At 43.5% G+C, this 71,887-nt stretch overlaps 2 protein-coding genes across 6 annotated transcripts in view; both read right to left on the reverse strand.

The window, feature by feature from the left end:
• Positions 1-283: 283 nt before the first annotated feature.
• On the reverse strand, positions 284-58,057 carry SNX31 (sorting nexin 31). 4 transcript variants are annotated; one of them, XM_090040437.1, is made up of 14 exons: positions 57,859-58,057; positions 57,711-57,785; positions 40,812-40,926; positions 39,490-39,554; positions 22,750-22,860; positions 21,520-21,610; positions 19,421-19,508; positions 16,760-16,829; positions 15,667-15,759; positions 15,156-15,359; positions 14,566-14,673; positions 12,887-12,961; positions 11,738-11,791; positions 288-7,775 (listed from the first exon to the last, which is right to left on the reverse strand). In XM_090040437.1, exons 1-14 carry the CDS (start codon positions 57,922-57,924, stop codon positions 7,686-7,688), a joined length of 1,305 nt encoding a protein of 434 aa, XP_089896563.1. In that variant the 5' UTR covers positions 57,925-58,057; the 3' UTR covers positions 288-7,685. The 4 variants fall into 4 exon arrangements, with proteins under 4 accessions (XP_089896565.1, XP_089896563.1, XP_089896562.1 ...); XM_090040436.1 differs by having other exon boundaries at positions 11,738-11,794; XM_090040439.1 differs by lacking the exon at positions 15,156-15,359 and having other exon boundaries at positions 284-7,775; positions 11,738-11,794.
• A 9,765-nt stretch (positions 58,058-67,822) lies between these two features.
• The window catches only part of PABPC1 (poly(A) binding protein cytoplasmic 1), a 22,543-nt gene continuing 18,478 nt past the window's right edge, over positions 67,823-71,887 (reverse strand). For both annotated transcript variants that reach the window (XM_090040442.1, XM_090040441.1), the window contains exons 11-15: positions 71,463-71,617; positions 70,787-70,871; positions 69,980-70,110; positions 69,475-69,570; positions 67,823-68,262 (exon numbers count right to left, since the gene is read on the reverse strand). In XM_090040442.1, the coding sequence (XP_089896568.1) occupies positions 69,478-69,570; positions 69,980-70,110; positions 70,787-70,871; positions 71,463-71,617 (464 nt within the window). In that variant the 3' untranslated portion in view covers positions 67,823-68,262; positions 69,475-69,477. The remainder of the gene's footprint in view (positions 68,263-69,474; positions 69,571-69,979; positions 70,111-70,786; positions 70,872-71,462; positions 71,618-71,887) is intronic.

Below are 71,887 nucleotides of genomic sequence, written 5' to 3' on the forward strand. Positions count from 1 at the left end.
TGATACTGTTTGGGGGTAAGGAACAGACTAGATGGCCTCTCAGTCCCTCCCTATGATGCTGTGTACTGGGATTCTGAGAACAACGTCTCTGGGGATCCTGGGTATGCCCCATGCTGATGCATCTTCATTGCACTAGCTAGATCACACCTGCAGTTTGTCCTATTCAAGGTCCTCTTACCAGACCAGGCAGCTGCATGTGTACATCCAGGGTTCAAATTACACTTTGACTCTTGGGGGAGGGGTGGGGAAGGAGATTTGCAAAAAAAAAAAAAAAAAAAAGGGGGGGGCTGCCCATCACAATGCCCTAATAAAATTAGAGACCCCCCTCCCAGGTTGATTTTCAAATCTTACAGGGGGGCTCTCGTCTCATGGGGGGAGGGGCTCAGCCCCCGCAAGCTGCCCCATAATTTGAACCCTCCTCACTTCTCTGGTCAGGCTGCCTTCTGAACCAGAAGCTGTGTAGCTGGAGAGCCCCTGGCTGGTGAGTTGCTGAGACACTATAGGCAGGCTAATTAGGCACTGTAGGCAAGTAAAGCACTGCCAGGCAAACTGCAATGCTACTTTGATTCTTAGGCGGAGTATAAAAAGCACAGCATGCTTTCAGTGCACCATTGCCTGGCCTGGTAACTTTGCAGTGCAATGTTGTCACATAATAGGATGCAGCCCTGTGCCCCTCTTGCTAAAAAGTATCAATAAGGGTTTAGACACCAAAACAATAGCGTACCTTAAAAATATATGAAGAATACCATATGGGATTCACATACTTTACACCCACAAATAAGATGCACACTTTGTTTTGAGAAGGCAGAATGAAGGAAAAATAGATTTTTCGGGAGTCATAGCTGAATGGAGCAGGGATAGAGTCTATTCTTCAGTGGGCATGTCTACATGGGCTACACTGCACATGAATAAACTCTGGAGCTTATTGCTCCAGCAGTTCTTGCTCCTGGGCATGCTGCTTGAACATGTGCCCAGGAGCAATTAACTCAGGAGTTCATTCATGCACATGTGGAGCCAGGTCAGAGCAGCTCTGGCTGGCAGGAGGTCCGGGGGGGGTCAACCTGCCAGCCTGGGGATGCTCCCCCCAGCAAAGAGTGCTGCAGAGGGGCTGGCTGGGGCACAAGGGAGCTTCAATGTGGGGCTAGCTGGCAGGCAGCCCATGCCCCGATGTACCCTCATGCCCCAGCCAGCCAGGGCAAGTCTATACTTGCACTACTGCAGACTTTTTTACTCCACAGCAGGATGTACTTAAATGCAAGTAGTATCCTGCTGTAGAGTAAATTAGTGTACTCTAGCCTGATAGGGGTGCATGTGTAGACATCAAGATGGTTACTGCACAGCTAACTAGTGTACTGTACAGTAAACAACTTGTGTAGATGCGCCCAGTGTCACTCACCCTGCCTTTCCTGCTCAGCCAAGTTAAGGGGCTTTAACTGTCACAGCTGCTGCTAAATTGGCTGTTCAACTTTCAGCTGCTCAGCCAAAAGCTGCTGCCAACTTGGTGGTGGCTATGACATGGTTAAACCTCTAGTTTTTGGCTGAGCAGCAGATTGTATCTCTCCTCTCTGTGGATGGGAGGAAGCCAGCCCCTGACAGCCATTACAGTATTCCTATACCTCCATCCCAGCATTAAAATCAGGTTGCTTACTTAAAACATGAACCCCAATTTTTTGGAGGAGAGGTGCATGTGATATGCAGGTAAATATGGTAGCTCATTGGTCTTGGAATAATATTAGTGGCTAGGAAGAACAGAATTGCTGCATCACAACAGACCCACAGCCCATTTGTTTCTAGCTTCTTGTCTCCAAGAATGGCCAGCATTAGACACTTTAGGAGAAGGTTGAAATAGGTACAGACTAAATTTCCCCCAACCCTACACCCTCTGTAGATTTCATTTTGCCTTCTGGTGGGTAAAGCTTGCTTAAATCTTGAAACACGGGTTGTTGGGTTGTTGTTTTTATTCAGTAATGTGAACAGGTAGTAGAGGAGGACAATGTAATGGAGTTCTATAATTAAACTTCTTTAATCTAGCAAAGGCTGTTCCACAAAAGAAGTTATTTTCTGGGTTGGTAAATGTATAAAGGTAAGTAGACAAACTTACCATTAATACTCTTATGGAACTTCTTGGCTCTTTGGAATTTAAAAATGCCTTGAAATGGAAGGAGGATAATCCTTTTTGCAATGAGTCTGACTTCAAGGAAACCAAAGGTGGCAACCATAAGGAACTTGCCCAGGCTGTTTTGCTCAGGGCAGCAGAGTAGAAATTAATATGAAGTGAAGCATTACCTTTAGCTGGATTGTATTATTAGAAAATAAAATCCTACATGGGATTTTTGAGGCTTACTGCTGGCATCCACAAACCTGCTGAAGAGGCATATTGGCAACACTGGGACTGTTCAGGGTTGATCTCAGAAGCTGGAAGGCAGTTTTGTGTTTGCTTTAATTGCCTATGGTGGCGGCAGCTTCTTCGGGTCCAGGGCTTGTGGAATTGGAGTGGGCGCAGAGCCTCGCATGGGCTGATTTGCCCTGGGCCCTGCACCCTGCTCAGGTCGCCTTTGCCTGTGGATGTGGGGCTTCAACAGCTTTCAGTGGCAAGGTGGTGGCCTTCTGCTGTGGGTGCTTTCCCCATGCTGTCCTGGGGAGAAGAAGTGCTGGGTGTGGGTATTTTCCTTGTCATGGGGAAGACAAATAGAGGTGGAAGGGTCCTAGCATCTGCCCACCTGCCTCCAACCTGGGGTGGGTCATTCCAGACTACAGCCAGAAAGGGTTGCCTGCCCCAGTCTAATTCATCCTTTTGGCTTTTGCTGTAGGAGTGAAGGGATTTTTATGGTTTTCTCCTTTTGGTAAGAAATGAGGGAAAGCAAGTGCTAGAGAAGGTACCATAGAGGCCCCTGGAGTTGCATATCTTCACCATCTGCAGAACAGATTCTTCATATGCATTAATATGAGTAACTTGGAGGCAGCAAGCTGATTTTGTGGGCAGATGCCAGGGCCAGTTGCCATTTTCTCAGGCTGAGCATGGTGCTTCCCCCACCACCATACTTCCGATTGGCCAAGAGGCACCAGTGGCCTAGTCCCTTACAGCTGATTGGTTGCGAGGGTTGTCCGTCAAAATTCGTAGAAAAATTAGGGTTAGAAGGGACCTAAGGAGGTCATCCAGTCTAACCCCCTGCCTCAAAACAGTACCATCTCCAACTATACCATCCCAGCCAAGGCTTTGTTTAGCTGGGTCTTAAAGGCCTCCAAGGATGAAGATCCCACAACCTCTCTGGGTAGCCTGTTCCAGTTTTTCCTAATATCTAACGTAAACTTCCCTTGCAGCCACTTGAGCCCATTATGCCTTGTTCTGTCATCTGCCACCATTAAGAACAGTCTAGCTCCATCCTCTTTGGAACCATCCATCAGGTAGTTGAAGGCTGCTACTAAATCCCTTCTCAGTCTTCTCTTCTCCAAACTAAATAAGCCCAGTTCCCTCAGCTTCTCCTCAGAAGTCATGTTCCCCAGCCCCCTAATGATTTTTGTTGTCCTCTGCAAGACTCTCTCCAGTTTGTCCACATCTTTTCTGTAGTAGTTGGTCCACAACTAAATACAGTACTCCAGATGTGGCCTTAGCATTGCTGAATAGAGGGGAAGAAACACTTTCCTCAATCTGCTGGCAATGCTTCTACTAACGTAGTCCAGTATGCCATTAGCCTTTGCAACAAGGGCATGTGGTTGGCTCATCTTCAGCTTATTGTCCACTGTAACCCCTAGGTCCTTTTCTGCAGAGCTGCTACTTAGCCAGTCAATCCCCAGGCTGTACTGGTGCATGGGATTGTTCCATCTTAAGTGCAGGACTTTGCACTTCTCCTTATTGAACCTCATGAGATTTCTTTTGGTCCAATCCTCCAATTTGTCCAGGTCTCTCTGAATCCTGCCCTACCCTCCAGTGTATCTACAGCTTGGAAGATGGGATGGAGGGCAGATAACACCAAGTCACTGATGAAGATATTGACAAAAACCAGATCCAGGACAGACCGCTGGGGCACTCCACTCGATGCCAGCTCTTCAACTAGACCTTGAGCCAGACTACTACCCTCTGAGCCCAATGATCCAGCCAGTTTTCTTTGCACCTTACAGTCCATTCATCCAACCCATACTTCCTTAAGTTGCTTCCAAGAATGTTGTGGGAGACCATATCAAAAGCCTTGCTTAAGTCAAGATACATCACATCTACTGCTGTCCCTGCATCCACAGAGCCAGTCATCTCATCACAGAAGGCAATCAGATTGATAAGGCATGACTTGCCTTTGGTGAATCCATGCTGACTGTCCCTAATAACCTAACTTTAGAAAAAAGGTGTCCCTTCCTCTGAGTTACCTTCTGGGTTTCCTTCAGATGAGACTTGACTTCTCTACCATCATGTGGCTCCATCCCTTGCTGCCAAGTAGTGGAGGGGGGCAGGGGTACATGACATGCAGCCCTCAGCTAATCAGTGGTGAAGGGGTGGGGGAAGGGGCAACCCCCCTCTCCCCTTCCCTCCCAGCGAGCTGCACAGCTGGGCTGCAGGACTACAAAGATGATGATGAAAATACTTAGCTGATGGAGAGCTAGGTATTTCTTGCATTTATTCCACACCTTATAAACTTAAGCTCCATTTTGTTTTTAATTTTTTTCCTCCCTTTGCATGGCATCTTAAATAATTTTATTCTCTTTGCAACATTTTTGGTTGGCAAATTTATAGTTGGATACCATTTTATACAGCCCAATTATATTTCCAGTTACAATTCAACACCTCTTTTCACAGGTGTGGTAGTGCTGTTTGCATTCTCTATACAGGCAGTCCTTGGACTTAAAATGCGGTTTTCAGGAACCAATTGTTGTAAGTCAAAACGTTGCAACTCGGAACCAATTTTGTCATAAGAAACAATGTTATAAATTGGGGATTGGTTCCTGAACCCAGGACCGATACCCTATTTTCACAAAAAATACCCCATAATTTTGTACTCGATCAATTATAGATGAGTCATATAGCTACATTAATATATTTATATTGTAAATAGCAATCATAGTGATTTGGAAGGACTTCTTTGAGGTGACATTGCTGGACTTTTTGAAGAGTTCTTGGCTGGAGTCTTCTCAGGAGTCTTGGTTGCAGGTTTTTCTGGAGCCTTGTCTGCTTTCTTAAAGAAAGTGTCTAAGGAAGTTGGGACAGATGTTCTCCAGGGAGATAAGTGATAGTGAAGTTGTTTGCTGGTATGGCACTACGTCAGATCAAGCGTTGTAAGTTGAAACTGGTGGTGTAAAGTTGAAACAGGGTATCAATTTATAAACATTGTAAGTGCGAAATGTTGCAAGTCAAGGACTGCCTGTAGTAGAGATCAACTTTCCCTCTGTTAATGAACAGACCAAGGGGCTGAGGCGTATTAAATACCGTATTTACTGATGCATCACCTACAGCTTTTCCCCAAAAACCTCTTCTTATTAACAGGCATGCATCTGGCCCTGCTCTTCCTGCAACTTCATTGAATCTAGGCACCCTGCAACTCACTGATTGCTGGCTTCTGGAAGTATGCTTTGTGGTAGTGTCACACAGACCAAGAGCAGGAGCTTGTCAGGTGCCTTCAAATGAAAACAACTTATATTTCTGAAAACATATCAACTAGCTGTGTATCAAAATATAAAAGAAAAAGACAAAAATGTTCTTTCCTTACCTCACTGAGCAGATTGCAGGCTGGTCCGTGCTGGGAAAACATAAGTTATTAGTACCCTGATATACCTCCCATACTATGTGGGGGTAATCCTCCAAGCTCTCTACTACAATCAAAGTGAATTTATGAACTGCAGGGTACAGGATAAGAACTGCGACATTCAACATTTTCCATCTTTAAGCTCTCCACTTCATCTTAACAATGCATGGTTTGTGCTGCCTGTCTGTTGAACACATGTCCTTGTGCCTTTCATTAAGGTATCTGCATACTGTTCCACACTACATGCATGCAAAACGAAAAATGGAACCAGGCAGAAAAAAATCACAGAGTGAGAGCTTGGGCTTAGTCAGAACTGTAAGATGGCTGAGGATACATGACTGCCCCAACACACTCCATCACCTGGTGCAAAGAATGGGGATCTGGACAGAGACAGGCGAGACATGCAGAGACAGGCACGGATTTGCAGTTTGTCCCAGAGGCAGGTAAGGAGCCTGTCTTGGAACTAATTTTTACAGCTTACAGTTCCAGATCTGAGATGTTCTCTCCCCTCAACTGGATCCCAATTAATAGGAGGCATTGGGAACAGGTTTATCAAAACCTCATCACAGCTGCTCAGAATGGGCTGATTTCATAAAAAGCTTTGTTTGTATGATGCTGAAAGCTTGTAATGTAGCTGTGTGTTTATGGGCAGTCAACAGATTCTTGGGCATGAACAGATAGATGTAACCAATCCCTCCATCCTTACAAAATGCAGCTCATTAGCAGCTACATTCTCTCCAACTGTTGCAGCTTCCTGATTATTAGCCTCAAGGGAAAAATCAGAAGCATGGGGGCATGGTAACAGTCTGCTCTGAACAAAGAATATGTGCACAGAAAATGGATGGACTTTCTAAATAATCCAGAAATGGGATAAGCATACTCAACCACCGTCATGATATTTAATAGGGCTGTGCGAAGCTTTGGTCGCTGATTTGATTCAGAGGAGATTTGGCCTAATTCGGTGGCGAAATCTCTGAATCCAAATAGAATCAGGAGACCTGTTACCCTCTCCAAATCAAATCAGAAGCCTCCGATTTACTTCGGAGAGATTTGATGATTTGGACATAAGAGACAGCTTTCTATGTGTTTTCTACATACCTCATGGTACCAGGTGGCTCATGAATGCTGAGATGGTAGGGTGGACGGAGTGTCTCCTGGGTCTGCTGCCGAGTGTGCTGAAGTGGACTAGAAGCACTTCCGGTCCACTTTGAGTCCTCTGCAGAGCATTTGGGATACCCCCCTTTGCCCCCTGGCTCAGTGACTGGTGCCTCCTGGGTGGGCAGCTGGGGTCCCTCCCATGGCCGATCATCAAGCCGGGGGGGAGGAAATGTGTGCGTGGGGGGGTCCTCTTCTGGGATGCACCATCCACCTACCATCTCAGCATTCACGAGCTGCGCCTGGTACCTTGAAGTATGTAGAAAAAACATAAAGCTATGTTTATGGCTGAATTGCTGATTCTCCAAATCAGACTAGAATCTTCAGATTTCAGTTTGGCTGAATCCAATTGGGACAGTAATCTGAATCAACGAATCGAATCACTGTCCCCCGAACTGGGCTGAAACTGAATCGAATAAGGCCCACTTCACACACCCCTAATATTTAACACACCGTGTAAGAGCCATTAAAAAAAGTTTTAATGAAAAGTAAATGTTAATGAAAATGAAAATTTTCTGTACTCTTTTCTACTTAAGGCTTTTCCTTTTTAAAAGTGAATGTATACAAGAAATGTATCATGTTTCTTAAACTTTTCTATTCCTAGTTGGTCTCCACATTGGTAGCACATTTTCACTCCAGGGAGTGGTAAACAGGAGCTTTAAAAACTGCAACTATTAGGTGTGCCATAAATATCAAGGGACAAGAAAGGATATTGTATACTCGTGAATTTAGGACCTTTTAATGTAATTCAGGTCACATTGCATTTTTGTAGGCATCTCAAAGTACAACATACAGAATTTATCACAAATCCTCTTCTCTTATTTTCTCAAAAACGCGGTCCTCTTCATTTGGCTTAACAAACATCCTTTTTCTTGGTATAAAACCAGAAATCTGAAGAGAAACAGGTACAGTTAGATAGGACTTGCATATTATTTACACTTTTAGCCAAGGAAGTTGACAGAACTGAGATAAGGATCAATGTTATTAACTAAAGGGAAAAAAAGTGAGAGATGCAGTCCTGTCTTACTGTTGTAGTAGCTGGCATTTCTAGATCAGTGTTTTGGAGTGGACAAAGCTTATGTATAGGGGATTCATCCCAGTGATTACTACTTGCTTACAATAATGTTTATTTCAGTGCATTAAACGTGGTATAAGTTGGGACATGCAGATTTGAATTTTACTACTGTTTCTGTTCCTGAGAAACTACAGCCTAGTCCAAACATTCACATACCCATGCTAATATGATCAGGCAGACCCACAGTCTACTCATGTGTGCTCATAAAGGACTATTGCATTTAAATGTTAGGCATGTGCAAAAACATTTATATAAAATGGCGTCTAAATCAATAATTTAGACCTACACACTGCAAATATATGTTTCATTTTCTGCCTTCAGAATGCCAATATTGTTCCAGGCTTTGGTATGGGATACCAGCATAGGCAGAGGAAGAAAATATTAATGGGGGGGAGGGGGAAGAGAGGACTTAGCATAAATGTGCACACACATACCACCCAGCAGGTAAGTCTGTGGAGGAGAAGGGGTTGGGGGGTGCAGACTGAGGCCCCCACAGTGAGGGAGTGGGGGAGGGGCAAATGGGGCCACAGGGCAGGTCATGGGATGGTCAGAGCCTGGGCAGCTCAGCCAGGGGGCTCCTGTCACTGCATGCACCACAGGGGAGGCATGGGGGGCACATACCCCCCAGATTTGTGTGCAGAGCAGAGGCAGGCTGCTGCTGCAGGCTGGGGCTCTGTGTTCCACTGCCACTGTCTCAGGGAGCTATGCGATGCCACGTCTGCAGCACATCCCCTGCCCACCCAGCGGCAGCAGGCACACAGCATTGCGCATGGCTCCCATGGCAAAGGCAGCACGGCACAGAGCCCCAGCTTGCAGTGGCAGTCTGCCTATGCCCCCCACACAAAATCCCGGGCGACATGTGCTTCCTGTGCCTCTCCTGGGGTATGTGCAGCGGTGGGAGCCCCTATGTCCCTGGATGAGCCACCCAGGTTCCCACAACCTGTTCCAGCCCTGGGGCCCCATTCACCCCAGGCCCAGCCTCCGCCCTACTCCCTCCCTCACTGTGCAAGCCTTGATCTGTGCCCACACCTCTTCCCCTTCACAGACTTGCCTGCTGTGGTGGGTAGCGCTCCACACATTGTGGAGCTGTGATCCTGGCTGTGTGCTGTCTGTGGCTGCATGTCTCCATCTGTGCATACCCTTCCACCTGCCAATGCAGCCACCTGGAGCCCATGCCCAGGCTGCCCCATGCGCTGCTACCACTGCTCCGTGTTTGGGGGGCTAAGTCCTGTTAGTCCCAGTCTTCCGCTGCCTATGGACACCAGACTTATTCCAACAAATGACAGGCTCTGCCCCAAGCTTTCCTACGAAGCAGTCACCTGACTGCTGTAAAGCTGCAAGTGTCCACTAGTGTGACATGCCATTTGTAGCTTACTGTCTACATCTGGGAAACACAGAGGATGTCTTGCATACCTTCCAAACAGCCGATATCTTGCCTCATACATTAAACTGTTTAATACTATAAAAAAGTATTTTATAAATATTATGGCAGCCCTGTTACAATAATCTAACAGCTATTATCTGTACAAAGTTTTGCTTATAATACTATAATTACTAAGTAAGACTAGTTACTTCAGTTCCTGTGTTCAGAAACTCTTGAAGGATTCAGTCATTCTAAGTTTGGTAGATGTTTGAATGCTTCATAGACTGTGCATATGGATTTTTGTTTTAATCACCTGCTTAGTAATAAAATTCTTGCTTCTAGCCAGCATTCCCTCTAAATTGTGTGGCATGCACGACTGCACAGGTGCTTCTGGCAGCATGGTATGAGCATGCCTGCACAGCTGCGCACGCCACACAGCTTAGAGGGAATGCTGCTTCCAACTCAGCAGACCGTTCTTGATCTTCCTATTAACTAACTTTTGCATCTGTACTGGATAATCTATAGAGAGGTTATTTATAGGCTATCCTGCTAGCACTATATTGTGTTGCCCTTGGGCAGCACAAGAAATCAAGATCAGATTTCTTGTTCCCATGATTAGGCAGCAAGCACCTGGTCTAGCACTGTAAAAATCCCTCCAGGGCTAGAAGAAAGATTAGAAAGGCCTTTGAAGGCTATGATGGGAGAAAATAAAGAGACAGTCTAAGTAACTCTGCTCCCTTCTGTATGAAAATTTACAGGCTGAGTTTCTAAAACATCTTAAACAGCAGTTTAAAGGCTTGAAAAAGGGGATAGAACAGGGATGCCTCAAGCAGCTTAGTTTTTAACTCTCCCACGTGTTTTGATATGTTCAACTCTAAATAAGATTAAAGATTTCAGTGGATTCATTGCCCATTTGATAGCTTAACAGTGCATATCACAGATGGGCTGTGTAACCATCAAAAATCCTGCATATTGTTAAAACTTAACTGACAGAGCTAATACTCCGTAGTCTGGTAATCCTAAAATCAGATGCAAAAATGATCAAAGAGGACCTAACCCATTACTGGTTTTATAGGTCATGAAGAGGATTTTACAGGCTATACATAAAGTTGCTAATATTTCTTGCAAATATTCAATAAAAGGGCTAATACTCAAGAGAAACATCAGCTCAAGCAAGCAGTTTGATCTATATTAAGTGAACAGTTTACTTTTAGAGGTCACTAAACATGAAATTCACTGTAGTATAGACAATCCTCCAGATCACAAGAGCCTCTTAAGCCTCATTTAAATACTCTGTTGAGGGGCCCTCTGTACTGGGGTGAATGTCATCCTAAAAACGTCAGCAGCGAAGTTATATGAAACATATGTTTCAATGAAAAGAGATGCCCTGAACAGATATGGTCACACACTGTCGAGCAAGAGTAGTAACATCTGTGACTGCTAAATATGTGCCTAGAGGAGACTAACCAGGCAAGTCCTTGGGTCCCAAATTCAATCCTTACTAAAGCTACATGAACCTTACTAAAACTACATATCAAGAATGACTTATCCTGTACTTTTAGTTCCCTTTTTCGTGTACAAGCTATCTGTACACCAATGTGCATTTTTATATTGCAGTTGCCACACTGGACTCAGCGTTATGGTCCATTTAGAGTAACAGCCTGCCTAGAATTATGGCCAGGACCAGGTACTTCAGAGTACAGGACATAAGTCTACAAAAGATAATTTAATAATTTGGTCAGGGAGAAAATTTCCTCCTACCTTCTGGCTGGGGAGAAGACCATGTGGCCTATTGAAATTTTGCCTGAATCCTGCTACAATCTTATCTTAATTTCTTTCACCAATGAGTCCCAAAGGGTCAGCTCTGTTGCTTTCCAATTTATGTATCTGGTTATTGTTCAGCTAACATTTTAACTGAACATATTTAATTCAGTGGATGTTCCAAGTATTACCCATGAGCATGGGTTGGAGCAATTGCTACCTGCAATTAGTGCTGTGTTACTGGTCACTCAGTGTGTTCTTCTGACTCTCTCACTGGATAACTGCCATGAAGGAGATTCCAAGATTACTGCACAACACTTGCAGAGCAAATCTTTGTGCAAGTACATAATCTACACAAACACTTGCAACTGGCTACGTGCACCTACACGCATACATGGAACATTTTTACTTTCTGCAATCAAGATTTCACTCAAACACTGGCAAAAATCAAAGAATAGCAGATTGTCACTAAGCCCATTAATACAAGTTAGCATTTTTAGTTTAAGACGCTTCAAGTTTTCTTCCAGCCTTCATCCAATTCTAATTCTTTTTCAATGGAAGCCTGCCTAGGTGAGGAACCCCGTTATTTGGTGCAAACAATGTTAACAAGAAAATCTGCTTGTAATTATAATTTCAGTTGCTTGTTTCATTTACCTGGTTCTGTTGCATGCTAGAATTCTTGCTTTTACTGGATTCAGGCACCTCAATCTGCTGAAGAGAGTAGTGAGATTAGCATATAACAAGCCTAGAGAAAGCAAGTACAAAGACAAACCACACGGTACACAGATAAACCAAACTGGTGCCAGGACTGGATTCCAGTGAAGCCGGTGGAAGCTGCACATTAATAGTCCTGTTCATAGTCACGCTAGCTTTCCAGCAGTAGCAACAGAAGCTGAATATTACATACCACTACATTTAAAACTTTAAAATTTACCTATCTTACAAATAACTCAGCAATCTAAAGATTAAAAAAAAAAGTTTCAAAATTCAACTCAAAATCACCTATTTTTGGTAGTTCACTGTTTAAAACTGTGAAAACAGAAGTCATTTGTTGCCTTCTTGTTCATTTTATGAGCAAAGTCTCACATGCAATTTTCCCCCCAAAGAATAAGACTTTGACAGAACAGCAGTGTCAGTCTCTTTGGCTATAGGAATGTTAACAAAGGCATTATTAACATTAAGCATTGGGATACTGACCATTGGTACAGAAATGCCTGGAAGTGTTACAGATTTAAATTTAAAGCTTCTTATGTAAAAGCAATGATGAGGAACCTTCTGGTAACAAGTTTTAATTTTAATATGTATTAAAATTCCCTCTATGAAGAGGCAGATTGCTTCCAATTTTTTTAAAGGATGTTTCTTAGATTAGTCTTAGATCACAGTAAATACTGTGAACAACTCCATTAGGGAAAATGAAGATTCAGGCAAGAATATAGTTGTCAAGATGGATACATTAAAAACAGTGATGGTACCAGCATGCTTTCCTATGTGTGAAAAATAAAATCTAAATGGGAAATGAAAGAGACCAATTTTAAACATTCTTCTGGCAAGAGGTCATCTTTAAAACAGCATTTCTTGTGACATTTCCACCCTCTTATCAATTAATTCTGTGACAATATATAAAATGTTGGAAGCCACAAAAGCTGCTATACTAGGACTCCCTCTAACTCAGCTGAAATGAGGGTGGGAGCAGTGGAAGCTCTGTTCCCTTAAAAGGTCCCCCAGTATAGCTGAAACCATGTGCAATTCGCAGCCAGGCTGACGCATGCAGGCTCCAACAGTTGCGCTGACAGCCTGACTCACCAGTTCTTGCTCTTTGGTTGTCTTCATCAGCTGTTCTGATATCATTTTTTTGAAGCAGCTGCTTAGCAGAAATGCCTTAGAATGGATAAACAGAATGGATTTTAGCTTCTCTTATTAAAAAAAATTCCTCAACTTTCCTGCCCTCCCAGTCTGTAACCCAGTTCTTAGTTTTAGAATTTGGTTAGATTTTACTCCACATTTAAAATATATGCAGTCAAACCTACTTGCTGTTTTTATCATTGGTCCTGTAAAGTAAGCTATTATATTTTAACTGCCTACTGTGCACAGCTGTGAGGCAGTTCAAATGCACTTAATGCTAGTTTAGACTATTGAAATGTGGCATTATCTGCATCAGTACAAGTACCTATTCCCACTTCTAATGTGTCCATATGCATTGAGAATCTAGAATTTCAAGAACAGAAAATGGAAGTGGTTGGAATTTTATTCCTCTGAAGTCAGATCCCATGTGCTGTCAATTCACATGCATCACTACAATATCTGGGAGCCAGCAGTACTACCATTACACCTTACATAGTTAGTGTCCATGTGGACTAAGGCGCCAACATGTTAGCTTGCACAGTTCCACTGGGGCCTGATGCAACATCAAAGTTACTAGGAACTTAATGAGTTTCTGGATCAAGCTCTTGGCCCTTCCAGATGCCAGCACCTTTCCAAGCTATATAATCTTTTTCTTTTTAAGTGGTAAGATTCCTCACTCACTTGAGCAAACCAAGAGCTTAATTTAATAGGTTCAGCAGAAGAACTAACAAGGGAATTTCAGTTGTCTGTTCTCTCATGCCAGCGACCCATAAGAAAAGCTGCCTCTGCTGACCGCTGGTTATTTGGAGAGGAGTCATGTTCTTGTAAAATGTAGAGCAACAACAAATAAATATGCTGCTACATAATAGTGGAGATTATAAAGAGTCACACTGGAATGCAGAAGTAATGAATGAAAAAAATATGCATTTTGATTTCACTTGGAAAGTTCTCACTGTTACTAAGTGGGGGCTGAGGAAGACAAGAGAAGAGAAGGAAGAAGAAACAGTTTATTTGAAGAATGAACCTCTTCTTTCTTTTGTTTTTAGAAGTGCCAGAACCAAGACACCCAGAATCAAAAACATCCATAGAATCTACATAATTTGATATTTCTACTAAGCATCTTAATTGCTTATTTGCCATGTCTCTTCTGCGATTTTTAAAAGAGCTGCCAGAAATTAGATGGGAGGGATGGGACATTAATGGGGATGTGTTTACAATATGCCTACATAGATTTAGAGCCACTATGAACCTTGTTTTATTTATTTAACCTGGATTTGGGCAAGAGGCTTACGTGTTCCACATGCCAGGTAGAAGATGGGCTTTTTAACCTGTCAGGAATACTTGAAGGCCTGTGTTTGTAGACAGTCACTAGGCTAGTAAACATTAAAAGAAAGTCAGCATTGCCTCATACCATATTAACTACAAGACATTTCTCACACCATGAAGGAAACACCCTACCCCCTGCACTACAAGGTATTTGAGCTCTCATATAACACTGTTCCTAGACTAAGCTGGTATAGACAGCAGTTGCATCCAGCCGCAGAAGCTGTACATGCTTATTCTGAAGAGTAGAAGTCAGGCCCATTGCCTAACAGCCTACCTTTCTTTGCTGGCCACCTTTTTACTGCCTCAAAACTAACCTGTTTTGTGTAAAAGACTATCCATTTCCATGTGTCTGAATCATTGTACTCGAACCTGAGCTCCAGGGTCTCATCAGTCCCTTCACCATTTGAATCTGTAACAGCACCCTGAAAAGCAAGGGAAACAGAAGAAACAGCTACAAAGTGGCATTAACTCAGATTTAAGGTTGGACTCCTTAAATCTGACAATTTCACTTTATGCCACTTGGCTGAAGATACTTCAAAGTGGCTAGAGTTCTGTATTGGAAAAGTGCTCCTTTATGTATGTGGGGAACCTCCACCAGTATAAAGTTGGCTAAAGTGGCCCCTGCTGCCTCCTACACTGCTCTACTCAGTCTGGCATATGGGAAGACAGATGGAGTGCAAAGGGCTGCGTCCAGGGAAGGGAAGAGACCTTGTCAGAATAATGCATCTCCATGCCCGATTTGCCACAGGCATAAAAATCAATAAAGGAATTTATGTTAAGAACCAGGGAACTACAAGCAGCTCCCAACAGCATTAAGCCTTCCTTCAGGGAAAAGAAAGGGCAGGAGAAGAAAATTAAGCTCTACTTAGAGCATAGAAAGGTGTGAAGCCAGCAAGATACTTACTAGAAAGGTGACTTGCCAGCACCTCACTCTGTTGATCTTGAAGCTGATTACCTTGGTCTGATTAGTAGGCAGTTTTACGCAGCAGTAAATCTCATTATTCCCCACATGGACATCAGCAGAACAGCCTACTTCTGGATAATCACAGGTGCAAGGATCAAGCTTTATGTATCCATAGTGCTGCACTTCACTAACTAGCTCTAAAAACTGTATCAGAAAGACAGAATTAGGAAGTTCTACAAGACTGAAGTGGAAACAGGTGTGATCTAGTGACATGATCAATGGGCTAAAAATGAAGGACTGAAGGTTTTTAGTCTCAGCTCTACCAACTAATTTTCACCTATGATCAGATAGTACTTCCCTGTCTGCAAGTCACTGGGAATATAAATATGTAACCTCAAGATTCAATTTAAGAAGTTATTTCTCAAAGAACTGGAAATCACATGCATGTCAAGGGTCTTCATCCTGCAGTATGTTCTTAATGTGTTTATCTTATTTTAACAAAACACTTTACCTTCATTTTGTTTGCTGTTTTTTGTAGCAATTCAAGTTTCTGCATCTGTTCATCTGTGGGTTTAACCCAGTTCCTCTCAATTTCCTGTACTGCCTTAAATGAAGTTCAAAAAATTAGTAAACTTTAGCAAGTTTCTCCTTTTTTTGTCCCATTAGTAGAATAAAAATCCCAGAATCTTTTAAAACAGGACCTTATATTTTCAGACTTTTTGTTATCTTTGGCAGATATCCTAGAGTTATTCTCAGCTTGCTTATGCAAAGCTTTGATCCAAGGCACTCAAAGTATTACAACACAGTATCATAGAAAATTAGGGCTGGAAAGGATATCAGGAAGTCACTAGTCCAATCCCCCTGCTCAAGGAAAGATTAATCTCTGCCTAGCTATCCTAGACAACTCTTTGTCTGAACTGGTCTTAGAAACTTTGGGAACAAAGCCTCACATACAACTACCAAGCATTATCACCAAAACTTCAAGAACACCCTTTAGCTTGTCCAAAAAGTCTGCTAGTCTAGAGACTGCGTGGGGCTGCTCCCATACTAAGTTTGAAACCATTTACTATCTCTCTACTGAGAATTCAAAGTTACTACAGGAGATTTCCCCCCACCTTCTGAGAGCTAAGAGGAGATCTTACAGATTTTTATTCGATCATCCAGAATAATTAATCTCTGGAAAGAGACCAACACAAGGGGATATTTTGATCCTTAAAAAGACAGAGGATTTTGTTTTTAAATAATGGAAGTAGTTTAGAACAAAACTGCAGTCTCAACCTTAACACCACCATCATAACACCATCTACAGATTGTCATGAGGAGAATGTGGAAGGGTACTCAAGTTACTACCTTCATGTAAAGAATTATTATACTAAGAAGAAACAGGTAGATTTGCAGCAAGTTTACTATGCAGTACAGAGAACATGCTCCTCAACAGTGCTCTCTCTTTATTATTTTAAGAAAGAATAAAATGTGGCAAGATTGAGTAGAAAGAAACTACTTTTTCCTGCTTAGGATCATTTAAGCAAAAGTAATTTAAAACACATTTCTTATATTAAGATGGGGAAATAGCTTTTAGAAATACCAGGGATTTCCATTTTTACCTGCATATAGAGTAAGTTCACTGAGGCTCTACAGTCCAGCAGCATTTTATCAAGGGCTGGATCCATATACCTGCAAAAAATGCAAAAAAGTTACACAACTAAACACTGCTCTCAGAATTCAGGATTTTTTTTCTGTTTAAATATTCAGTTGAATGCACAGCACAAAAAACACTAGGTTATAGAACAGAGGTTGGTAACGTTTTTGGCTAGAGTGCCAAAAAACACTCCAACCCTGACCCACGCCTCGACTTGGCATGCCAGAGGCAGGAGGTGGGAGAGTTGCAAGGGGCCCAATCCTTGGTGCTGGTGGTGGCTGCAAGTTGCCTCCAGATGGATGGCAGGGAAGGCGCACAGGTTGCACTGCCCTTGACCCTTTCCCACCCTGAGGTGCACTTGTAGTTGCTGCCAGCACGGAGCCAGTGCCAGGGCTCTGGAGCCCAGTTCGGCTGTTTGCAGCCTGCCTGCTACAGCTGGCCAGAGCCTGGGCTTGCAAACAGGAGCCTGTAAACAGCTGTGTTGGCTCCAGAACCCTAGTTGGGCTCCGTGGCGGTGGCAGATGCTCATGTGCCTCCAGGTGGATGGTGGGAGTGGGGCCTGGGGTAGTGCAACCCTGCCCCTCCCCGCCGCCGTTTGCCTGGAGGCGTGTGTGCAGTCGTTGCTGCCATGGAACCTGGCCAAGGGCTCTGGAGACTGGTGCAGCTGTTCACAGCCTTTTGGCCGCAGCTAGCCCAGGCCAGCTGTAGCATGCCAAGCAAAATGGTCTTGTGTGCCATGCTCTGATACATGTGCCATGGGTTGCTGACCCTTGTTATAGAATGTCCCACCACATTAGCTACAGAAAAGTGTCACATTCAAGGGTGCATGGAAAAATTGCTGCCAATAGGCTGCAGTACGGAAATAAATTAAAGTCAACTATTCTAACTGGCTTATCTGCTTTTATTACAGTAGTACTGAAAACTATGATTAATTTAGAATTGAAGCATTAAAGATATGAATAAAAAAACACAAGGGTTTCTCTTGACTTTCCCTCATTCATCCAAAACAAACTCCATGCTTGTCTGCACAAAGAAATTTGCCAGCAGAACTGTAGCAACTGCAGTATAGTATAGATATACCTGAGCCAGCTTTAAACTGGTTAGGTTGCTACCAGTAGCAATCTAGCCACAGCAGCATGGAGAACAGCTCAACTGCAAAACTCACTGAGCTACCTGATGTCATGCCTGAGCTAAATAATTTAAAAGCTTATACCTACATTATACTGCAAAGTAGATGTGCCTTATATCTGTATTTGGACACAGCACTGCACGTTTTTCCATTTAGCCTGTGTCTTTTCCAAAGTGGTATGAATTTATTTGGAATAAAGATCCTGTGGTACTAGAACAGGTGTGACCACACGAAGTTATACTGGCATAAGCATAGCAGTACAACCATGCTGATAGAACTAGGCCAGTAGTTTCCCACAATGCAGTATACTTTTATGAACTAAACAACAGATGTATTTGCCAAGACGTAGCCCAATGACTCGTTAGTTACCAATTGTGAAATGCACCTGAACACAGGTTTTTAATGCAACCGAGTGACAGATACTTTAACCATAGCAGCAGTGCTAGAATTCTGGTATTCTGTGCAGTAACATGCAGCAATACAGTCTTTGGAAAAATATACCCTAAAGGCTAGGTACAGACATTCAAAAAGCCTGAGATGGAATCAATCTAAGTTACACAGTTTTCTATAACGGGCATAAGTTTAGATTGGTAGTGAACAGAACACACATTTGCCCTCTGGTGTGGGGACAATCTTAGACTGGATTTCTCCAATTTTAAACCAATCTGTGCACCAAATTTCTGTTCTGTTATGGGTACAGGCTGGTTTCCAATCACTTTTACTGGTAAAAGTGTAATGTTTGTACCTAAGTGATTTCTTCATGCACAAACTGCAACTTTCAACTCAGAATCCCCCATCCCTCTTGTTCTCTCATCTCAGAAGACAGCCATTTAAATATTTTAATCTATAGTTTATTTTCCCACTACATTTGGCAGCATTTGTAAACTAGAGCAAGATTACCCAAAAGAAAGAAAAAATAGGCCTCCTTTACTAGAAGTTTTGGCCAAAGATATTAAACTACAGACCACCCCAATCTTGAACTTTACATATATTAGTGAATAATTGGCTCATTGCAGCAAGGGACATTCCATGATTACCACAATGAGTGGATTTAAAAGTATGCAGGGCCATTGAAGCTGGTCAGTTCCCATATTATACCAAGGGACTCAAAGACAAATCAGGAGAGTCAGGCTGAATGCATAGAATCTAAGCTGCTGTGAGGATTTACTTCTCTAGTACATTTATATTTGGTGGTGCAAGAGTGATGCTGTAGCCATGATGGTCCATAAATTATGCGAGAGACAAGGATTTCTTAGGGTGATATTTTCTATTGGATCAACTGTGGTATGTAGTTGGGATAATGTTAGACAAGTGTTTGAATGCAAGACATTTCAAATCCTGCAACATGAGGAAGAATATTATTGCATTCAAACACTTGTCTAACTTTATCCCAAATACATAGTTTGCCCAATACAAGGTATCACCTTAAGAAATCCTCGTCTCTCACAATTATATTTGTAATACATGGTGCTAATCTATCATCAGCTTCCTACTCACCACTTCCTGATCCCAAGCTTACAGTGCAATTCTTTCATGCTCTGAAGACTCACATAGGGAAGTTCAAATTCTGCCACTTTTTTCACAACTGAAGATCGGGTGGAAGGGGACGGGGGGAAAAAAAGAAAAGAAATATTGTTGAATCTTCCCTCGAAAACAAAACAGATATTTTAGTATTTCATTAACACTCAATCATGGTCATGCATAATAACATTCATTGTGTAGATGAAAAAGGACTTCACAAAAATCAGGTCTGAGAAAGATAAAGCAACAACTATGTTGTTTAGATTTCCCCATTAATCTAACCTTAAGGAGCTTCAAATTACAGTGCTCCTCATTTATGCATCTCTGAATTAATCTTAATCTGCTCTGCCTTCTGCCTGACTTCAGACTAACGTAGCTAACCACTTATTTCTGTCAAATCCCATGAAAGAAAGGAGGAGGTTAATTAGTATAGATTTCAAACAAGTTTGAGCAGACAAGACATCTGCAGATACAGCTCCAGTGCAGACCTTTGTGATTTTGTTACATGAGCAAAGTTGGCACAAAATGATTCATTGCTTGAAAAAACAAAACAAAAACAAACCAACACAAGAATGCTCTCAGGAAGGTGCAAGTACAAGTCTCATTTCATATTCAGTGGGGATTAATTTCATAAGGAAGTCTTCCATAAAATGGAGGGTCTCACCCTGCATCTCTTCAGTCAAGACTCCAGTTCAGCAAGGCAGTTAAACACCTCCCTAACTTTAAGCAGGCAAGTGCTCAAATCCCACCGCTGGGTTTGTGTTGACTTAGCATGCATGGCCTTATAAACAGTTCTGTATGTGCACCTGGAGAATGCATTGCTCATTTATAAAGGTAAATAAATGCAATATGCAGAAAAAAAACGCTCCCATATGCCACTTATTTTTATGCTGTAGCACAATGAGCATGTAATTTCATACATGACTACAGTAAAGCACTATGTAAGTTTATACAAGAGGTGCTAGAGCAAGAGATGCTTATTGCATAGGAGAACCCAGGGACCTCACATGCTCAGCATTACATTCTTCTTCTCTCATCCCTGAAAGCATGAACTATTTCAGACATTAAGTGATAAAAAAAATAGGCACATATAGTGAGGCTTGGCAGCATTTCCTGCCACACTGAGGAAGTCACCTACACACTACATCAAGCACAGCCCTTGTGCCCAGTAATTTGGTACCATTTGCAATATGCATTTTTTTTGCTAGAAACCTATACAACATTTTTTCAATGATGAGCCTTAAAGCACTTTCAGAAGTGCAGGAACTGAGGAGGAGAGGGGTTAAATGACGTGGCAAAGGTCAGATACAGGATCAGTAACAGAGTCAGGAGTCTAGTCTTGGTGTGAAATCCTGGTCCCACTGATCTCTGTGGAGAAGCTACTGTTGACTTAATGGAAGTCAGGATTTTACCTCATTGTCCTATATCCTGACCCTGGCTTACATCCACTAAATTACCACTGGCCACCTGTGGTAAGGATATATGCACAAGAAGCATATAAAAGACTAAAAAAGAAAGATACAACTATGCAGATAATCATATTCTAGATTTAGGTCACATTCAGGTTCATCACTGTCAGGAACTCTGTAAATTTCAGCAGCTAAGAAATAGAAAATTAAAGTATAAACTAGAACCAGTTAAAGTTTTGTCTTTGTATGTAAAAACTTTGGGTTTGATAAATAGCTTTTACTTCAGAGTATAGTAATTGGCAGAGAAACCTAAAATGAAAACATCTAGCTAAGTGCTCAACAAAAAACACACAAGTCACCAAGTTACTACATGCCTTGTAACTTAAAGGAAAAAAACATCCTTAAATGAAAAGTTCACTATGCTTAGAGCAACCCTCACCCACTTAGTACCATGTTTTGTTTGCTTCCCTCTCTCCCTCCCTTGGTGACTGGGTCATACATAAAAATTTCTAAAAATTGCCTGTTCCAACCTTGAGTTAACAAAGCTGATGTGTCTGTTAGGTCAAACAGCAGAACTTCGTGCGTTTCAATCCAGAGGTGCCAGCTTCAATTCCCTCTGCAATGACACCTGCAGGTGCACTGCGTTGTACCTTGAGCATAGCTTACCAGAGACAGTTCCACTGTTGTGATCTTGAATAAAAAATAAACTAAAATATCTGATCAGTTCTCTTGATAGTCCCATCTTGTATGAGGCAACCTTTAAAAAAAAACAAAAACAAAAAAGTACCTATCCATCAGAACATGAATGGAGTAAAACCATTCTGCAACTTACTTTTTATTTTACACTGCTGTCCTTTCTAGAATAATAATTATTTGAAAAAAAAAAATGAATGCTCCAACATGGAAGTGGTTAAAATCTTTCATGGTATTTGCAGTATTATTAGGATTGTCAATTCACGTCCCAGTGAGAACTACAGGGCTTACACACACTTGGGTATCTCACTTGTTTGCATGGCTGCTTACTGGTACAGACTAAACCCTGAGGGAAAACCAGAACACAAACACACACAACTGCCCTTGTTGAGCTGATACAGTCCCACCACATCCCCAAGCACGTTATATCTACGAAGTCTGCAACTAGCTGATAATTTTGGTCTGGATATCAAGGGCCTAACCTTCAGACACCTGTTTCAATGCATTTCAGCCTAGCCTTCAGAACAGTATTTGGCTGCTATGAGACACAAAACCAAACTAGTAATTGTTTATTATTTGTACTGCAACAGCAGCTATACATGGTAGCACCATGGTATTAGGTACTGTGAAAACAGCCTATGAAAAGCTTATGATCTGACTCTAGACACCAGGTGGATACAAGCCAGACAGGGAACAGAGAGGACTGGTGAGAAGTGATCAGCATGATAAGCTGTAGTCACAGTGCAGCAGTTGTCTTGAACTACATTTAAACTAAGGCTAGAGCATCTTTGGCCATACAGGTGGGCACCAGGAAGTTTAAACAGATTTGGCCTGAACCATATCAAAACAAAGTTAAATCTACCCAAGACAGTAGGACAGACTGGGCCAAAATGGCCAAACAGTTGCAGGGATATTGAGTGGCTGAATTTTTTTGAGGGTAGAGGATGTGGCAGGGAGGAGTGCTCATGAATATAAACACTAGAGAAGACATTTATATAAAAAGGTTAGATACATAAAATAGATAGTAGTCAGCTCATGGGTAAATCTTAACTGCAAAATTAGCAAGTTCTAAATTCTGTTCTTTGCGGGTATTCCCTCCGATCTTTTTTTGGCCTATTTTCTACTAATATGCAAAGGAGATCATTGTTTTCTCTTCACAGCTCTTGCAGTTAGAAACGTGAGTAGGACCCCACATAGAAATACCTCTAGTATTCTTTCAGCTGTGTCCGACGTCTGGATATCCAGCCTAATATTCCTTCCGTCAGCCAGGTAAACATCTAGACAAGCCTTCTGTGGCTGGATCTTAAATGTATCCTGTTGAAGTGAAATATAAACAGGTTTACTGCTTCCCTGATATAGATACTGATGCTCTTCTTCCAAAGTAACTCCAGAGACACCAACTGGATTATGGGAAGGAAACTGAAGCAAGGCTGATGCTGGGATGGGGAAGTACCACACTGACTCTATTCCTACCTTCAGTCTCAGAAGAGAGGCCCTATATATAAGAAGCAGAATTACCAGAGCAATTATCCTTCCCCTGGGAAACTTCAGAGATGTAGTTTTACTACAGGTTCTCATGAATTTGCTATACATCTTATTACCAGGATGCTGTACCAGAACCAGAAAGGCTCTTCAAGCTTCTCCTGAGCTTACAGCACCTTTCTGCAGTTTGATGTTGACATAGATGAAGAAATCCAACATTGCCTTAAATGTGCAAATGCAGCCTTGGGACTCCTGAAGAAGCAGGTGTTCAAAGATTGCAACTCGGATCCAAAACCAAGCTCATGGTTCTTACCAAGCAGCTGTGATCCCCACCTTGCTGAACAGAGTTGAGACATAGGCAACATACAGGAGACATTTAAAGTTGTTGAAGTACCATCAAGGCTGCCTGCAGAAGATGCTTCAAATCCAGTGGGAAGACAGACACACCAACACTAGCATCCTCCTGCAAGCAAACACTAGGAGTACTGAGGCAATGATCATTTGACATCAACTTCATTGGACCAACCATTTCATCCAGATGTCTCACTCCAGACTCCCAAAGCAAGTTTTATTCTCAGCTCGGTCAAGGCATACACTAAAGAAGAGGGCCAAGACAGTGCGTCAGGGACAACTTCAAGGCCAACTTTAAAAAATGCAACATCGATGTTAAGTCATGGGAGATTATTGTTCAGGACTGCCCCAAATGAAGGAAGAGTCTGCCTCAGGGATCTCAGTACTTTATAACCTCACAACATCAGGAGATGGAAAAGTGAGAGTGGCAGAAACAGCGTGTTGAGGCCCAAATCAAGAATCCAGCGTCACCCACCCCACATGGAAACCCACACTGTCCGAGCTGCAGTGGAGTCCGCTGATCCTGGATGGGCTTCATCAGCCATCTTTGGATGTGCAGATAAGACCATCATGAAAGACAATCATCCTCAACTGCAAGGGATTGCTGAAGAGAGAATTTAGGGTTTGAGTATTCTGGAGAAGAACAGACGGAAGGTTTTGCACCACAGATGTTTCAGCCTTGAATCTGCCTGCTTTGTTTGAACTACTTTGCCACTGTGAGCCCTTGGGGAAGAGGTCGACAAACTTGTACTTTGTATGCTTGTGCACACATATGCACGGAACTACAAAACATGGAGTTTTTTTTTTTGTTTTTTTTTTTGTTGAAGATCATGGTTTTAAATTATTCTGAAGATTAGTTCAGCCCCAAAGAAATAAACAGTACTAATGTTCCTCACACATATCCAGGAGCAAAGCTTTATACCATCATAAAAATATAGCCCAGGTCTTTCTGTAAAAGAAACAAACACCAGTGAAGATCCCCGTGCCTATACCAGAGAGGTGGCTGATATAAAGGAGGACTCATTAAACAAGGATGCAACTTGAAACTAGTTTGCACCATTTAATATTTATTTTACAGACAGGAGCTGTTTAAGATGTTATTTAAATTGAGCACAGCAACCACATCATGGGACCTTGTTACAAAACAGCCATGCCTGACTTGGTCCCAGAGTGAACCAGTGCAAGCGCTAGTAAAGTCCCAAATGGGAGTATGCAGAGCTGTCCAGTGCTACTGACACCACTAGACTAAATCGTATTTTAATTGCATTGAACTGGGTCCCAAGTAAAGGAGAGAAGTAAGTACATCTGTGCAAAATTGTATAATTTAATACTTGCACTACAGCAATTTAAATTTGGGAAAGTACATGAGCAGCCAGCACACTGAACTAAAAAGAAGGGAAACATTTTTCTAGGTTTCATTTCTTTATTGAACCTGTTTAAAACCTGAGACCTGAGCTAGCCAAGATTCATGCTTTTGGAAGTTACCAGGTTTTGAAGGGTAACATATTAAATAAATTCAGGGCCTTTATCATTTCTCTTCTCTGAAGCTCATTTTTCATCTTGAAGTAATCCCAGCTCTTTGTGATAAAAATAGCGACTAGGAAAAGCTGGAGTGGAACATGTCAAAAGAAGATAAAACAGAGTAATACAACTTCCTGAGGATGCCCTGGCATTGGGATGAATCCAACAAGCAAGGCTATCTTCGCCACTGTGGGAGACTACACTGAGGATTTGCAGGGAGAGCTGGAGAAGGTTTTGGTCCATAAAAAGGCACAGAAACTCATGCAAGAGCAAAACAAGCAGCTCCTTCAGACAGTCCAGGACACAGATGAACTGCTAAAGTAACAAAAGAGAATGACGACCCACATCAGGGTTCCCTGCATTGAGTTACCGTATTTCCAGTTCCAAAAAAGAGGCCACCTGTTGTGCAGCTTCCCTCAGCACTGGCAGGCAGGCACCCACCCCCCTCACACACTCATCCCCTCCACATACACCCCCTGCCTGCAGCCCCCTGGAAAGTCCCCAAGCCCTGGCCCTCCAACCTCTGCCCCCCCCCCCCCAAACTGACCTGCATCCAGCTGTTGGGGCTGCTTCCACCACCCTGCCAGGCTGCATGCCTAGGGTTACCATACGTCCAGGTTTTCCCTGTCACATCCTCTTTTTGGGTCCTCCCATTTCTACCCGGGAGGTTTTTTAAAATACTCATCACATGTCCAGAATCTTGGTCTGCTCAGCACTGAAGTTTCCTCTGGAACTTTGTGGCTTGCCCTAGCAAGATGCAGCTTGGGGTTGTGGGGAGCAGAGGGAGGGCAATTGGAGGCAGGGGCATTGTGTGTGTGCACATGCACACATGTGGCTGGCATGCAGCCAAGATGTAGCTAAGCAGGGTGGTGGGAGCAGCCCCAGCAGCTACATGCAGCTAAGTCTATGGTGGGTAGGGATGGGACAGCCAGGGCTTAGGGACTGTCGAGAGGAGTCTGTGTATGTGTGGCAAGGGGTGTGTGGATGGGATGAATGTGTGTGTGTGGGGGGGGCAGGCGGTGTGTGCCTTTGCTCCCAGGAGCAGGGCAGCAGGTCAGGAGTGAGGGTTATTGGCAGGGGTCTATGGGTCTGGAGTGAGGGGCACTGGCAGGGCTGGGGGGAAATGTGGCTTGGAAGGAGCCAGGGACTGTGGGCCAGGAGCACAGGGTACAGACAGTGCCAGGGGGCTGAGAGTCAGAAGTGAGGGGTATCAGCAGGGATGGAGTAGGGATGTGGGTTGGGAGTAAGAGGCACCTCCATGGTTTGGGGAGCAGGATACTGTGGGTCAAGAGTGAGGGGCAATAGCAGGGCTGAGGGGCTGTGGTTTAGGAGTGAGGTGCAGGGGCAGAGGCATATCACTACCCCACCCACAATCATTTCTCCCCCCCCCCAGTGTCTTTTTTTTGGAAACTGGAAATATGATAATCCTATGCATGCTGGCCATATGCATGTGCACCCTGCCTGCAATAGTCTTCCTCCTGCTCTTCCCCCAGCAGCTCTCTGCTAGGGCAAGCCAGGAAAAACTTCAAAGCTGAGCTGACCAAAATCCTGGACATTTGATCCTATCTAAAAAAACACCTGGACAGAGATCGGAGAATTTAAAAAGAGGACATGTTCAGGAAAAACCAGGACATATGGTAACCCTATCCCTGCACAGCTAGAATCTGGTAACACATGAATCTCCCATATTCCCGTGACCAGTCTCAACCCTTATTATAACCAGAGCTGTGCATCTGCTCAATTTCACAGAACATCTGCAAGGTTGTACAGCAAAAAGAAAAAAGCTTTAATCTAAAAATATAATTTAAGTTTCTAGCTCTCTAGTAGAGCAAAAAAACCATCCAAAACATAGAAGGGAAGCTAACTCAGGCTGCGCTGTCTTGAAGTTTCTCTGTTAGCAGATTCTGAAACAGCTGAGAGGCAAGACACCACCAGGGACATTTAGCTGTCATCACTGGGGATCACAATTAACTGCTGCCATTATAAACTATTTCACTGTCTATTATGCAAGTGGGATCATTCAGTTAACATACACACCTGTTGATGGGTGCAATGGTGGATATTTTGGGTGCAACTAGTTGTTCTTGTGGGAAACCAAAGCCTTATCTACATTAGAAAGCATATCAACTTGAACCAGCGGGGTCACAAATGTGCAAAGTACAGAGTAGAGCAATCATACTAGGAAACCCATTCTGGACGCAAGCAGAGTATTGTGTCCAGTCACATTTAACACTGCTCACGAATTGCACAACTCTCAGGAAAAGGGCCTGTACGTGCATGAGGCTATTTCTGCCCATATGTTACTTTGTTCTGCTTATCACAGATCAGGCACGGAGCACCATACACTGCTACTACCTCATGCTATTACTGCCAGTGACTTTGGCCTCTCCTCCAGAAGCTGCAGAATCATGAGGTTGAATCTCACCTCAGTGGGGCAATGTTGCTTGAGGTTTGTTGCTTCATGGGTTACTTAAGATTAAGGTTTCTATAAATCTTCCTTGGCAGTTTTTCTTCTTTTGCTTTGTAGCTGAATGGGTAATTTTTCCTTGCTGTCACCTTCACTCTTCTATGTTGAATTTTATCCTTTTTTATTGTAGATCATCTCTCCAATTTGTTGAGATCATTTTGAATTTTAATTCCATCCTCCAAAGTATTTGCAACCTGTCTCTATGCCCTCTCCCCCATCTTGTCAGCTGCACATTCCATCATTTCAATCATTATTGAAAATATTGACTAGAACTAAGCCTGGAACAGATCCCTGAAGATGACAGTGAGACATCAATAATGGCTCAGTGATTTTGCAGCCAGTTTTGCACCCAAGTAATAGGGCAGGGGAGAGAGGGTATGAGAGAGAGAAAAAAAAACACTAATGAAGAAAACAAACCCTACTGAAGTAATTACATTAAATGACACTGGCTGAATATGACTGACTTGGGTGGTATCCTTTCTTGCTGCCTTCAGTCCACACCCAACTGTCTCTACTGAACGACAGGTTAAGCGTCCTAAATTTCTAAATGCTGTTGCAACAGTCACCTTTTTCTTACCTTCAAGTTTGTTATAGCAACATTAACAATATTTACTACAACACAATGACTTTCTTCTCCTCCCTCTTGTCATACGCACTTTAAACTGTCAAGTGAAGAAAAGAGGATCGCATCACACTTACTCAAAAACAAGAACTCCATGCACTTAGTATATTAAATCTGCTTGACATATGCATCCTTAGCTTGGCATACTACGGATAAAAACTTTACTTATGTGAAAGCAAAAAGCAGTAGCATTTTTCTCCAAGGCAGCAAGAGAAGGTACACACAGATTATTCTTTACCCTCTTACCCCACCAGTTACAGGTACTAAGCCAGGGATGGGCAAAATATGGCCTGTGGGCCACAACCGGCCCACCAGGCAATTCCATCTGTCCCACGGGTCCCCTCTGTTAGCTCTGGCCCTGGGCAGCCCCTCTGCAAGCCGGTGCGACCTTGTAGGGGGAGCAGCTCTGGTTGCTAAGAAACCATTCCCCTCCCCCCACCCCACCTGACCCGCCCCAGCCCTGAGCCAGGGGGTGCTACAGCCGAGAAGCCGCTGCCTGGCAGCTTGTGCCTGGCCACCCCAAGGCTGTTTCCAGCCTCCCTGCTTGCGAGATGGAGAATTCAGGTAAGGGCCCCACTAGGCCGGGCTAGGGTCTCCTGCTGTGGAAAGGGGGCGGGAGTGCGGGAAGGTGCACCCTATGGGGCCCAGCTGGGCTGGCTCTGCATGTTGCAGGAGCTGTGTACTATGGGGCCAGGTGGGGCTGGCCCCACACCCTGCCATCATGTGCAGCCGGATACTGGGGTGGGAGCTGCACACTACGGGGATGGGTGGGGCTAGACCTGCTCACTACCACCACGTGTGCCTTCAGGGATTCGCACACTCCAGGGACTGAGGACCTCCCCGCCCCACACCCCCTCTACTATACCAACGCAAGGCCACACCCTCTGACACCCTTCACCATGTCCCCAAACACACCCACACCCTCCCACAGCCCCCCGTCCCACCCCAACCACATGCCCCACATCCTTCCACACCCCACAATATCCAAGATTAAGACTGCATTTTGAGCTATGATGCAATCACCTCTAGATACACTATACAAACGCATGTAAATCAGGACAAAAATATTTTTTAAAATAAAATTTAAATAAGTTAAAATAATTAAAATAAGTAAATGTTTGATTTTTTTTAGTGTACAATATATTTTTTCCTGGTTTCAAGATGGTAGCCCCTCACCCCCAAAAGAGTACATTTGGGGCAAGGGGAGGGACTTCTGGTGACAAGGGCCAGGGGCAGAACTTCTGATCCCAAGATGGCATCTGGGGGGCGGGGCACCTGTCAAGGGGCGGGCTGCCTTTGTGGCTCTTGACAGCTTGCCAAAACTCATTAAGCAGTCTTCCAGCCAAAATAATTGCTCACCCCTGTACTAAAGGAATCAGGATTAATTTGGTTCTGTTATATGGAAAAGATTTTATTACGATTATAAACAGTGCATTTAGCGAGTGCTTATTACCATATAAATGAATAAATAAGAAAATAAACATTGAGGATAAAGTGTAGCAAGGCTCTAGCAGTCATGCAGAATGATTCCAGTTCTTATCCTAAGCTGCTGTTTTAATTTTATTTCAGAAGGGACAATGCCCTTGCTTCCTATTTACTCAAAGCTCAAACTACAGCTTCCAATATACAGGAATATTGTCCTTCAGCATTTATCCCTCACTTTCTCTCTCCATCCCCTAGGACTTGGTTCTTTTTGCCTCTGAGCCCTCTGACATATGTTAATTTAATGGTGGGATGGAATCTGATCCCTGAGCCTAACAGCTGTAGCTCTTGCTATGCCACATGCATGGGAAGATGCACAGTTTATGGGATGAGGGATCAGATCCCATTTCACCATTACTTTGTGCTAGTCCAGGGGGAGCTCGGGATCATGATTCTTGGCTCCCCTTGCACCAGCAAATTGAAACAATGGTGTGAACTGGTGTGTGGTCCTGGGCCCCAATTGGCCCCATTCCCAGGACCACAGTAGGACTAGATTGAGAGGCTGGTGCAGTCCCTGGGCTGAGGTGAGCTAATTGTCATTCTCAGACCCTGTGCACTGAAATGTTAGGAAACCTCATGGGCAACCCAGCTGCACACATGGTTTTTAAAATTCTAAGGGTGGGACCCCAGAATTGAGAAGACCTTCTTCTATCCTGAGATCCCCATGTGCCAGAAATAGTGTGCAGCCAGGCTGCACAAATGGTTTTTAAAGGTTGCAGTGCACAGGGGCCCTGGGATTGAGGAATCTCTCCTGAATCTGAGGGTCCCCATGGCTGGGATGCATCAAGTGCCTGGCTTGATAGCTCCCTGGGAGCTGCATAGCAAGATAGTCAACCTTCCAGGTCTCAGTGACCCAGCACCAGAACATGCCTTGCTCTTTCAGCCTCCACTGAAGCTGCAGGTTAAGGCAAGCACTGTACCACATCGCAATGGGCCCTGGGGCTCCCCACTGCCAGCACCCCAGCCCAGCTGATAAGCTCCCCTTGATTTGGCACCCTGAGAACAGTGGAATGCATCCCCATGCAGGGCTGCACCACATGGCTGTCAGCCTGCTAACATGGGGGAGCTATCAACCATGCCCCACCATGCAATCAGCAGGCTACATGGTAGGGTTACTCTGCCACATGTTCAATTCAAAGCACAATGGAAACCAGCCACAAAGGCATTACACCCATTTTGGGGGACGTTTTTGTGAATAGCATGACAAAACCAGAGACCAGCAACTGATTGAACTTGTGGCAGGGTAACTATTTATGAAGTGATTAACAAGTCAATCATATCTTAATTGTAATGTCTGCCAGGTGCCTGAATCCAATTATGTACAGTTTTCTTCAAGGTCTCATTAAACAAGAGACACTATCCCACTTCCACCTGAATTCTTCTTCACAGGAGGCGTTGCTATCCCACCTAAAATCCTTTCCAAGTCAAGCAGAAACTGCTGCCTCCTCTCCATTCAGACTGCTTAATAGGCTGAAGCAGGGGTGCCTCCAGCACAGCTTATTAATATGAAAATGTAGAACAACATACATCTAGAAGGGGATTCCAGGGTCATAGAATCCAGTCCCCCAATAAGGAAGTTACTGAATGGAGTTGGCAAAAAATTTTCTACTGTACACATCCCCTCCAGGAAAAGGGGATTTTTTGTTAATTCAGTTTTCTCCTTGGAAATGGATTTCGATTCCCTGAATTTTTTTGGTTTTTGCTTTGCAGCCTCACTGTAATTGCTGTCCAGTCAGGGAACTCTGTCCAAGGAAGAACCACAGTGGGGAATGACATAGCTGAATTACAACTGGAGACACAGCATCAACTCAGGAGGACAGAGAGAGATCAGTGTCGAACAGAACCAAGATCAAACAGTAACATCTCAGGCCATGATCTGTCAGAAGGTACTGTTCCACTAAAGTACTGGTAGTGACCTTTTTGTCCTGATTTAGGATGAAAGCAAACCTCAAGATGGGAAAATTTCTCACCAGCTGTGCTACTTGAAGTGGAGGGTCAAAAACATGGATCTTGCACTTTTTGAAAGGAGATTGCCAAATCTGCAGAGAAGCCTCAGCCTGGCTTCTGATTTTGTGCACAGTACATCCACACTCACAAGCTGTTGCTAATGTGCACAGGTGACTGGCTTTGCATGCATCAGTGCCACTACCTGCACACATAAGCAATAAAAAGATAAGAGTAAGCATGCAGGTGCTTGTTCAAACCCAGAATTCACATGCTTAAAAAAGAAGCCCTATTTTGAGAGTGTACAGGCTAGGCCCAGTCCCTGTCAGAATAGTTAAGATCTTTGATAATATTTGCAAACATCTCAGCTAGGCTGTGCCAAGGCCTTGCCCCATCATCTCAGCTGCAGTACTTACGACTTGCACCACTTGGCCTTGGCATTCGCTCATAAAATGGAAGACAACCCTGCAGCAGAGTGTTTAGATGAAAACCAGGACAGGAATGCTACTTACAGGGTTATCAGATGTCACTTTGATTTAGCTGCTCCAAGTATTCAAGGAACCTTTGGCCTCCTTTTGAAGGCACTATCATCCATTTACTTAGGTTAAAAAATGCTGTTTTGCTGGAACATCACACTGGAAAGAACCTTTTGGGCCAAGTTTAGCCTCTAGCTATTGCAGATAACCCAGAGTTGCCCTGCATAATCCTGATCATAAGTTTATCAGACTCTAAGAGGGTCCTGGAAAGGGCCTCTCAGACCACCGTGTCCAGTTCTGTGCATTGGGAATATCCTAAGTCCTAAAAATCATTTGCTCCAGTTCCTCTCACATACCAAAGCCACAACATACGTTCTGAAAACAAAACCAAAACACAACCTAAGATGTGCCAGGCTTTAAAAAAAGGCAGGGGGAGATAAGACCACTGCCCATTTCCTGTTTCTGCAATGGCAGCAAAGTTACTAATGTATGCTCAGACGATCCTGTATAGCAGCGGTGCCCACCTTTTCACCCCATTGGCTGGATGGGTTGTGCCGTGGGGGAGAAAGGGAAGAAGCAGGAGGAGGCAGGGAAGAGAGGGCACAGCAGGACTGTTTCACTGATGATTGCTTCAGCAGAAACAGCCAGCTTTTGTGCTAATCCATGTGCCAGTTATCCCTAGTTCTACATTAGCTAAGGACCTGGCCCTAAGGTCCTAAGGAACCCATGATTTAGTATAGGTCAAATGCTGTGTGAGAGAAGATGGCAACAGGCTAAGGCATAGGACAGGAAATCAGAGTTACCCAATACTGGCTCATCTCTGCTAAGAAACCTTGCCATGTTATAGTTTCATAGTAGCTAGGGTCAAGAGGGACCTGAACAGATCATCTAGCCTGACCCCCTGCCACAGGCAGGAACAAATGCTGGGTTCGCAACACCCCAGACAGGTGATCATCCACCTCCTCTTGAATTTGCCCAAGGTAGGGCGAGGACCACTTCCCTGGGAAGTTGCTTCCAGATTCTGGCCACCCTAACGGTAAAATATTGCCTTCTGATCTCTAACATAAACCTATTCTCTATCAGCTTATTACCACTGTTCCTCATCACCCCAGGTGGTGCTGGGGAGAAAAGGGCTCTTCCTATTTGCTGATGATCTCCCCTGATGGGTTTGTAGGCAGCCACCAGGTCCCCCCTCAGCCTCCTCTTGCTGAGGCTGAACAGGTTCAGGTCCCTCAGTCTCTCCCCATAGGGCCTATCCTGCTGCCCTCTCACCAAACGGGTGGCCCCCCTCTGAACTCTCTCCAGGCTGGCCACATCCTTCCTAAAGTGTGGCACCCAGTACTGGACACAGTACTCCAACCACGGCCTGACCGAAGTTGCATAGAGGGGGAGTATCACCTCTCTGGACCAGCTTGAGATGCACCTTTGGATACATGACAAGGTATGGTTGGCCTTGCTGGCTGTGGTCTGGCATTGGTGGCTCATGTTCACCTTGGAGTCAATAATGATTCCAAGATCCCTTTCCGCCTCTGTGCTTTCAAGAGGGGAACTCCCCAGCCTGTATGTATGCTGTGGATTCCTTCTCCCAAGGTGCAGCACCCTGCATTTGTCTTTGTTGAACCCCATCCTATTATCACCTGCCCACTTTTATAGTCTGTCTAAATCTATTTGCAGTCTCTCTCTCCCTTCAAGTGTGTCCACCTCACCCCACCTCTTAGTGTCATCAGCAAACTTGGACAGCGTGCTTTCCACCCCCTCGTCCAAGTTGCTGATGATGATGTTAAAACAGTATGGGCCCGAGGACCGAGCCCTGGGGTACCCCACTGCTCACATCTCACCAGGTTGAGTACAACCCCTCCACCACTACTCTCTAGGTGTGCGCTATCAGCCAATTTTTTACCCATCCAACTGTGCAGGCATCAGTGCCACAGTCACTTAATTTATTGATGAGGATGGGGTGAGAGACAGTGTCAAAGGCCTTCTGAAAGTCTAGAAAGAGTACGTCCATGGTGACACTATCATCCAAGGATTTAGTTACTTGGTCATAAAAGGCAACCAGGTTGGTCAGGCAGGACCTGTCTTTGATGAACCCATGCTGATTGGCCCTGAGCATGATCTCCCCTGCTAGCCCCTCACTGATGTGCTCTTTGATGATTCTCTCCAAGATCTTCCCAAGCACTGAGGTGAGGCTTACAGGCCTATAAGTTACCTGGGTCCTCCCTCCTCCTTTTCTTGAAAAATGGGACCACATTAGCCAGTTTCCTATCCCCCAGCACCTGGCCAGATGACCACAAATGGTCACACAACTGAGCCAAGGACTCTGCGATGACCCCTGCCAGCTCCCTCAACACCCTTAGGTGCCCTCTTCTCGCTCCGAAATATACTTGAAAAAGCACTTTTTGTTGTCCTTAATCCAGGACGCTAGCCCGAGTTCCATCTCTGCCTTGGCCTTCCCAATAGCCCTCCTACACTCATGGGCCAAGGACCACTCATCCTTGGTGATAGCTCCTCCCTTCCACTGGTTGTATGCACCTTTTTTAGTCCTCAGGCATTGCTGAATGCCCTTGCTGAGCCAAGGGGGTTTCTGAGCACTCTCAGCCCCCTTGCTTCTCTCAGGGACTGTTATCCTTCGGGCCTGGAGGATCACCCCCTTAAGGTACGACCATCCCTTGTGGACTCCCATCTCCTTTACCTTCTGGGCCCTCAGTGCCTCCCCCACTAGTCTCCTAAGCTCATTGAAATTGGCCCTTCTGAAGTCAGGGGCTTTAACCTTGGTGTGAGCCCTTGACGCCCTGCGTTGGATAGGGAAATCCAGCAGGTGATGATCATTATTGCCCAGGTGGTCAAGGACTTGCAGTCCCCTCACCAGGTCATCCCTCATGGCCAGGACCAGGTCCAGTAAAGTGTTACCCCTAGTGGGGCTGTGCACTTCCTGGATAAGGTGAAGGTCCTGTAATACAGCCAGGAACCTATGCGACCTATGTTGGCTCTAATTGTAAAAGGAATAGAGCAGGAGTTGACAATCTTTCAGCAACAGTGGACTGAACGTATCTCGGTCCCATGGCAGGCTATTGCTGCTGATTCAGCCACTGCCATCCCCTGCTACTGCCACTGATTGCTGTCACTGTGCTGATGGTGAAGGATGCTTTACCACCAGCACAGACAAGGACAAGTCATGATCAGCATCATGTCAGGGAATTGTGGACAAACCCCAGTCCCTGTGCAGCATTTGCACCATCCAGATCACTGGTGAGAAGGCTCCCTCCACATTTTTTTGCCATTTCACAACAAGATCCAAAAAGCAGTGATGCAATGGAGGACTGACAGCTTCAAACTTAGTTCAGTTCTTTTAGTCACAGATCTACAGAGATTTCCATTCAGCCAAAGGCTGAAATGTTTGTATGCTTTCAATGAAAGAAGGGATTATCAGAGCCTGTGCAGTTACATGGGAGGAAATTCCACTTCCTCTGGGAATTTAGGACATGAGAGGAGAGGAGGAGAATCAGAAGTGAATTTAGAAGGAAAGTAGTCTAACAGGCTGATTTGCTCCTGGGTTTCTTACCTGTCTATTTGCAAACCCCAGGAGTATCTTTCAAGAAAGTTGCAGTGATTTAATGGAAGATGTTTTAAAACAGAACAAATTAACAGAGTAAGAGACTGGGACACTCTTAAATTTAAATGTAAGCGATTTTTATTTCTGTTTAGAGTACAGTAAATTTACTCATAGGGCATGCCTTCACATAAGAGCTGCCCCTGTTTCAAAACAATTAAAATCAGTGTAAATGGTTCAGTGAACACTCCTAAAGCAATTCAGACTAAACAAATAAATGTTGTCTTCACTGAGATAGGCTTACTGGCACAAGGTAATCCAATATTAGCTTGATTTAAACAGAAATAAAAAACAGCCCAGCCTCCTGCCTGGATTTAAACACCAAATCAAGCTTGACTGGTATAACCTGTGTGACCGCCCACATCCCGGTTAAAGTTTTACAGAACAAGATATTTGAGAACTAATTTGTCATACTGAAGTAACAGGCATAGGCATGCTAATGTGCAAATTTACAGCATGCCTGATATATGGCAGTAACACCTGTGTGCTTGCTGCTGACCTACCATAAGCAAGAGGTGGCTTGCCCTTTAGTGGTAGTGGGGTAAGCTACCTTGCATTTGCTGCAGGGTACAAAAAACCCCAAACCACACATGCAGATAGCTACTGCAAACCATTATGCTGCAGGTTTGCACCTGAGAAGATCCCACTGTGCCTTACTGATGTGCCCATTCCCTCAGGTTGAGAAGCCAGTTACCAATTTTTTAGATTAGGTCCCACAGATAACACTGCTGCCTGCCAGGTTTATGCTTCTGCAGCCTGCCTCTTGCAGTTTTCAGCCAGGGAACTTCTGCCTGGTCCAGTTCCAAGCAACACAGAGTGAGTGGTAAGGAGCAAGTGTACAACTCTAAGCTGTGCTTACAAGCTCAAGTAGTGATAACACAGCAGAATGTATGTGGGAAGGAAACATCTTTAATCCCATTCCTTTCTTCAAAAAACAATGTTTTCCTCCCTATAGCTGCAGTTTAAAGCAAGGCCTACATTTTGCAGCTGGTTCTCTCGACAAGACAATGCTTCAGTCAAACTTATGAAAAAGCTCTAGCTGTATTTATACATAAGGAGATAGAAGTTTCTAGGACAAGGTAATTTAAAGATTGTGTAATCTATCAGTGGCACCTTTCAAAAATGGAAGTGTGGCAATGGCATAAATTTAATATGCCCTAAATATTAAAATTTACAAATGCAAAATTTCAATGCCAGTTTATAAAAGCTTAGGGCAAGATGCACCAGCCTCCCCACAGACACATGCACCATTGTCCAAGCACTGGATTTTACTAACTTTTCCTCAGCATGGATGCTTGTGAGAAGGCTGCAGAATTTTAGTTGTCATTCCATTTTATTCCTGAATCATTGATTTCTCCCCTTACTCCATGTTTTAATGTTATACATACGTTTTAATAGCAATAAAGAATCATGAATCACATAAAACCAGAAATAATTTTAAATACAGTAGCAATATCAATGCCATATGTTACTACTTCTAAGTGTCATACAAAACACCATAACCAATACCTGGGAAGTCTTATTGATGTAGCAATGGAAAAATCAATGGCTCTACAGGGATATTTTAAAAATGAAGATCATTAGTTTCTTAAAACAGAATATCTTTACGAAGATATGATTGTACTACTAGAATATTTTCTACAGCTCTCTCCACTCAGCTTAAACAAGATTTTGTAACATCTAAACAAGCTTTTGTTCAGCCTTTAGCTACACCAAGTAAAAGAATTTGAGTACAGGCAATGACAGCATGGACTTCTGTCGTTTAGGCTAGGGATAGAAGTTACACAAACTGGTATAAGTGATCTGAAACTGGTTCAGACTTGTAACACAACAGAAGTTCAGTGCACATAAACCGCTTTAAATATGGCTGACACTGATTTAAGATAAACCTGAATGGGTATAGTATCAGGCATTCTCTAGTGCCCTGTGGCTTCTGGCCTGAGCCACTGTAGGCATGTGGCTGTACTTCCAGAATCAAAAAAGTGAATGTCTGTTTACTTATCAGTTCAATCTATACAGCTTAAACTAAGCTGCAAAGACTGATTCAATTCAGCCTTGGGGTTGTTCTTTTTTTGGTTTTCATTTTTTTGTTTTTTTTACCATCTGTACTCAGCCTTACGTAACTTTGTGATCCTCCCCAGAAGTCAGCTCTTCTCAAGAATGAAAGAACACATACAGCACTATTGCTACCTGTACTATGAAGAAATCACTTTATGTAAGTATAACAATTATAAAATAAAAAACTGTAAACAGAAGCAGCTGTGGAACTACCATCTTTGCCAAGCAGGAAGCTTAAAATGTTGTATAGGAACATTCATCCCAAAATAAGAGTTAGTTTGTTTTTGTGTTAAGGGTGTGCAAACTTTGCATTAAGCTTTCAGGATTTATTTCAGAATCTACTGGGAAATCTAGAAAATTAGACCAGTCTGCACTCACTGCATACATTAGTAAGCATGCATATCTGTAGAACCATAATTAGAATACTTCCCATATCAGAAATCTCCAAAAGCAAAACAACAAAAAGCTGAAAATTTAAAACTTCAGTTTCAGAGTCATTTTAAAAGGAAATCCATGCCCACTGCACTAAGGGCCACTTTCAACACTGCAAACACATGCACAGGAATATAGTACCAGATCAAGTGTCCTACCTTATTTACAGTTTAGATACAGGTTTGTTTTCCCCACCAAAGCTCTGAAAGAAAGAGCTAACCATCATCAGAAGGTAACAGTTGAGGGAAGAATAAGATACATTTTCACCCATAAAAGATTTACATTCTTTAACAGGACTGTTGTATGGCTGATCCAAAGCCTATAGAAATTAATGGATGCCATTCCATTGATTTCAACAGGCTCTGAATCAGAGAGCAATATGTTATGTTCTTCCATAAACAAACTCTTATTCAGAATTGTCACTGACATAACAACCTTTTCTAGAGATGGAACAGAAGTAGCAAATAAGCAATTTTATTTAAAATAAAAAAGTCTATGTATATAGCAAAGGTTGCAATGAGATGTTTAGTATAAAGGTAGACAGCTTTCCTAAACTAAATACACATTAACAAACAGGAAACCAAGAGCGACAAGTCACAAAAGAATTACACACAAATCACTGTAACAGTCTATCAAATCTAACTTCCTGTTTCAAGTATTTCACATTACAACTCAGATTATGGTCACACTCACTTTGCTGGGTGCTTTCCAGGAACTTAAATTTCATCCCTACTAAAAAAGCTATCTGCTGCAGTATCCAAGGGTCATAGTGAACATAAAGCAAGTTACTCTGGGAACTGTGACTTAATTTCCCAATTGCAGCAAATGAACAAAGGCATGGCTAAAGTTTCAGTTTAGAGGGGATGCTTGTGCTCATTAGTCTTAATATTTATATTGAGCTCACTGGCGTAATTCATACTGACAATCTCAATATTTATTCTCTCATATGCATAGACATGTATGGAACAAGTAAATGTGGATTTCAGAAGCAGCACAGGTTGCAGCACTTGAAACGTGCCGATTCAGCTTGTCACCACAGTGACAAGATAAGAGAAGCCAACATTTTCACAACAGTCATCATCAGTACATTTATCACCCCAATTTTACTGACACAAAACGCATTTATGCTTGCAAAACCTAAGAATGTGTGCAATCCTTTCATTGAACTTGCACAAAAGACTTTCTGGGAGTTATTCAGGACCAAAGATTCATTAGATATCATAATAGGACAGAAAAACAAAACAAATGATTCTTTTCATGGCTAGGAACATTTGGCAAAGGACAAAAAAAATAAACAACAACAACAACAACACCTAGCTCTTACATAGGGCTTTTCATCACGAGACCTCGAAGTGCTTTATAAATGAAGTCAGTATTGTGGCAATATAAATAACGGAAGTCAGAAAAGGCAAATGACGCCTTAGTTTAAAAGGAGCTGAACTATAAATTCAGTTGTTCCAAACAACTAATTAATGTTGTAGAAAGGTTCAAAACTTACCTGCTGCAATTTTTGGAAAAAACTGATGAAGACATCACTGTTTATAATGTTTGGATCTATAGTAACTGGAAGGGAAAAAAAAAAAGAGAGGAAAAAAAACCCTCACCAAGGGCATAAAAATCAAGGTTAGTTGAAGAGCTGAGCTGAAGAGGAAGGTCGAGGACTGAAAATGAGATATTTGCAATATCCCTATCCACTTTCCCCAAGAGACATGTATGCATGGAAAAGGTTACTGGTAAAGCTGCCAATAATCAATTACCCATCCTCTAGTTTATGCATGACTAACTTTAATGAAAGGTCCCCCAACTGTTTTCAGATCACACACATATGGCAGTGTGCATCTTCCACTATCTTAAGACCAAATCCTAGCTCCACATTTCACAAGACAAAGAGTGCTGAAGCTTGGCTCCTGGGAAAATGAGCAAGTTTTCTGAAGCACCAAGTGGCTGACTACTCCCACCAGCAGGAACAGGAGCTGCCAACAATTCAGAGTCAGCAGGCACCCAAATAAATCCTGAATCATCCAGGCACCCAAATAAATGCAGTTTCAATGCCAGTTTATAAAAGCTGAGGGTGAGATGTACCAGCATCCTCACAGACACTTATACCACTGTCCAAGCACTGGATTTTACCAACTTTTCCTCAGACTAGATGCTTGTGAGAAGGCTGCAGAATTTTAGTTTTCATTCCATTTTATTCCTGAATTCCATGTTATTCCTAAATTATTTATTTGGATGCCTGGATGATTCAGGAAACCATTTTTGACAGTCTGGGCCACAAAAGGCATATACCAGAAGCTACAAAATGTTCAAGCTTCCTAGTCCTTATAACTGAAATAGTTACATTTTAGTTCACTGCTTATGTGAAGTTCATAAGAAAGAAATGATGCTTCCTACAGGTGGTGTCCATCATATCCTGTATTCCATACATGCTGTTCAACAATCCAAACAAGCATCTGCATGGATATTTTTGAAAAAAGAAAGCTTTCTTAGTTGGGGGGGAGAGGAAAATGAGGCAAGTCCAATGTATAAGCTAAAAGAAAGGTATCAATTCCTAAGAGGACCCTTCTAAAAGGCTCCATCTTTTGCTCTGAAGTCAGTAGGAGTGTTAGACAGGATAGGATTACAGGATCAGGCCCCAGGTCTTAACATTTGGGGGTATCTCATTCCAGTGCATGTCCCTGAATGGCATACAACACAACATAGGTGGAAGAATATTAAACTGGATTTAACTACCTCCTAGATACACCCACCCACCAAAATCATGCCTTACAGAATCCACATATGTATCCAAAAAGTAAATCACAAATACCAATCATGTACCATTTTGTAGATACTGCTCAAGTTGAGACCTCCTCTCACCCGCCATAGACTTGGTCATTGCTAGGTAAAACTTTGGAGGGAAAGTAGGCACACTGCTTCCAAAGATGCGCCGTAACTACAATGAGAGTTAAAATAAAGTGTAAAAGTTAGTGAAGACCAGCTCATGGTTCTGAAGACCTAATAGTACTGTCATATTGTAGCAGAGTGCACCCAGTCTAAGGAAAGAATGGAAAATATCCATTCACTATAGCTGGAAGGTTAGAGGCATTCCGCTTACAACCCAGTCAATGAGAAATAATACAAGTCAACCACAAGATTCCCTTCAAAAGCACTCAGAGGGCTCCATTGACAGTCAACATTGAGCATGTTGCCTTTTTTCATTTCACTTTTACACAACGTCAGATCAGTAGCTCTGAAATGTTTCAGTTCCATCAGGAAGATCACACTGTGTCTAACTCAGTGTGTTTGGCTAGAGATAGACATTACACATAAACTGGTTTAAGTGATCAGAAACTGGTTTAAACCTGTAACAGAACAGACGTTCAGTGCATATAAACCACTTTGAAAATGGCTGAAACCAGTTTGAGATAAGCCTGATGCTACATTCAACCAGGTTTAACTGATTTGGCTCAAACTAGTTTATAAAATGTCTGTCCCGGACCCCTTCCTAGTTTAAGTTAAACCAGAGTCCCCCAGCATCCCAGATGCTTTGTAGCCCTGGGCCAGGCTCTCTGCTCCAGAGAGCTGGGCTGGCCTCGCCCATCTGCTCCCTGGCCTCAGCAGAGGCGGCAGGGACAGCAGTGTCTGCCTGGCTTTCCTGTGCCACCTCCCCCACCCCACATCCCTACCATGTCCTGCTTAAGCAGGGATTCACCCCTCCCCTCTCCTAAAGCACAGACCAGAGCCAATATGTGGTATGCTAGTTAATGCTGAGAGGTGTCTGTATAAGACAGAGAGGACAAAGGCAGACAAGACAGTCTCCACTTTGGAGCTAATCAGCAGGTCAGCTGGTCTCTCTGTTCCTTCTTTGGAAAAAGTTGTTTCCAGGAGCAGTGAGGGTGGGGAGGACTCCTCCCTAATCAGAGCATCCTGCCAGGGCCCGGCCATGCCCCCCAACTCATTTCAGCATTGCGGAAGGGAAGAGAAGGCTACTTTAGCGCCCCCTGGATTCTAGCCTGACCCACTGCAGGCACGTGCCTGTATTTTTTCAGTCCAGAGAAGATGTCTATACAGTTACAAACTGGTTCAGCCTAGCCAGGCTAGATTAACCTGCAAAGATTGAATCAATTCAGGCTTAGGGTTTCTGAATATCTGTCCCTAGCCTTTATGTACTACAGCTTGGATTCTTCGTAAGATTGGATTCCTAGCCCTCCCGCTCCACTGTGAAGATGAGGGCTTGCAAACTAGCCAGAGGTATACATAACCTCAAACCAGCCAGGCAGGACCACAGAAGTACTTCAGCTGCTTCTGGGACTTTTGCTTCAAAGGACACCAATCAGCTGCACTAGACCATGTGCCTTAGCCAATCAAAGAAACAGCACCCTTTGCAGCAATTGGCTGAACAGCTTTTCTCAACCTACTCTAAAACAAGCAGGTTGCAAGCTAACCATATACAAGTAGTCTGGGTCCAGCTGTACGTTTTACAGACAAGTGCCATAAACCTACCAACCACACACACACTTTTACTGATTTGCAATACTACAGGTATAGATCAAATAAATCCTCATGATTAGAAAATACTAATTTATACTCCCCTCCCCCCCCAAACTCAAAGAAAAGGATCCAAATGATATGTCAATCCTCAGAGGCCTTCCTTATATCACTGGTTATCATCACATACTCTGGAAGAGATTTAAGTGTTTCTTGGAGGTGCTTTTCCTTTCCTAGAGGCTGTTGTTGCATCTTACAGACAGCTGTTTTGGCTAACAGCAGACATGTTTTCCTCCAAGGAGGTTGTGTCTTTAGCATTTTCACTCCAAGCTACAATGAGCTCAGCAGGATGTTCAGCTTTTTTTAATAAAACCTGTGCTAATCTAATGTGTTGCATTACAAAATACTTTGTTCAGGCAGTTACTTCTGACTAGCTGGATCCCCCTTAAAATGATCTTCCCTGCAGTGTAGATAGCAAGTAGAGAAGAAAAATGACAGAAAAATGGAAGAACTATGATCTCCTTAATTTAGTTGAATTAAAACACTACACTTCTAACCTGGCATTTGGACAATGCAATGAAAGTCTTCCAGCACACAGGAGGAAGGTATACCAAACTAAGGAAAGAAAATAAGAAAACAAATATCTGTTTTCAAGCTACAGCAAATGCAATTACTGTTGCCAGGCACTGCAATAGCTGGCAGTTTTCCTCAAGGGCCAGTTCCTGGAGCCAAGTGAAAGATAAACATTTTTTTAAATAAAGGAAGAAAGCCAAGAGTCATTTCTAGCCTTTGCAGTTGCCCAGAAACACTGGAAAACAAGACTTGAATGAGCCCTACAGCATCAAAGCCAGATGACAAAAGGAAGAAAATATTATTTTGAAAAAAATATCATGATTTTTGAATCCTTGGGACAACAGCACTGATACTGATGAAACCCAATACTATTGCTTTCAACTCTGCCCTGCTCAGAGTATGGCCACATGTTCCCTAATACTGGAAGTCTTCCTGTTTTCACAGCCTCTCCCAATCCTTTAAAAAAAAAAAAAAAAAAAAAAAAATCAATCATTTTACCTCAGCATTTTTTTAAAGAATTTTTTTGTGTTCCAAGCCAAATCAAGTCCAAATCTGTGAGTCAGTCCAGAACCGTAAGTGGCCCTACAACTGGCAAACATCCTCCACTCCATCCTGCAGCTTCAAATATTGCCAAAGTCTTTTGGCAGGCATCGTACATGCAGGCCCAAGCCTGAAGGCTTGGGGTTTGGAGGACCCAAGTTTTGCCTGCCTTCAGCCACATGGCCGCAGGAGCAAGCCAGGGAAGAGCCTCCCCCCATTTCCATAAAGCGGGCTTTCAGCCCGAACAACCGGCAGGTACTAAACCATGCCAGAAGAACAGTTATTCCCGGGAACACTTAAGGAACACTGCCTTCATGGATCCAGATACACCTGGCAGGGGAAACACCATGCAAGTCATCCAGAGGCTACTAGAAGGCAGGCAGGTAATTATGACAGCAAGCCACCTGCAAGCACGTGCACCAAGACCCACCCATTTATTATAGCAAGGACCTCTGGAATAAACAACAATGCAGGGTGAATTTCCTCTTGAAGTTAAACATTTTAGGCACACAGAGATCACAAAGCATTATCTCTGTTTGATAGATCAGGACACAGAGGCAGAAATATCACCTCTGGTTTTACCAGGGATAGAATCAGAACTAGAACCAGGAATTCCTGCCTTCATGTGCCTTCACACCACGCTGGTTCACTCATGCAGAGCAGCAGTACCCATTACCCCTGGTTGGCACAAATGGAAAAAACACAAGACTACCCAGGAAAAGCTTAAACCAAGGAGAATATTTACTCACTTCAGAGATGAATGCTTGAGAACTTTTAGTTTTAAAAGTTAAGCTCCACGTGTCTTATGGCTTTCAGGAGTAAGAGAGAAATTTAGCTGAACAACCACACAAACATTCCACAGCCAGGTTATAGGCACATAAAGAAGTGCAGTGTGACAGGGTGGCCTGTCTGCCTGCAAGCACTAATCCAACACAGCTAAAAAAACTGGTTGCTTCCAATACACTTAAATCCCAAAGATGGGGCCAATTTTAAATGCAAACAATCAGTACCTGGCAAAGCTGTGTTCTAGGAACTGCAGGCTGTGGGCCTGTCTCTCCAGCTCTGGCAGAACAGGCACCACCCCCAAAGGCTGATTCAGGCCATCTTTCTCAAGGCCTCAGCTTCACACAAAAATGGCTTCAAACATAAGCCTTTTCAGCCATGGCTACTGTGTGTCACAGAGGTAAAAGTTTAGGGCAAATGAAGCATTTGAGATATAATATGTAATCTCAAAGCAGTGGTCAGAACAGCATCCCTGGGAGGAATCAGGAAGGTGTCATGAACTTTCCATAAAAGAAGAATGGGGAAGGTGTTAGGGGACTGATGAAAAGTATAAAAAGGCCTATAATTTTACATTTGATTGGAAGTACTTAAATCTATTTTTGTTATGGACAGCTATGCACAAATATTTTCATCTACAAGTGACATAAGTTTAAAGTCAGTTTGTTTCACAGCTGGCTAAACAATGTTGAAAAACAAATTTATTTCAAAATTTAATTCCTTCATGCCCAATTACTTTTGTGATTCATTGATTTCTAAATGTATTTTATACCAGCTGTTTATAAAAGACCCATATGTTCCTCAGCTGATTCAGTAAAGATAAGTGCTGCGATTAAAATCAGTCGGCATCACATTTCTGTTGTTACTATTTTACAAGTCTGCCTTTGTTTATTTAATGACTGAAAATAAATACAATCATTAACATTCAATACAATGAGGAGGGCATTTTCCCTGGTTTTACAACTTCATTCAAGTTTGATGTAGGTGAAGAATCCCCCCCATCCTGCACCCAAGTCAAAGCAGCCAAATGACACCAGTTTTTCAAAGCTGGAAAACAGGAAGAATTTACCCAAAACCTCCTTGCCAAGATATATATGTTATGTTATAATGAAACACATCAACTGTCTCAATTCAGAAACAATCTTCCTGAATGACCTGCACTAAATCCTTTTCCGAGAAGGACAGTTTAGTTTGTCACTTCTGATCTTCCACAGAAGTAGTAATTTTTTTTATACCTCAGATGAAAGGCACAGCTATACTAGTAGGTGCTTACTACCAATCTATAAGCCTTTCAGGTTACAATCTAACAGCTAGATCCCAAAAAAGTTGAAAACTTAAGTCCCATTGGTCTGTCTTGGACATGATTAAAACTAAACAGCGGATCCTCAAAACATACCTGCACTACTACTGTTAACCCTTCAGAGACTCCCTCTGACATTCCCCCCCCTTCCCTGATTTTCCTTTTGTCTTGCTTATCTCTACCTATTTACATTTGCACTGACATCCCTCCACACTTTAAGCTTCTCTCCTTGGAGTCTCAGACCAGCAGAGGCTCCCTATGCCTGATGAAAGGTGACTGTGCCCAAAAGCTTGCCTAGTAGAGGGGGCATTCACTTGGAGAAGGGGAGACTTGGGATCCCACACCAGCTCCCTTGAATATTTAATCTTTACATATTCAGATGGGAGGGACTTGAATTGGGTGGGAGCGGCCAAACCATTAAGCTTAGCAGATAAAGGGGGCAGTGCTACCAGCACTGTCTCCTCTCACTACACTTTTGAGAGACGGTTGATGTAACAGCTAATTCCAAGTGATGGGTACCTTACTTTAGACTGCAGGGAGGCATCTGTTTTCCCAAGAGTCCCAAGACATACCAGTCTCATTATTTTCCATCAGCCAACTTGTGCAGATCCCTGCTGCAGACTGACTTTTGGGGATACCACTTCTAAATGCCTAAGTTGGCTCAATTCAATATCTTCCATGTTACAGGGGTATAGGTTGTAGACATGTTGGTTTAAGGACACAGACAGACAAGGTTCTTTAAATAAATATATCTTTTAGACCAACTCAAATAGTTAAAAAAATTCTTCTTTGCAAGCTTTTAGGTATAAATATCTTGCATCAGGCTGAGAAGCATCTGCAGCTGGCGCGTGCTCTTTCTGGATGGAATGAATAGCAGAAGCCAGAGGCTGGTATGCATGCAAGAATTTTTTTCCAACTATATGAGTTGGTTTAATTAAAAAAAAAAAAAAAAAAAAAGAAAGAAAAAAAAGTTAAATTTACCCAAAGAACTTTTTCTGCCTATATCGGCTCAGGCATTGGATAGGAAGCCTAGGTCCCTCACTCAGCACTGTGGATACCACTAGGTGGTGACATGCCTAAAATATTAGGAGTTGCAACAGACTGAGTGCTGCAATAGCCAAGTCTTTCTGTGACTTCTTCCACCTCACAATATCTATAGCACCCAATCAAGTCATTGCTTTACATAAAAGCCCTCACCAATTTCCATACAACATCTTCTCTTTGGAAAGCTTCTGCTAATCTTCTGCAGAGAAATATAGGAAGCACTTGGAAGAACAGAATACACCAACTCTTACAGAAAAAAAGGAAGGAAGTATAGAACTAGTAAGTACATTACTTGAAGTGATAAGAAAATACATTGTAGAAATAAAGGAAATGAGGAACAGTGCCAGACAAACATGAAAGAGACTGAGAGATAAGATCTGAAGAAAGGAGGTCCTACACATGGGGAAGCAAAACCTTGAGACTGCCTCACTGGAGCAGATCATTGGTCCATAGATTCACACATGCTAGGTTCGGAAGGAACTTCAATGGATCATTGAGTATGACCCCCTGCCCTGGGCAGGAAAGAGCGCTGGGCTCAGATGATCCCAGCCAGATGCCTGTCCAGCCTTCTCTTAAAGACCCCCAAGGTAGGGGAGAGCACCACCTCCCTCGGAAGCCCATTCCAAGTTTTAGCCACCCTTACTGTGAAGAAGTTCTTTCTAATGTCCAGTCTAAATCTGTTCTCTGTCAGCTTGTGACCGTTATTCCTTGTTACCCCAAGAGGCACCCTGGTGAAGAGAGCATCCGGTTCCTTACTGTACCCCACTAATGAATTTGTAGGTGGCCACAAGATCACCTCTCAGCCTTCTCTTGCGGAGGCTGAAGAGATCCAGGTCCCTTAGTCTCTCCTCACAGCGCTTGGCCTGCAAACCCTTAACCATACGAGTGGCCCTCCTCTGGACCCTCTCCAGGTTATCCACATCCTTCTTAAAATATGGCCCCCAAAACTGGATGCAGTACTCCAACTGTGGTCTGACCAATGCTGCATAGAGGGGACGCATCACCTCCTTTGCTCTATTCGTCATGCATCTGCTAATGCATGATAAAGTGCAGTTAGCTTTGCTGATGATTTTGTCACACTGATGACTCATGTTCATTTTGAAGTCCGCTATCAGACTCTGAGATCCCTTTCCACTCTTATGCCACTGGGAGGGTTATATGACCTAGTCATAAAAAGAAACCACATCAGTTAGGCATGATCTACCTGCTACAAATCCATGCTGGTTGCCCTGATGCGTTATTTTTCCTGCTGGACTCACATAAATACGATCCTTAATAATTTTTTCAAAGACTTTTCCAAGGATAGAGGTGAGACTAACTGGCGTGTAATTATTCAGATCCTCTTTCTTTTCCTTCTTGAAAATAGGGACCCCACTGGCCCTTTTTCATTGGTCCATTTACTTCAGCACCGTATCTGAGAGATGCCAGTACTAAATTCTTCACAAAAGTGCTCAGAAAATGCTTATATGAACAATTATGTGAAAACCCACCTAGAAAGGAAATTCGTTTCTAAGCAATGCCATGTAGGGGTTAAACTAGGATCCAAGGCATGAAAATATTCGTTATAATCAACAGGAAAATGCTACATATTTTCTACACCGCATGTGACCTATTCAGAGAGGTAAAATTATTGTATAGTGAATTCTAAGACTTTCCTGTATGAATGTATTGTTCTAGCTTAGCAGGGGGATGCAGGTAAAACAAGCAGGGAAACACACTCCTAGCAAATGTTTGGGAGGCAATTACAGGACCTTGTCACATTTCTAAGCCTAAGAAAAAGATAACACAGTCATTCTGCCAATGGTGGCAAGAAAAAGATTAACAAAAATAATAGTTAAACAGTAAATAATAGTTAATTAGTTAAAAACTAATTCAGAAGTGAGTGTGTCAATTGTCAAGGAGACAGCTTGATGGGGTTAGTGGGGGCAGAGAGAAAGACTGATAAGGATGTCTGAAGGAGATGGACCTTCCTAGACCAAGGACATAGGAAGCCTTAGGGCAGGGCAAGGCACATGTATAGGCTGGTTTGTTCTGTTAAGACTTTACCCGAGATATTTTTGTTCTAAATAATAAACACTTTGCTTTGAGGAGGCTGCTTGGTTATTGGACCTTGCTGTTATAGCCCCCAGAAGGAAAAGACTGCAAGGTCTGAGCCAAAGACAGCTCTGCTGAGATAAGTTAGGGCTGATCACAGGAAACTGCCCCATCGGAGAGCAGAAAAGTTGCAGGATTCTACCCAGAGTCAGATGACTACTAAGGGCCTGAGAGAGGCATGTTTAAAGATCAGGAGTGGCCAAGGTGCTGTCAGCCTAGTGACAGTTGCAGAGGATAAAGCCTTGTGCCCCTCCTCACAAAACCAGAGGGAAGAAGCCAAATACTTGGGGGTGGAGGGTCAGGAAAGAAGGGACAGGGGTTAATATTAAGGATGCAGGAAACTTTCACAGAAAACAAGACAGAGGGAAAGGGAGACCAGTTCTGAAAAAAATCCTACTGTTCTTGTGGAACCATTTATCATTGTCACAGTAACTATTCATCATCAGACTATTCCAAGAACATCATTCAGACTACAAAAAGGAGCTACTATACCCAAACTTCTTCACCACTTTTGAAAGGACAGCCCTTGAAATCAAGTTTTCTGCTTAGCCGCTGACCATACACAGCACAGGTCTCAGCTCTCCACTCCCTTCCACACTATCCGCTCTTCCTACGGGAACAGCACTAAAAAGTAACAACTTTTGAACCCAACTACTTGAACCAGAGATCCACATTTGTTCATTTCCCAGGTCAGATCAGAAAGCACCATAGGGGAAATCTGGCTTTGCAAAATGTTTTTGTGCAGAATGCTCCATTTTCCAGGTAAAATAAGACTACATGATCCTAATTCACTCCCATTGCATGGGCTCAAGGTGTTGCTTTCATCTCTGCTCTTTTTCTATGGAACAGCATTAGGATTTTTTGTTTTGTTTTGTGTGGGTTTTGTTTTTTGGGGGTTTTTTTTGAGGATTAGAGTATCTAGTACAAAAAAAGCCCGGTTGGGGTATTAGGGGTGCTGAGTAATGTTCTTGTGGACCTTTCTAATCTAAACAATTATTATATGGCTGTCCACAGTCATAGGAGACTGCACACAAGGAACCAGATGGTCTCTCTAGTCTTGTGTTCTGATACAAAAGTTTTCATAGCCTACTGCCAGTGCTTGGAGCTGTGCAGTCTCCCCAAGCCTACTTTGTTTGGCAGGCTTTTGAGGCAAAAATGCCCAGGGAATAAAAGCAGAAACAAGAATCCACCCAAGGGATGGAGACATGATCAAAGCTTCTTTTACAGAGAGAGGAAGCATTCACACATGAATATCACAAAAGCTTCTTCCAATCCAATTCACAGGAAAAAAAAAAACCCTACTCCAAATTTAGAGCACATTGTCCAAGCTTGCTGATGACACCAAGATGTGGGGTGAGGTGGGCACACTTGAAGGGAGAGAAAGGCTGCAAATAGATTTAGACAGATGAAAATAGGATGGGGTTCAATGTAGACAAATGCAGGGTGCTGCACCTTGGGAGAAGGAATCCACAGCATACATACAGGCTGGGGAGTTCCCCTCTTAAAAGCATAGAGCGGAAAGGGATCTTGGAGTCATTATTGACTCCAAGGTGAACATGAGCCTCCAATGCCAGATCACAGCCAGCAAGGCCAGCCATACCTTGTCATGCATCCAAAGATGCATCTCAAGCCAGTCCAGAGAAGTGATACTCCCCCTCTATGTGACGCTGGTCAGGCTGCAATTGAGTACTGCATCCAGTACTGGGCACCGCACTTTAGGAAGGATGTGGCCAGCTTAGAGAGAGTTCAGAGGGCCACCCGTTTGGTGAGGGGGCAGCAGGACAGGCCCTATGGGGAGAGACTGAGGGACCTGAACCTGTTCAGCCTCAGCAAGAGGAGGCTGAGGAGGTACCTGGTGGCTGCCTACAAACTCATCAGGGGAGATCATCAACAAATAGGAAGAGCCCTTTTCTCCCCAGCACCACCTGGTGTGACAAGGAACAATGGTAATAAGCTGATGGAGAATAAGTTTATGTTAGAGATCAGAAGGCAATATTTTACCGTTAGGGTGGCCAGAATCTGGAAGCAACTTCCCAGGGAAGTGGTCCTCGCCCTACCTTGGGCAAATTCAAGAGGAGGTTGGATGATCACCTGTCTGGGGTGTTGTGAACCCAGCATTCATTCTTGCCATGGCAGGGGGTCAGGCTAGATGATCTGTTCAGGTCCCTCCTGACCCTAGCTACTATGAAACTATGAAATTCTAGTTTTGTACAGGCACTTGCAAATTTGAAATGACAAGTTGATTCTGTGGCTCTGTAACCTGCCATAGTGCATCCGCCAGAAAAAAAAGTCTGAAAAGTTTAAAATCTGTGGCCAATATTTACCGAACCAAGTTTCCCAGAACAAAATATACCTAAAATCATTTCTGTTTAGTCCTGGACTCAGCCAGGGCAGGTCCACCATGAGCAAGCTATCGAATCAAGTGGTGACCTGATTTTCAGAAGTAATAAGTACTCACACTACCTCCTGAAGTTGCAGGAAGATAGGGAGGATTGCCATTCTTGTAGGGTGGGGCTGAGGAGAGGAAACAGAATTCAGAGATGGTGAAGCTTGGACAGATACAATTATTCACGTAAGACTAAAAATAAGACATTTAAAAGTTAAATTTTTGTTCAAATCTTTATCAAAGTGCCTGTGCGTCTTCTTCTAGAAATCACTGAAAAGGAATGCTATAGGAAGACTTATTTGGATGAGCTGAAGATATGTCAATTTAAAAGGTGAGGGTGTGGCGCTCTACATTAAGGAGGAATACACATCCTCACCAGGTAGCACAGAGCCAGAGGAGGGGCACTCTGAAGTGCTTTGGGTTCGAATACAAGGCAGTCGAGGGGAAAGAGACTTAAAGGTGGGGGTCTACTACAGACCACCCAACCAAGGGAAAGAGCTAAACCGGGAATTCTTAAGTCAGCTCACGGAGGTAGTTAGGTCAAAGGAGGTGGTCATCATGGGTGACCTGAACTTTCCAGACATCTGCTGGGAAGAGCAGTCAGCCAGGTCTGACTGCTCACATAGGTTCCTAGCCAGAATGCAGGACCTCCATCTGACCCAGGAGGTGCACAGCCCCACCAGGGGAGACACCTTGTTGGACCTGGTGCTGGTCACTGGCGACGACCTGGTGAGGGGACTGTGGGTGCTCGACCACCTGGGCTACAGTGATCACCGCCTGCTGGAATTCACCATCCAGCGCAAGGTAGCAAAGGCCTGCAGCAAGGCAGCAGCCCTAGATTTCAGGAGGGCAGACTTCAATGAGCTAAGAAGAATAGTTGGGGATGCACTGAGGTCCCGGAAGGGAGTGGAGCCAAGTGTCCAAGGAGAGTGGTCACTTCTTAAGCAGACAAACCTCCAAGCCCAGAGGGAGGTAATCCCAACACGGATCAAAGGGAGCAGGAGGGCACAAAAGCCCCCATGGCTCACCAAAAGCATCCGGGAATGTCTCCTAGCTAAAAGCACACCCAATGAAAGGGAGGGGCCATCACCAGGGAGGATTATACTGCGGTTGCTTGGGGATGCAGGGGGGCAGTCAGGAAGGCCAAGGCGGAGATGGAACTGGGACTAGCTTCCTGGATCGAGGACAAGAAGTAGTCCTTTTTTAAATACATAGGGGGCAAAAAGAAGGTACCTGGTAATGTGGGGCCCCTGCAAGACACGCTAGGAAATTTGGTCATCACACCAGACAACAAAGCTAACCTATTTAATGACTTCTTTGCCTCCATTTTCCTGAGCAGGGACCGGATCAGCCCTCCCACTAAGGCCTCCCTCAGGCCCCAGGGGAGGCACACCTAGGCCAAGGGTCAGGGAGGAACTAGTCAGGGAACTTCTGGAGGGACTGGACGTATTTAAATCAGCTGGTCTGGATGATCTCCACCCCAGAGTGCTGAGGGAATTAGCTGAGGTCATAGTGGGGCCCCTGGTATGGGTTTATGAGCACTCATGGTGCTCTGGCATGGTGCCAGAGGACTGGGTGGTTCCCATCTTCAAAAAGGGGAGGAAGAAGGACCCGGGAAACTATAGGCCAGTTAGTCTTACCTCAATCCTGGGTAAGGTTTTTGAGAGAATTATTCTGGCACATGTCCACGAGGGGCCAGCAGGGGAGATTATGCTTCGGGGCAACCAACACGGGTTCATTAGAGGCAGGTCCTGTCAGACCAACCTGGGGGCCTTCTATGACCAGGTCACCAGATCCTTAGATTCAGGGGTAGCAGTAGACATAGTCTTCCTCGACTTTTGGAAGGCCTTTGACACTGTCTCTCACCCTGTTCTCATCAAGAAACTGGGGGACTGTGGTATTGACACCCTCAGTCAATTGGGTCGCCAACAGGCTGGAGGGCCACACCCAGAGAGTGGTGGTGGATGGGTCATTTTCAGTCTGGAGGGATGTGGGCCGGGGGGGTCCCCCAGGGCTCGGTCCTCAGGCCTGCACTGTTCAACATCTTCATCAGTGACTTGGACAAGGAGGTAAAAAGCACCCTGTTCAAATTTGTTGATGACACTAAGATATGGGGGGATGTGGGCACACTAGAAGGGAGGAACAGGTTGCAATCGGACCTAGACAATTTACAAGGGTGGGCAGATGAGAACAGGATGGGATTCAACACTGACACGTGCAAGGTGATGCACCTGGGGTGGAAGAACCAGCACCATACCTACAGACTGGGGAACTCCCTTCTCGTCAGTGCAGAGGGAGAAAAGGATCTTGGAGTCATCAACTCCAAGATGAACATGGGCCGGCAGTGTGGGGGGGCAGTCAGGAAGGCCAACCACACCTTGTCATGAATCCACAGATGCATCTCAAGCAGGTGCAAGGAGGTGATACTCCACCTCTATGTGGCACTGGTCAGGCCACAGCTGGAGTACTGCGTCCAGTTCTGGGCGCCACACTTCAAGAGGGAAGTGGACAACATGGAGGGTCCAGAGGAGGCCACCCGCATGATCAGGGGGCAGCAGGGCAGGCCCTACGAGGGGAGGCTGCAGGACCTGAACCTGTTCAACCTCCACAACAGAAGGCTGAGGGAGGATCTTGTGGCCTGTTACAAACTAGTCAGAGGGGACCAGCAGGCACTGGGCGAGTCCCTGTTCCCCCACGCACTGCTGGGAGTGACTAGAAATAACAGTCACAAGTTGGCAGAGGGTAGATTTACGCTAGACACCAGGAGGTGCTACTTCACAGTCAGAGCGGCTAAGATCTGGAACCAGCTTCCAAGAGAAGTGGTGCTGGCTCCTACCCTGGGGGTCTTTAAGAGGAGGCTAGATGTACACCTTGCCGGGGCTGTTTGACCCCAGTACTCTTTCCTGCAATGGCAGGGGGTCGGACTTGATGATCTGCTCAGGTCCCTTCCGACCCTACTAACTATGAAACTATAAACACAAGAAGGGAAATGGAGAAAAGTTTGTTTCAATTTCATGTAAATCCATGAGAGAAAAGTAACAGAGTTTTACCTTTAGGCCATGTACAGATATTACACTTTTACTGGTATAAGTGATCAGAAAGCCATCTATACCTGTAACAGAACAGAAGTTTGGCACATACAGACTGATTTAAAAGTGGCAGAACCCAGTCTAACATTTGCCCCCTCCCTCACAAAAGGGAGACTGTGTTCTGTTCACTGCAGATCTAAACTACACCGCTTACAGAAAACCACACAACTTAGATTGATGCTGCCTTTATGAATGTCTGTACCTAGCCTTAAAGGTTCTATTTGACAGAAGACAAGGACTATTCCTAACATTCAGGAGCACAGATTTTCAGGGACAAATACAAAACTGACTGACAGAAAATTACCTTCAAACTATTGTTTTTCCTACATGTAGGCTAGTTTTCAAATTAGTATCTCAGTAAATAGTACCATTTTGCCCTTTAAAGCAACTGCACTATTAATATTGTCCCATGTTGCAATGCTCAATTTTGAAGCAGTAAGGAATTTACACAGTAGGTTGCAAGAGTGAAAAATAATCCTAGGCAGAGACCCACAAGCTGTTTTATGTATGCAGAAACCCACTGAGGTCAATGAAATTCTGAGTGGAAGAAGTGCTTTTTCAGTGCAAAAGAGCTTGCAAGGTTACAGCCCAGCACTGAGAGGTGATGAAAACCCAATAGATCAAAGGCTCTTACGGCCTTTGTACACACCATAAAATTGGCCTTTAAAGTAGCTTAAACACCCTTTTGTACTGCTTTAATGGTGTTGCTTTTTGCACACTCGGTGGCGCATTCCACTTTAAATGACTTTGGAGGTGTTTCATCTTGCTGCATACCAAGGTGTTTTAGTTTGCTACCTAACAAAGTGCAACAGTGCATGGGCCGTTGGAAGCTGACGTGCTTGGGGCTTGGTGGGTCCTGCATAGCTCAGGGGCTGTGGCACCTGGCAGCAGCCTGTGCAGGCAGGCTCCACTGAAGGAGAAGGAAAAAAAAAAAAGTGGCGAGCCTGATCTCTCTTTCCCTCCCATCCCAGCCTGCCCGAGCTGTGCAGGGGCCTGGTGCTTCCCTCTGCAGTTGCAGGGAAGCGGTGTTTCCTTTCACGGCTGCAGCACCCCCTGGGACCACCTGGGCTGGGTATCACCTGGGAGGCCCCCATGCAGCTCAGAGATGGCTCAGTCTGCTGGCAGCTCGCCCCTCCCTCCTTGCCACCAACAGACAGATAAGGACTGGGCCCCCACCAAGGTGTACATGCCACAGGGATTTAGTTTGGCTTCGTTCTCCTTAAATGGAAGTGGTGTTTTCAAAAACACACTATTTCAATTTAGGGAGAACTAAACCAAATTAAACTCCCGTGGCATGTACAAGCAGCCTTATACTCCAAAAGAGAAAACTCTAAAACATGAATCAATGTGATATAATAATGGGTGGCTTTAATGTGAAGGTCTCCTCACAAATATAGTCTGGCCTCCCATTTGTGGTCACACAAGTGACCTTTGTATTCCTCTCTGATAATCCCATGTCAGTACAGTAATCATTATTGTGGAAATGTGGTCATAAAGGAAACAACACATTTGAAGCCGTCTTCATGCATCACAGCATAGGGAAAGGAGGGGGAAGCTAGCATCAAATTAATTTCTGAGGCTCCCACAGTTCAATAATCCTCCTAATAGATGATCTGGTAACCTGGTTTTGCCCCTGCAGTACATTTTCTGTGGCTATTTCCAGTCTACCACTAGAAACACCAAGCCACATGGAAGCTATGGATATCTCACTTGTGCAGGTGTAAGATGATTAAAATGCTCCAGCTACTTGACACTTTAAGAGCAAGTACAAACAAGTTAAAAAGCATAGGATAAACCATGTGTCAACTGTCTGGTGCATCTCCTCCCATCCTGCCTTAAACTAGAACAAATTTACTTCTAAATGAAACAGGGGGAAGCTAAACCAGGGCAATTTACACTTACCACAGGATAGAAGCAGACACATGACACAGTTACCACAGTTCAGCTGATTCAACAGTTACACTTTTTTACTTAGTATAATTTGTTCATGTATCCATACCCTAGATCCCTTCCATGTTATATTAATAACAATATAATTACACCTTCCTCCAATAATCCCTTCACTGATTTTTTATTTGTTTTTAGATCACAGAATGGGTGATCCTGAAGCAACACATCAATAAGGACTACTAGCCTTACTTGTCTACTTATTTAAATTATGAACATCGTTACATACCAAGCTCTTTTGGACTGTCATTACTGCATTATAGTAACTGGAATATTATATCATATAATTACCTAGGTAGACTTATGACCTGCATTATTCTACTAAGTCTCCCATAATCATTAATGGATGATATTCTCATCATGGCAATGTCATGAGGAAGAAAGTAATGATCTTTGTTTTACAGGTAGAAAACAGAGGAACAAGACAGACCATGCAAGCTGGGGACAAACTACAAATAAAACTCAGGTCTCTCTACTCTCATCCCTGTGCGTTCACAGGGATCGTCTTCCTTCCACTTGCATCAGACACAATTCACAAGGGATTAAGAGGAGGACCATGGTCACAAGGTGGAATGTGAAATCTCATATACCCCTTGGAATTCAACCCGGTATGGGTCGCTTTTAAGCAAGAACGTTTTTAAAATGATAACATGATTTGAACTGTAGTACAGACAGGATGTAGATGAGGTTTTGTTTTGTTTTGTTTTTTTACAGCTCATGAGATTCTCAGATGAGAAGAAATGTCTTGTAGACACTGATAATAAAAATAGCTATGTGAAACCTGTTTTCCTGAATATTATTCAATTCCATTTTCATACCTGCTTTAGCAGGTACCAGCAGAGGAACTGGAATAAAGAAACACCCTAGATCACCTCTGGAGAGGTTTGAGGAGGGCCAAAGTACAAGAAAGCTCCCACAAAGAGACCTGTTCTCCCTTCTAAAGGGTCTGGCTTGGGCTGCATGTCCTGCATACAATGAAAACTCATGTGCTGTGAAAGAGACTAGACAAATAGAAGGGAAAAAATGAAAAGAGCCAAGCTGCTACCAAAGGATAGAGAAGAGGAAGCAGCGGAGCACTTGGTAGTCTCAGCACAGAGACCTCAACTTGTTGGAACCAAAAACTTTCTGGAGCCCTGCGCCTTTGGAGGAGAGCAGGGCTGGGGAAAGTGCCTTGGTGCCTGGAGGAGCAAAGCTGGTCAGGGTCCCCCCACACCAGGCTGGGGACATGGGTTTAAAGCTTCGCTTTGATCCCTCCCGCAGCAGGCCAGAGACCTGGCAGCCCCAGGGCAGAGCAAGGCAGGGCCCCGACGGGCGCGGGCACCGGCTGCCTCCCTCGCTCTACACCAGCCCCAGGGCCGCCGGCGAGCGCAGCCCGCTCCATAAGAGCCTTTAGGGCCGGCCTCCGGGGACGGGGAAGGGCAGCAACCCCTGTTCCCCACCCCCAAGTAGCCCCTGGTCCGGCCGCAGCCCCTGCCCCTGCCCCGCGGGGCGCTCACCTGCTCGTTCCAGCGGTGCAGCTGGCTGTAGCGCGCCTTGCAGAAGAGGAAGCCCTCCAGGTACACGGAGTAGAGCTGCAAGACACCCCCGGTCAGTGGCCCCGGCCCCGGCCCCGGCCCCAGTCCCCCGCCGCCGCCGCCGCCCCACCACATAGCGGCCGCCGAACTTCTCGAGCAGCTCCTCGGAGAGCGGGATGCTGAAGTGCATCTTCATGGTGCCCTGTAGCTCCGGCCGGCCCGCGAGGCAGGACACGTCCAGTCCGCTCCGGTCCGGGCGGCGCCACTTGTTGCCGCACGTGACGGGAGAGGCCACGCAATCCCCGCCCTGCGCCGCCGGGCCGAGTCGGGGGCGCTCCAGCTCCGCGGCGGGGGCGGGGCGGGGCGGGCCGGGCCGGGCCGCAGCTGTGGCCCAGCAGAGGGCGCGAACTCGGGGAGGCGGCGGCGGCGGCCGCGCAGCGCTCCGGTTGTGCCGCTTCTCCCTCTGTGCGCTCAGAGGAAACCAGGCTGCAACGCGAGCAGGCCCGGCCCAGGGGCTCCGCACGCTACAGCGGTCCTGGGGGACTGCGCAGAAGAGAGATGATGCCCCGGGTGCTGCACCCCCTGCCCTAGGCCCCCTTCACATCCCCACTCGTGTATCTGTCCCCTGTAAAAGATCATGGCCCCCCTCGTGCCCCCGGCAGCGGACAGGGCGGGGGGGAGGGAAGATTTTCAGGTTTTCACCTCTCCCTGAGGTAGCTGCTGTGTGAGCTGCTCGTTTTCCCAAACTGCTGGAGCTTTACTAGAGAGAGGAGGTGCAACACTTCAGAGCTGAACGTCTCCCTCTGCTGATCTCTAGGTGGTCCCTTGCAATGGTGGAAGATGATGGTTCAGGGAGACTTAAAAGTGTCAGTAGGATCTAGCAGAGTACAGCGGTGAACTCCATTTTGCATTACGTGTAGACGCAATGCCTGGCCCTAGCAAACCATGCCTGTTCTGTGGCAAAGGTCCTCATGCTGTTCCAGCCTAGAAAAGGCACTTGACCACTGACTGCAATTGAGAAACCAACCTTTGGGCCATCTGATGCGTTTGGCTGCTAGCCCATTTTGATGGATCAGCCGGCTCTTTACATCAGCAGCTCCAAAGGGAAGGGCTACATTTCTCAGCAGCCAAAGGGGGAGCAACTATGCTATCCTGGCATATTGTCCCCAGTGGTTACATCAGAAGCCAGGGGTCTCACAGCAAGGTGAAACTCCAAGGGAGCAAGTGTAAGCTGCTAGGAAATCAGGTTCCAGGTTCATTAAACATGTTTTGAATTTAAGTGCACATAAACCCATAAAGAATATGTGGCCAGCTGTGACTGACTGTCATTGGTTAGATCTTTATCACTGGTTGTATGCTGGAAACAGAAAGGGGTTTGGCATGGACTTGGGTAAGTGTTTCAGCATATGATGTGCAGGCCTGTGAATGAAAGTTGGCTTAACTTATGAGTTCCACAACTTTGTTGGATTAGTGCTAATGTAATCACTTAAAAGTGAATTGGGAGCAGGAAATCTAGCATTATCTTTCCGTCTGAAAAATGCTCCTTCTTTCATTCTTGCTGGCTATTTCCTTTTACAAAGAAGAATGCAGGATGCTCTAAGCACAGTGGCATCCTGCAGTTTTGGCATAGCTAAAAACACAGTAGTATTTCTATTTAAAAGCCCTTTTTTTTTTTTATTGGTAATAGTCATTTCAGTTTTCTCTAGGATGTAACAAACACTCAACCCAGATGCAATACTGGAGAGGCAAGATGTTCTCCAAGAAAGCTTGCTTCTGCAAAGCTAGCCATTTTGCATTTATTACACAAACCTGACAACCATGGGCTTTTGGTGAGCTGATGCCGCTGCCTACTACATACTGTTCCTTTGCCTTAGCTACATACTATGCCTTTGTTTCTTCATCTTTGTGTATCCATCTGTTGACTCATCTTATGCAAAGTCTCTGGGGCAGAGACTATTGCTTTGCAGTATCGCTATCAGTACAGCAGTTAGCACAACAGGGCCCTGCTCCATGACCAGGAGGGCTCCTAGAAGCTACAATAAAACTCTTAACAATATTTGCCGAGGCAAATTAAGAGGATCTTTTTACACATCCCTCTCCTTCCATCAGGTGTTACTACCTCTGGGAAATATAGAATGAAAGCAACAATGACTGGAAATTTTACAGGGGAATACTTTAGAGTCTGTCTTGAGAATAGGGGATCACTGAAACTCAAAACTTGTTTTGTAGATAATTAGAAGCATTTCCAACCTTCACCTGCAATTGGAACAAAATATCAGACTATGAAACTACCTGCAAAATACAAATTAGAAACAAGACATTTGGGAAGTACTGAAGCTACCTTATCATAGTGATTTGTTTCAATAAGGTTGACATGTTGTTTCCATGTTATAATTTGGAAAGGAGTTAAAATATAATACAGTAGCTGAAACAAGGCACTTAATTGTAGAGAAACTAAATGTTTTGATAATTCTTAAAAATTATTCTATCACAATAAAATTTCCTTTATTTCCCGTGTCTGCAGTCCCAAAAAAAAAAATCACTCAGTGAGAGTTGAAGACACTTGTTGATATAAGTTTGTTTGATGAGTTTCTTCTACCATCATTTCAAGAACAGGTTTTTGTTAGGTGGCTATTTATAGACAAGGTCTATTCCCTTGTCTCAGCTCCCAGGATAGCATTCAGATCAGCTCAAAACCACTTCTCCAAGGTGGTCTAGGAAAACAGGGGAGCCTGAAGCCAGTGCCTGTAGCTCCCTGATGTTCAAGGCAGCAGCTGCTGCACTGTTCTCCAGGCTGTCTGATTTGCCAGCCTATTCTGTTTCCCTTGTTTCTTGCCTTTGAGCTAGTGTCTACTTCCTACTTTCCAGACCCCTGCTGCCCAATTCCAAGGAACAGCACAGGGAACCTACACAGCAATACAATCCTCCCTGGCAGGAAAACATGCAGAGCATGACACAGGTGCAGGCAGGTCCTGGCAGAACAGAGTAACAGGTAGAAAAAAAATGTTGAAGCAAAATGGTAGTCTTTTTGGCATAGAATACTACTACTAATTAATTTAATTGCGTCTTGGGAAAGTGACAAATTACACAGCAGCCACAGAACTGTTCAGTGGTTGAGAATGCAACAGGTCACACATCTGAAAGCGGATTTCTGGCTCTAGTGAAATATTGGCAAGCAATGCTGCACTGATTGAATTTTGAGTCTCTTGTATAGCCAAGAGGGCTGGCAATATACTGCTTTCAGATTTAAACTGAGATTCTGAAACACAATGCTGCAACAAATTCCACTGACACAGACAGCTACAATACACCAGGAACCCTGATAATAAATTGTCCGAAAATCTGAGGGAAGAGCTAAGCCTATACAGCAGCTGCATCTCCTTCCAGTCCTATGAAAACCCGTGAGTGAGAGAGTTAACTTTCAGGGGTGTTGGCTGTTGACTTTGGCTTGAGTATTTGTGGCCAGACAGTTGCAGCTCTTACCCTCAGGAATTAAAGCTGATCATGCCAACGTTATTCCTGTGGAGCGAGTCAGACACCAGTTGACAGTCCAAGAGGGGGTAGCAGGATAGCTTCAGGAGAGAACTGAGAGAGCAGTACAGGGGAATTTCCACAAGAAGTTAGACAGCTATAGACTTATCCCATAAAATTAAGGATATTAGTGAGTGAAGCTGGGTGGCCTCACCCTTTCCAACAAGAGGAAGGTAAAAATCGTGTCTTTAAACTCATGTGGTACCTCAGAAATCCCATAAAGAGACTTCTGCATTATGTATCTATAGCTCTCCTGTTTTCTTTACATTGTGAAGGTCTGACCCAGCTTTTTGTACCAGAAGCAGTACCCAGGATATTGAGACAGTGATTAACGGGAAAACTAAACTGAATTATCAACAGCAACAGAGGATGCTCCAGTCTGAGAGAGTTTCATTCTGAGGAACCCATTGTTGCTGGTGTGTGTGTGCATGCACGCACACACACACCAGTTTAAAGGACAGGTACATTCTTGGCCTCTGATACCACAACCTGTTAACATGGAGTAGGTGGAATCACAGTTGAGCAGGGGTCGGGCTTTTGCCTTCCAATCATAGCTCATTGTAGCACTTGTGAGATTTATGCCACCTTTATCAGCAACAAGATTAAATCAATAGCTGCAACTAATCCTAGATCATAACCAAGCAATGGGCATCTTTTCCTTTAGGTCACACAGTTACTTTGCTGACTGGTGTTGAACTCTAAGGAAGAAGGATCTCACCCTAACCAGGTGAGCTACATTTGAATGCTAGGCTGAGCTCTCAAATCAACAAAAGCTTCAGACAATAATTATGAGAGCGCAAAAAGAAGAGACTGTGTACTGTACCTTCACAACAGAAGCAGCGGACGTGCCTTAAGGCCATCTTTGCACTCCCAGTTCTAAAACAGGGCTGAAATGGCTTTTGGTATCACTTAGGCAGTCAAAGGAGAGGCTTGAACTTGTACCAGCCCAATTGGGTTGTCTGTGGGAAGTCCTATAACCAAGAACTGCCCAGATTCTTTACCGTGCACCAGACTGTAGCCTTGTGCTTTCTAACTCAAAGATATCCCCAGCTCCCTTGGTGGCAGCCCACAGCAGTCCTGCACTGGGGGGGTGTGTGTGTGTGTGTGTGGGGGGGGGGGGGTCTCCCATGACTGCTAAGCAGCTTTCCCAGACTATACACGCTGGCTGCAGTGGCGTACAGGCTACTGCAGTAGGAAGGAAAATCCCTCCCAGTGTCAGAGGAACTTCCCTAGGAGAAAGATTTCCTGCTTCATCTGCAGTCTTTTGAGCTGCAGGGGTCAGTTTGTCAGAACCACGGAAGATGGAAAGCCCAGGCAAAGCAAGCATCTCAAGAAACCCGTTGATTCTGGATAGGAGGAAGCAGTGAGGCATGAGTCCCTGGCACTGTATGTCAAAACCACAGATTGTAACATGGTATTACCTCTGAGGATAAATGCAAATCTTGTTTCTCACAGCTTTCTTGATACATTCCATGCAAAAATGTTGGTGACTACAGAGGGAAGAAAGCCTATTTTTGTCAAGGATCTGAGCCTAGGAAAATATGAGCATCTCTTTTCCACCCAGTTATCCACAAGTCACTGACAGTGCTGTCGACTCCTTGGATGAGAACATAACTAGCCGGCAGGGCTGAGGGCAGAGTTTACTTACCGAAAGGCAGACTGCATTTTACTACAGCAGCCACAGCGCTTGACATGTAGGATTATTCTGCCTGAACCAAGGACATTAACTGCTTAGAGGCAGGCTCTTTTCCTTCTTCTGGAGTTCAGCGTGCAACTAAACTATATTGTCTGACTAAAAGTGTTCAGATTTAAAGTCCATTCAGATGGCTCTACGTTTCAGATAGCTAAGTGCCACTGGTCCCTACCCCTCATCCCAGCTCTGAAATGTTCACCATGGCTACAGCAGGTGGGGGAGGGCTGAGGGAATGAAATACTAAAGGATTCAGCAAAATCGGCTTAGGTCTGAGTGGCTAGGGGGACGTTTCCGTTTTCTGCTCTGAATCAATCAGTTGAGCTAATGTAAGCCTCTGACGTGCAGAAATGCCCTATGGAAATGTGAGATAGAATCAAGTGATTGCTGATTAAGCTGGCTAATAGGACAATGCCCTGCCTAGTGAGTATTTCTTTGTGGGGGACACAACAGCAATTTTAACCATGACACTTAAAAGGATAAAACTTGTAGGAAGCAGGAAAAATTACAGAACTGTTAGCTTGAAAGTAGGTTTTAAAAAACATGGAAGCATAGTAGTAGTGGTAAAGTCAGGCATTTTGTCTACCAGAAGTGATTACTGCATAAACAGACAGCAAAAAGCCAGAGGTCAATCCTGATCTCACTACAGTATCATTAAGCACCAACTGGTTCAGAGAAATATTAGATTTTGCAAGTAACAACCTACTTGGTTACCTAACCAAGTAATTACCTACAAAATGTATTCCTCTCTGAACCAGTCTGTATGGTGCCACCCTGCCCTGCCTTCTACCCAACTTCAGACTAACACGATTCACTATCTCTTTGTAGTATCATTGGAGACCTTCACATGGTAAAAGCTATGGTAGGGGGCCATGTTTCATGGTAGCACACATACTATATTGTTCAGCATTTTCCCATTACTTCCCCCATCCACAGATTTCAAGACCCCTTTCAACAAAGCTGGGAGGATATTGTTTCCCCAGTTTACAGAAGTTATTTGACTTGGCCAGTCACAGACAAAGTAGGAGAACCAGGAATGTAATACAGGCTGGTTTCCCAACCATTATCCTATCCCTGAGAAACTTATACTGCTTCCTGTTAGGAGGTCCACAGTACACAAATTCACCATTATTTTCATGTTCTAGGCATTTGAGTAGGGACATACCAAAGAAATTCCCTAGCTCTAATATGGAAACATTTCAAAAAAGGTCTTAGGATGTGACACAGAGGCACAAAAGGCAACTGAAACACATTTTGCCCACAAAGCTTTTTAAAGATAATCCACTGCAATTTTTTTGAGAATAAAGACTAAAGCTATCATCATGCTGTCAGCCCCTCATCTGACCATGGGCATATATCTTACATATCTTATGGTTGCACTGTTTTGCCTGCATCTGATTTAGTACCCAATCCAACAAATTCTTACCAGCATGCATAATCCTACTGACTCCACTAAGACTGCTCACTTGCATCAGTTTTGCTGCTTTTGAAGTTAGTCAAAACTCACACAGACTTTAACAGCAGGACAGCCTTAAAACAAGGTTAAGGAAGAGAAGCTCATCGAAAGTTTGAAGCAGTGTTGTCACTCAAATAATAGTGACAACAGAGTTTTTAATAGAGATTTCCACTCTATCAAACCCAATTAGACATTTGATTGCTGTATTCTCAGAGAAGGACTTTCAGTTCCGATGTATACCTGCCCCACTTGTAAGGCAAAGCCCAAGCTCAGTTATCTTTGGGGGGCAGGGGGCAGGAAAGGAGAAAGAGACCTTGTTACACCTTTGATCTGTAGAATTAGTAAAGATGTCATATAGTTCATTACATAAAGTTGGTTAAAAGGAAGAAATGGCCTGAAAGCCAAAGTTTGTGTGGTTCTGTATAAGATTATATATTCTCATATCCACTCAATATTTTTTGGAGGAAGTGGAAAATCTTTTAACTAGCAGAAAGACAGATTTCTAGACAGTTCTGTTTAGCTCTTAATATGCTGTATTAAGATTTTAGTCCAGATTTTGCCTTATTTTAAGATGATTAAAAAAAAAAAACCAAGCTGTTTTGTCAACATCTAGAACAGCATTTTTGAGCATTAAAGATTCAGATACATTTTTACAGCAACTAAGCTTCCAAAAGTTCATTTTATATTGAAGAATTTTTTCATAAAGATCTTTTAAGCATATACTTAGTAGCTTAGTATTTGAAATAATCTCTATGACAAGGACTAGGGCTTGCCAGATCATGGAACTTGGGGCTCCATTAACTAACGGCTTGTGGGGCTTATTCAACAAACTGAAGTTTGCATAATAACTTCACAGCACCCCAAGGTGGGTTAGATGCATCATGGGACAAGAGGAGAAAGTGGTAAAAAAGCTTGCATCACAAACTGAAAGGAATCCAACTAATGTGCTAGCAGGTGGAAAGAAAAGTAGGACCTCATTGCACAGGGGCAGGCAGTTATTTTGGGTGAAGGGCCCCTTACCAATTTTTGCCAAGCCATCAAGGGCTGCCTAACAGGCAGCCAGGGATAGATGAATATTAATTTTCTAAATTTTTTTTAGGAGCCCTGTGGGCTGGATAGAATGGCCTGGTGGGCCACATCCGGCTTGCAGGCCACATTTTGCACACCTGTCCTAGCATTTTTCTCAACCTGTTTTTGCCTTTTAATCTGTTAGACTTGTGACTCCAGTGTTAAAAGCCCACAGCTGTACTGCATGATTTTGCAATGCCCTCCCCCCATTGTCAGTTTTATACCAATAGTGATATCAAGTCCATAATTTATGGATTACCTGAGTAGCAAAGGCCTGGTTGGGAGGGAAGCCCTTGGTCCTAGTCCACTTAAAAGCCTAATTCTGCTCCTCTAAGAGTGTTCTCCCAAGAAGCTTGGAGTGGGTAATTTCTTAACACCAGCAGTTAGTTCAAAGTTGATTCATGTTGTGAAGCATTCCTTTAAAAGCTCTTGTTTTAACATAAGTCTGGATATTCTTATTATGCATTATACTTTTCATCGTGCTCAACATTTGGCCCTACTGTTGCCCTATGGCAGGTATTGATGCTAATTGTGCCTAGTTTGAAAACCCTTCTTTTTATAAGTTATGAATGTGCCACTTTTAAATTTAATTGGAAGTCCCCTTTTCATTCTAATATACAGGAAGATGGATAGATGCCACTCAGGTAAAACACAGATCAGTCTTGGTTTGTGTCACTGAGCTTTTTATCAAGGAGTAACTCATTTCAGAGGAGTCAAAATAACATACTCTAATTAATGTACCTACTTTTTTGGCATTCTACAACAGAAAGTAAAACTCAAAAGACTAGTTTTATACAGGAAGAGACTTGCTTTACACCAGTTGTAGAAAAACCCTAATAGTTATCTTATAGACATAGCTCTATCTTTTGTAATGTAATTTCTTAAAGCATTCAGTCCAAAGGACTATGCCCTAGAATTTGTGAAGACGACTAACCTTTCAGCCCTCTGCAAAGAAGTCAGAATGTACATAAATGCAATTTTTTTTCAGTTTGCAAAGTACTTTGGGTAATCTGCTCTCATTCATTTTCAGTAATGTTTATCCCTGAACATAAATGGCAGTAATTCCAATTTGCATAACTATTTAATTGAAGATCTTTTAGCAAAAAATGCAATGATTTTCACTTTAGAGACTGCCATTGTCTCCAGACAGAACCAGTAGGATTGACTGCCTGTTGCCATCAAGATGTTTTAAATGGTAAGTAGGAGTTCATGTCATCCACCATCTAGCTACCACAGCCATTTTAAAATCACCAAAAAAAAACTGTGAGTTACTAATAAATCCTGTGAATGGTGCAAATCAATGCAGATTCTTTTTTTCTCGCTTACCATACATAGCTCCTTTATACAGACCTACTGCTAAAAACTAGCACAAGCAAATTCAATAATCAGAACCATGGTTTAGGCTCAGATTAGGGTCACCAGGTCCACCTGACTAGATTAAATCTCCATACAAATCTAAAAAATGTGAGTTACTAAAACGTCAACTGTGGGAGTCTGAATGTTGTTCCTGATGAAAAGGATTTGTTAACCTTGGTAAAAGACAAAAGGTTAGGAAGCTGGATTTGAGCCAAAAGTTGTTTTTATCCCAAGAAAAATTAAAACTTCAGAGCAAACAACTTACTTTGTTATTAAAGATCATTGCACATTATAGAAACATTTTGGTTCCAAGGAGAATTAGTCTCAAGTTAAGCAGCCATTTAAAAGGGTTGTTCTTTGTTATAATCAGTGCCTTGCAGTTTGGCTAAGTTGTACTCTAATACTTTGTCACCTGCAACTTTGCTACAATTTTTGTTGCAATAAATTATTCCTCAAAATAAAAAATGTAGCTTTGTAAAATGCTTTGAACAAAGGTTAGATCAAAATTACTGGCATGGCAAAATATGGAATCATCATGAATTCCTAGGCATTCCTGAAAGTACTTTGAGTCCCTTTGTTATAACCTCATGTAAGTAACTGCTGCAGCAACAGTCATGGGAATTCAGAAAAGTTAGCTGTCTTAAAACCTGGAAAATGGGTTCTGCAGAAATCATATTTCCTTCTACTCCCGGAATAATGGGTACATTTTTCTCTGCTGCACCTTAAGCCATCTAAAAATATGGGCAACTTGATCTGATTTATGAATAGTAAAGTAATCATGAAGCCACAAGTCACACTATTAAGAAATTAAAACTAAGAAAGTAGATGCAACTGCTCATTTCAAATTTGTTAACATTGAAGTTTATATATCGGAGAAAGATGACCAAATGCAGGTTAATCTTAGCCAGAAATCGCACAAAGAGTAGATATCTACTTCTAGAATTAAACCACTAGTGTGAAGCACACCAACTTTACAGAAGAAAGAAAAGTCAGTCAGTGTTTAAGGAATTTTTATTAAAGCAAGAATTTTATAATCCAAATTACGTTTCTTCGCTCAGCTATCAATTCCACTGTCAACTAAAACAGTGGTGATATTCTGAGCTTTTCCACAGTAAAGAATTACAAAATTAAAGAAAGGAATGCTTTAAATTTTGTACTGTGCTGAAAATTCTTTTCCCCCGGGTTTATAAAACATTAATTTGTATTTTTTATTTTACTATTTTTTTTAAATTTTAAATCAATAGGTAATCTAGGACTAGCATTAGTTTTGCTAGTCCTGGCATTTGCTCTGTACATAAGCTTCCAAGTTTCCTTTCTTTTTTTTATTTATTTTATATTTTGCAATGTTTTTTCTCAATATTTAATAGTTTTTCCATGTTTAGATTATTTTTTCTTCAGTGAAGCGAAGTTCTAGTTTGTAGTCCCAGATCTTTCTGCAAATGAAAACAATATTACTCGCTTTTACATGTGAAAATGTAACTTGCATTATTTTTATATCCTTTTATGGCATCAATTAATACCCTGAAGGCTTTTAGGCACTGAATTGTACCACCATAGCCAGTTTGATTCCAACTCCTTCCTATTTTATACAGCAGGCCACAGTCTCCTTCTGAGACCACTATAAACCAGGAAATCACAGCAAAGCTTACTAACAATTCCCAAATACAAAGTACTTAAAATATTGTAGGGCTATACAAATCAACATAGCCAGTTCAGGCTGTAAGCTGGGGAAAGCAGTGTTGGCAGAAGTACTATGCTGTTCATAGTCACAGAAGAAAAACTGATATCTAATGACAGTAATAGCTGAGTATCAAGTTGGACTAACTTGTAAAAATGGAAAAAGACCAATAATAATGGAAAAATTCCCAGAAGAGCTCCAAGTCATAGATTCATAGACTGTAGAGTCAGAAGGGACCCTGAAGGATCATTGTGTCTGATCCCCTGCCCCCGACAGGAAAAAGACCAAGTTCAGATGGCCCCAGTCAGGTGCCTATCTAGCCTCCTCTTGAAGACCTCCAAGTTAGGTGATAGTACCACTTCTCCCTTGGCAGCCCGTTCCAGATTCTGACCACCCTTACTGTGAAAAATTTCTTCCTAATGTCTAACCTGAATCTACTCTCCGCTAGTTTCTACCCATTATTCCTAGTTACTTCAAGGGGTGCCCTGGTAAATCGTGCATCTCCAACTCTGTTGTCCTCCCTTGATAAACTTATAGGCTGCTACAAGGTCTCCCCTCAGACATCTCTTGTGAAGGCTGAAGAGATCCAGATCCCTCAACCTCCCCACATAGGGTCTTGCACAGAGGCCACTAATCATGCAAGTGGCCCTCTTCTGGACCCTCTTGATTCTCCACCTCCGTCTTGAAGTGCGGTTCCCAGAACTGGACACAGTACTCTGACTGTGGCCTGACCAGTGCCGCACAGAGGGGGAGCGTTACCTCCCTCGAATTGTTGGTCTGCTAATGCATGATAAGCTGTGATTGGCTTTGTTACACTGCCAGCTCATGTTCCTCTTGGAGTCAACTAAGTCCACCCAATTTAAGTGAGGGCAAGCTTTCTAGGATATTACCAAATTATGCATCCTTTCTTTTTTCAGCTACTACATTTGACAAAAAGTTACAAGAATTTATTTTGCACGGAACTCACATATTAAACACTTGGAACCCCAGCAGGGTTATTAACTGCTTTCTGAGCAGCCTCTTTAGCTTGGTGGGCTTGTAGTACGGCTACAGCTTCATCAACCTGATAGAATCAAACAGTCATTAGTCAAAGACCATGCTTTAATTATTTCAATAAATTTACACCAGGGGTGTCAATATCAACCTGCCCCTGTAGGCTGTATCTGAACTGCTAGGTTTCCAATGGGTGGAGCTATCAGCAGCATCCATGCATGCAGTGGGCCAAGCTGCCACAGGGTAAATGGAGACAAGGGTGAGTAGGGCTGTGTTGGCACATACTTTTGCTCATCCCCCTGCGGCCAGGGGCTTTGTACAAACATCCTATGAGGTTTTGTAGCCCCAGGTTTTGTAGTGGGCTCGGCCCCCCAAATTTCCTGACCCAGAGGGAACAACTTTGTGGGCTTTAGGTTTGATACATCCAAGTCAGATGAGACAGCAGCTAAATCACACACAAATGCAAAATCTCGACTTACCTTCGAACGAAGAGACTCAGGAGACTCAAGCATGTGGAGGAGCTCAGAGTTGTCAATCTCCAACAACATACCGGTGATTTTACCCGCCAGGGTAGGGTGCATGGATTGAATAAGTGGAAACAGCCGTTCACCTAGAAAATATTAAAACTTTGCAGTTGACCATAAATATTAAATTTAGTTTCCCCCAGCGCTAAACACAGCTCTAAAATTTGTTAAGCTCTCTCTGAAGATTTGAATAAATTCTTCAAAAATCATTACATTTTCAAATGTTCCCAAAAGCTCAATATACTGAAACCCCCCCAAACAAACCTTCCTAAACACAACTGTATAAAAACCAAGTAGCTTTTGATGCAATTAGCAACCAAGCTTACATAAAGAGAAGTCAAGGACGCAAGAGTGTTTTCAGGAAAAGAATGGCCTTCTGACACCTTAAATTACATCAGCTTAGTCCTTTAGCATAGTGAAACACACGAAAATAAAATTATGGCTTGGGTATAAATGCTGTCAACTGTCTTATCTTAACCTCCTTTGTCTCACTCTTGCTAATCAATACCACTTTTCCAGGGAACAAGGTACCCTCCTGTAGCTGCTCCTGTTGGAAGATAAACTGGTTGCCAGTCAAACACCACAAGATGAAAGACAGCAAATAACTCCTTTGTTTTAATGATTAGTCATGCTACATTTTCTTATGCAACTTTCAAAACATTTTTGCAAGTGATCAGAAGTGCATCGTTTTAGAAGAGCCAAAGGATATTTAATTTCTACTATAGGGCAGCCAACAGAGTGAGATAGTATATACATACATACCTAACATCTGCTTTTGTTCTTGTGGAGGAGCAGAAGCCAACATGGAAGCAGTCAATGGTTCCTGACCTTGCACATGGACAGCAGGCTGCAAGTAAACGTATACCATTATACTTTAATGTTAAGAATCTAACACAACTATCTACAACTTAAAATGTGCAATTTTTATACCTCAACAACCTAGTCATATTTTTGACAGGTAAGCTGACATATTTATAGGGGAAAACCATGTCCAAGTCATTATGCTGGTGAGAGATGAGTGATACTGGAGGCTCATTAGTGTTTAGTCAACTCACTAAGGATCATAATTTATATAAGGGAAAACAGGCTGACGGTTTAATCACCATGCACAGAATAATATCCTCCCCTAAGTACGCTTGAAATATATTTTAAACCTCAAAGTTTACACCCCTAGTTGCTACAGTCAGGTAGCAAATTCTGGATTATTGGGTGTAACTTATCCAGCAAAACCGCAACAGGAAGATTCAAAACAACGTAACAACAGAGTAAGTGGCAAGCTGGTCCCAACATTTTAGAAGTATGAAAATATGGCCCAGTAAGGCAACCTGTGACTTTAATGACCCAGTGATGACAGCAACACCTTAATTATGATACAGATTTGGAAAAAAAAGCTTTACACAGCAAAAATATTACTTGGCTCCCATAAAATGCTACATACCTGCTGCATAGCAACCTGCGGCTGTGTGTTAAGATGCTGCTGAGGGTTACGAACACCAGCAGCATACTTGTACTGTGGAACTGTGCGCACAGCAGGAGTGGCTGCAGTAGCTGCTGCTGCAGGACGTGGACCCATCGTCTGTGTTGATGTATTAGCTGGAAAGATGGTATGATTTTATATGTAAACAATTCCATTTCTATAAAGCTTACACTTAATGCAAGTTGGTTAAATGGTCACAGAATTGAGACTATTGAATACTAATTTTATTATTATTACGATTCACAGGAACTTGCTTAAAAAAAGTGGCAGTAAAAATCACCTGCAAGTTCAAAACCAAGCCTGTCAGGTATTAAATTTTCCCATAATTTTGCTTTCAACTTGCTTTTGTTATGCACAATGAAAAATACTGGTTACAGAAAATACTT

Source organism: Crocodylus siamensis, chromosome 3 (genome assembly GCF_052110815.1).
Source record: "Crocodylus siamensis isolate JL-2025a chromosome 3, ASM5211081v1, whole genome shotgun sequence".
Taxonomy (NCBI): domain Eukaryota; kingdom Metazoa; phylum Chordata; order Crocodylia; family Crocodylidae; genus Crocodylus; species Crocodylus siamensis.

Bases quoted from the DNA above. Each gene is read 5' to 3' on its own strand.
- SNX31 (XM_090040436.1), bottom strand. From the start codon at position 57,924: ATGAAGATGCACTTCAGCATCCCGCTCTCCGAGGAGCTGCTCGAGAAG. The intron at 14,674-15,155 runs GTAAGTATCTTG...CTTGCTTTTCAG, and splicing joins GCTGGCAAGTCACCTTTCTA to GGTGCTGTTACAGATTCAAA. The intron at 11,795-12,886 runs GTGAGTCAGGCT...TACTCTCTTCAG, and splicing joins CAACCAAAGAGCAAGAACTG to CAGATTGAGGTGCCTGAATC.